This window comes from Paramisgurnus dabryanus, chromosome 3, assembly GCF_030506205.2.
Source record: "Paramisgurnus dabryanus chromosome 3, PD_genome_1.1, whole genome shotgun sequence".
Classification (NCBI taxonomy): Eukaryota; Metazoa; Chordata; class Actinopteri; order Cypriniformes; family Cobitidae; genus Paramisgurnus; species Paramisgurnus dabryanus.
In genome coordinates, this window is record NC_133339.1 from 52,667,433 (window position 1) to 52,739,521 (window position 72,089).

The window sequence follows — 72,089 nt, forward strand, 5'->3', positions numbered from 1 at the left end:
GCATTTATCCACGACACTGGCTGCGTCCAAAAGACTTGTTGCCTCGCTGCCTCATGAGGAAATGACTTCGGAGGCATGAAGGCAGCTCAGAGAAAGGCTTTTAGACGCACTTCAAAGGCAGCGTGTTTGAAATAAAAACAGAGAGCGCCTTTGTGATAACTAATCACATATTTGAAAACTACACTACTAATTTCTCACTAGAAATGCAATTAAAATGTGTAAAAAGTGAAAATATACATTTATTTACACTAAATTTGTGCTCCAGTCGCTTCCTTGGCCGCCATTTTATTTTTTCGAACTCGACCACTGTTGTCATGTGGTTTTAACGTCAGTAAAGGCGGTGACAAAGGGTCACATGGATATTAACGTCATTGACAGGAGATTACACTGCCCCGTGTCAATGTTTTGAATGGAAATTTTCTCACAATTTACAAGTAGTTGAAAACATTACAGATATTGATAGTAATCAGCTGGACAAAATATATAACACTGACCTAGTGGTTTTCGGACATTTTACTGCAAATATCCCTGCTGGAAAAAACAGCATACCAGCAAGACCAGCATACGTTGTGTTTTGGAGCTGGTTTGCTAGTGAACACCAGCTAAACCAGCACCAAACCAGCATTAGCACCAGCTAAACCAGCACCAAACCAGCATTAGCACCAGCATCCCATGCTGGTCATACCAGCAAGACCAGCATATGTTGTGTTTTGGTGCTGGTATGCTGGTGACCACCAGCTAAGCCAGCATAGACCAGCATAATTCCCATGCTGGTTCATGCTGGTTTGATGCTGTTTTTTTCAGCAAATTACAAATTGCACCTTTAAGAAATTTAAAGGAACACTAAAAAAAATTACTCTCTTTCTTAGTATTTTTGTATTGTTTTTAGTACAAATATCTTGATGAGCAACATGACCTTAGAAAATAATACTAGTTTTTAGACAAAAAAAAATTACAATATAAGTGAATTTGTGCTTAAAACAAGCAAAAATATCTGCCGATGGGGTGAGAAGAAAAATCTTGAAATAAGTTTACTTTTTCCCTAAACACTTAATTCAAAAAAAAAATGCTAACCCCATTGGCAGACATACACGTTTGACGCATGCGCACTGCGACAAAATTCAATGCATCTCCTGGGCTACATACTATATTCGCATGTAGGCAATGTACGCACAGAGTTTAAAAAATCTGGCGTTGCACGTAAAGTATGTGATGAAAATTGCACCACACACACTGTAAGCGAACCCTCAGGTGCATGTGGACTATACTTCAGCCTTTAGTATATGCTCTCATTTAAGTGGGCAGTGGGACCATAATAACTTTCCATTTTTGGAAGGTAATGTGTCTGTTGGTGGTTGAGAAACAACAGGAGGGTTAACACTAGGAATCTCAATCCTATCTTAGGAGACATGCCTCGTAATCAGGGTCCTCTTCAACATTATCAGCTGTCTCAGACACATTCTCATCTATGTCACTTTCATGGTCAAAAATGTGTTATTATTATAAAGTTGTAGCATGTTATAGTGACCTGAATATCACACAAAAACAACCAAAACAAACGTATGTATAATTGTGATATTTCCTATATTTTTTTTACAAATTGACCTAAAAGAACACAGATGCTTCAAAATGTGTACAGGACATTGAAACAATATCATCATGTAAATTTTAGGTTTACCCCCTTGTCCTCATTAAATTAGAAAAAGTCCTTAAATCTGAAGGAAGAACAAATACGTCAATCGTGTATTTACAAACATTAAACTTTGAATGGAGTGAAATTTACAATAATTGCATTGAATTTAAAACCACACACTAAAACTTAAGAATGTTAAAAGAAAGGAATACAAAAAAACCAAACCTTAACATCATGTTATACCCAATAAAACTTAAATATACACATCACCACTGACATCCTTAGACCAAACAGTTATTATGGATAATGGTTGGTATGAGTTTTTAAAAAGAAAAGCAAAAATATGTGAAGCAGAAGTACAGTAACAGAATTATCAGTTAGGAGAATACATTTTTGGAATAGATCTACAGGCATCCCAGGGAACTCTATGCAGTCTAAAAAAATGCTGGGTTATTTTCAACCCAACAATGGGTCACAACATCCCAGAATTTTGGGTTAAAACAACTCAGGACAGGTTAAGTTACAACCCAGGGGGCTGGGCTCATCCCTTTTTGAGCCAAAGCGGGGTTTGAAAATAACCTGTCCTAGCTTACCATGAAGTTGACACAATTGGTTTAAACCAGACAGTGCAGCACAAAATCACTGTATAACTTAAAATTTGGAAAGGGCCATGCCCCATCTGTTCTGCAATGTTGTAAAGAAGATAACCAAATTTGGGGAAGTTTACCATTCCAAATATAATGTTTATAGGATGTTTATTTTAACAACAGATCAGTGCTTTAAAGGTTCTCTAAGCGAATTCACGCGTTTTAGACCATAAAACATTTTTTGTTACATACAGCACACATCTCCTCACTATCTGCTTGCTACCTGACCGTTGATCAAACTGTAAAAAACCGCGATCTCTGTAGACAGCCCAGGCTTTACAAACTTCAATATACACACAGTGGCCAAACCTGCACCACGAAACAAAACAAAGTTTTACAGCCAATAAACGCCAAGAAGGATTTGGGGGTGGGGGTTGGTCGCGTTCACGAAAGCACGAAAGGGAGGGGGAGGAGTTAGCTACGCTCCGTTTGTTTGAAAACAGTTCAAATATCAACAACAAGTGACATCGAACATATTCGCTTAGGTCTTGTACACACTGCAAACTTTCGGGAGTGACAACCGCATTAAAATGCGGGAGTGAATCCCCTAAATGTTCGTCTCATGTCTGTACGGAACAAGACTCACCCCCGAAAATGCGATGATTGATACAGAGATAACCATAGCAAAGTTCTGCCGTCTCGCGTGCTTATCACAGATTTGACCAAAATAATAACAGCATTGTGTTTTGCAATAAACCTCCGTCTTGGCGTTGTGTATTTTATGCTTTTGTGAGGCTGCTTCACAGCACGGAGCGCGCGGTCCTGCAGTGTTGCCAGGTCCTCGTCTTTTTTGTACGTAAACACCGTTTTGGTGCTTAACCCTCTGGGGTCTAAGGGGTTTTTAGGGCCCTGGGGAAGTTTTGACACGCACTGACATTTGTGCTTTTTTCAGTTGCTTAAAAACATATTAATGGCAAAAGTCTCATAACACTGTGTTCAGCACAAACTGGGCTACAATATCATATAATCAACATGTATATACATGTTTGTATTTTTGAGAGAAAAATGTTTATGTGTGGTTTTTGAAAAAGCTAAATTTTTAAGTCACTGATATAACTCCACAAAACTCATTCTAAACATGTTTTCCCAAGACTTTTCTAAACAAGATCTAGTAGTCTAGATTTTTTTTTCAAAATGATGTGAAAATCATTCGGCCTACTCATTCACATAAAGCAAGATATTGATTTACAATATCTAAGACACTTTTGCTTGGGAAAAGGCTATATGCGTGGAGGCGGGAAAGCTCCTGAATAATCAGTGATTGACAGCTGAGAGACAAAAGAGTTGAATAATGAGCCACATAATGAGCCTTGTGGGGATGTTCAACAGGAATGTAACTTTCTCTGTAGTAAAACCATGATTTTACTTAAGGTTTACTCTTCAATACTTTTACTTTTACACACACACACACACACACACACACACACACACACACACACACATTATATATATATATATATATATATATATATATATATATTTTCTATTCATTTCACAAGTATAAGTTACCTTTTAAAAACCATAGTAGCCTAATCATGGTAAAGGTACTGTTTGGCCATCGTAAAATGAACACAGGGTTTGTGTTTGGTTGGCCAGCGAGAGGTTTACTTTTGTGCAGTAAAAAGCTCAAAAGAACAACTGCCTATCGTTGTCTGGACTCTTATTTGTGTTTTTGTAATCATTATAGTAGAAACACAACAAGGGACAAGCGTGATAAACTTATCAATGTTTGTTTACAGCCGCCGCCATTACCTCACGTGTTGATCATGAAAGCAGTGAATGTGTGCACACGCGAGTGATCCTGTGTTTAATAAACTTGCTGTGCGGAGATATGCGCTTAGACGCAACTAAATAAGGATTGTACTGTTTGCAATCGCGTATTTTATAAGAATACCAAAAAGCGCGTCGAGTTTTCTGACTCGCGTGTTTGTGTATGTGCGTTCCCGTCGCGTCAACTGTTTGACGGAAGACAAAGAAAACACTCGCGTCTGGAGATACTGACACACATCCGCAAGTAAATAAGGATTTAGATGTCATTTTTGGTGCAATCGGATGGAAATACAAGGAATAGAGAGACTGGATTGTGGATTGCATATCCATTGACTGCAGGAGGCACGAGTCATGCATATGGATGTTTCTGCTCATTCACTTCAATGGCGCGGGGGTGTGGCGATCTCTTCTCATTACAGATAATGAGGTAACTGGAGAAATACGGTACTTTTCCTCCTTCTCATACAGTTTACACCGAATGACAATATCTGTTTTCAATCTCACTTACATCATTTAAAAGGAGACATTCCAAGCATTATGTAGACTTTATCTTTTGTTTCTATGACAAGTATTCGTTAAGTTACAGTTCATTTTTCTGACGCGTTTCTGAAAGGACTTCACTGAGGGAGAGAGAACAAAATGCGCATCATGTTTATTTTCTTAATTTTGCAAAAAGCACAACATTCTGTTTTTATTGGGAGTGGACAGAAAAAACTAGACACTTTAACGTTTTAAATTATGTATAAATCATATCTGTATGTCAAAAATCATCAGAGTAATTTAAGTCTCTTTGCGGAGTGACTGAAAAACTAAAGAGTTTGCGGCGCCCGCGCCGCCGTCGACCCCAGAGTGTTAACCGTTTATAGCTTTTGGCTCATGAAGCGATCAAGTTTTTGGTGTTAATAAAGCTTGAAGGGGCCGGTCCCAATATTTTGATCTTTGAGGTAAAGCATTTAGATTTATTTCGGTTTATTATTGGATTCTTCTTGTTCGCTGTTTTTTTAGTGCAAGATCTGGCAACACTAGTCAGCAAACGCTTGTGCCTCTGTCATTTTCTGAACCGCGCATACAGAAGACTTTTTCCCCTTCTACGCATTTATTTTTTCAGAAGAGAGACCTGTCCTGTTTATTATGCACGTTTAAACACTCGATTAACTACTAGTTGTTCAGTTCGGTTATGTACACACTGTGAAGAGTTTCTGTAAATGCGGTTGTCACTACCTGCATTTTGCGGGAGTTAATTCGGTTGTGGAATTCGGTTGTACAGAACAGGATTAAGCATTAAAAGGTGAAGTGACAACCGAATTAATATGCAGTGTGTACTGGACCTTAGAGAGCCTTTAAGTGGGCCGGAACGTGGCGGTACTTCTAAATATAGCTCTTGAGCGTACCACCACCTCTCCCTGAGCCCAGAACGTGCTTTTAGCGTACCGGAACGGTGAATTTGCACATCTGTTTAAATCAGAGGTTTTAATCCTTTGGCTGTGCTGCCGCTTTTCAGAGCATAGACATGGTCTTGTTGTCATTTTAAAGTTTTTGTTTTCAAGCTCTTTCTATCTGAACAACTAGTTTTAGCATTTAACCATGTTGAAAATGTTACTCACATATCTACCTTTTGGACATTTTATTTATGTTCAATACAATAGCTATTTCTAGCTCAAGCAAATCCACAAACTTATATAAGGATTTATTATTTTTTACAAGGTTGTCTGTTGACTGCTGAATATAAAACCCCTTAAATATAGGAGTCGAGTCAGCAAAAAATAAATAAAAAAATAGAGTACCTGAACTTCTTTTGGCCCACTTAAAGCACTGCAACAGATATTCTTGTCATGATTTCGGTCTTACCGGCTGCTGTGTTTTTGTTTCCCTTTGTTTTGTGTTCTGTTTTGACAGCTTCACACGTGCAGCTTCTCACATGGGTGTCATCAGTGTGATTTCCTTCACATACGTCACTTCACAGCTGCCCCTCATTTTGATGCCCCATCATCAGCTGTCCTCTGCTCCATTCTACATATTAAAGTCTGTTATCTCTCCATCTACGAGCAGAGGATTCTCGCTGCGGCTTTGCTGCTGTCCAGCAGGGCGGTCCTTCGCCTCGGGAGCTGTCCAGCTTCTCCCCGTCAGCACTCAGCACAACTAACGCTCTCTCTCTCTCTGCCCGCCACAAGATCACTCCTCTCGCCTGCCGAGTGTGGCGTTGTGCCCAGGCGAGTTGTGGATTTTTTCTCGCTGTGCATTGTGAGATATTATATCTCGCCCGCCGTCTGTTGAAGTGTGGCTGGTGCCCAGACGTGTGTGGCTTTCGCCCAGTTCCAGTGTGCCCTCCTTCCTCTCTCCCAACGTCCGTTGAAGTGTTGCAGGAGCCCGGACGTGTGTGGTTCGCGCTCTGACCCAGTGTGTGTGTGTGTGCTCATCGCCTTTTTGCCGTCTGCTTCAGTGTGGCCTTTGTGCCCAGACGTGCTACTGACTCTCCCATTTATATTGTTTTTTAATAAATATTTCTGTTCATCTGTGTTACGTCCCCAGTGTTCTGGGTTCGTTTTGTAGTCATTTTTGTTTTTGGTATTGCTTGTGGTTTGTGTGTTTGTGTTTTATTTACCAGGAAAGATTGCCTCTGTTAGTTCTGGCAGATGATTGGTGGTTCTACAGCTGATTGGGAACTGGAGCTCCACCTACTCATCAGTGGCTGCAGCTGCCTGGGCTCTTTAAAAAGCTCAGTTTTGGACCAGTTCACTCTCTCTGCTGCTGCTTCTGGTGTTGGTTGTACCCTTTGTGGGGATATTTATGACATTTAGACAATTTTCTGACATTTTGATATCAATATTTAACATTTTACAATAGTTTTCAAACTATTGTGTGTTCATAAACCTAGCTTGTGTTCCATATTTTTTGGAATTTGTAGCAGCAGGAGGGAGCATTTTGTTTGTGTATCCTTATAATTTGTGTTAATTATCTTTCTCTTTTTTTCACAGGGAGTTGGGGATTAGATTTAGAGCTACCCTGGGGTATACATATAATCTGTAGGTATACTTCTCTGTCTAGAAACACTAGGTAGATCTGGGCGGACCACCAACTGTAAGTTTGGTTAGGGTGCCTTGACCGTGTGCCAGGCAGGGATCTTTTGGGGAACAGTACAGGTTAGGGGTGGGGACTTTTGTTTATTTTTTTGTTTTGGTCTGTCCAGCCCTCCCCTTTTCCCAGAAAGTTATTATTGTTTATTATTCATAATAGTATTGTACAAAAATAAAATCTTTGTTTTATATGGTATCTGGTTTTTGTGTCCTTTTCTCGTGCCGCAATTCCATGCCTCCTTGCTTGCATCGGTGGTCCCGAGTAGTGGGTTGTCAGGCTCCTCTCCTTTTGGGAGCTAGAACGTAACAATCTGCACTAGGATCTTTCTGTGTTTTTTGCCTAACAATTCTAGCATGGTAATAAGTAGGAAGGTGCGTCCAATTTGCAAGATCTAAGGTGACTCTAGCCTCAAGTTGTTATTCAAATGTTTTAAAACAACATCTTGCAGGAATGAAAAGATATCAATCTATATCCAACTATTTGAGGACATGAACCCCTGGATTGAACCCAGAAATGGCCTTGTTTACATTTGGAAATAAGGAAATTTAATCAATTGAATGCTGCATCATATGTAAAAAGTAAGGTTTGGTTAGGTTAGATTAAACTTTATTTGTCCATGAAGCAGAAAAATCTGCCAATGGAATAAGACATTTTTTCCTTGAATTTACTTAATAGAAGATAAATTAACCAAACATTTCTTATTCCATTGGCAGATTTTTTTGCTTTTGTTTTAAGCACAAATACATCTTGATTTAAGAATTTTTTGATATTTCTACTGAAAACAAGACAAAAGTATTAAGTAAGAGTAATTTTTTGCAGGGGAGTAGGTACTTATTTGAATCAGTAAATGCATAACGAGGTTATAATAAGTATGTTCTATTATATTATGAATTTGTGTAGTATGAATGAAATCTGGACATTCGCCATGTTGTCATTGTAATGTGACCTTCCAGCGTCAGTTGTGTTGCATCAAATCCTCTCCCATAGCCTCGTGGGATAGAAATGTGTCCATCGAATGAATCTAGCCGTAAGTAGCAGGTCATTGACTACTCTTTTACTGTGGTTTGGACACACTTTTTTGTCACATACTGTTTCTCACCTAATATATAGTAGGAAAGTAGGCTATGTTGTTTGGAACACATCCAGAGTCTGTTTTTGAGTAGAATAATAATAGAAGATTAAAAAAAGAAGTATACGAAGTGAGTTCCCTTTATTTTTGACCAAATTGTCATTTAGTAACTTTACATGAAAGATGTTTAAACTAAAGTATATCAGAAAAAAGTGAATGTGAGATGTTACTGTATTACTTTATTATTACTTTATTACCTGTATAAAAGTTCTAAATGTTATAACTTTATACAAATAAAATCAATGAGCCTGCAAATGAGTATATGGAACTGTCTTAGGTTTTCCAAGCATTTGGATCTATGGTTTATTTTAAGCATCAGATTTGCAAGAAATATTTGCAAGATATTTGTGAGTATAAGAAAGCAAGTTTCCTGTAAAGTATGTGCTTAAATTTAAGGGTAAAGTAGGTGGTTATTTACAAAGTCTCCATGTGTGAAACACTAGTGACAGTGTCATAAAAGCTCTTAACATCATATTTCACCCTCTACTCTCGTTGATGGACATTTACTATATTAAAACAGCTCAATAATAACACACACACACACACACACACACACACACACACACACACACACACACACACACACACACACACACACACAATATTTATATAATGTTCACTGGCTCGTTATCATAGGGGAACCACTTTATTTCCCCCCTTTGATGTTAGGGTTAAGGGTGGGGTTTTGTTTTATATGATAATACTATGGTTTTTTTATGATTCACATTGCACAAATGCATACAAATTAACCAACTCATAAAAAATTTACAAATTCTTGTGAGATCAGGCTGTACTGTAGATGTTATAGCGTGTGTATGGAAGGTACAGTCATGAGAGAACGAATACAACAATGAACTTTTATAAGAAACAGCACGACTATAAGAGGGTTAGAATTATGATGGCCAATATCTGCTCTCCTAAGCACTCCTTCACGGTTTGAACCCTGTGAATCTTACTATTGTCATTCTGGAATACCGTATACTGGTACTGGTCTTAGCTGGCCAGCTGATATTATGTTTATTAGCAAAGACCTGACCAATGAAAACAACCTCCTTCAGAAGCTTGTACTGTACAGCAAACAATATACATGACAGATTAAGCCTTTCTCTTCTGATCCTGATTAACCCATGGCTCTGATCAATCTGGACTTGTATGTAAATCCAGTCTTCAGCTTTTTTGTTTGGCCAGGCAGTGTAGTTCATTATTTGAATGTCTGTATACAGACGTAAATGCACAAAGCTGAAGGTAATCCTTTATTTTCCCTAAATGACATGTATGTAATGAGGTTTGAGAATTGATTTGCCTTCTTTTCACATGAGAAGATGACATGTAATCTCCATTCAAAACCCACTGTGGTTTCACTAATGTGCTGCTCTAGCATGAAATAGTTTCTGCTGAATATTCATATTCAGAAATGAATGGAAAAGTGTTTCTGTCCTCTTTCTGAAGTCACCTGATTTTGTGTGAACAAATAAAACAAGCTGCATTAGAAGGTATGATTCGTTCTGGTTTATTTGCTCTTTTTAGGTATGAATCCTTTAAGCAACCAAACAGTGATAGTTCTGCAGATCATTGCTTATACCTCTGCTATAAGCTGTGTTAGCGTTAACAGTTTGTTAGATCATCTTCAGGTAATGAACCAAAAAGGTTTTTTATACAACCTGAAACCTATTGGGTGGTGACCAGAAAAATAACATTGTGTCATTGAGTGCACTTTTACGAGCTGCAGATTATTTGATCAAAAATCAGAAATACAATCGAATTAAATGAAAGCTCATAAAATGTAACTTTTAAAACATGCAGGTCTTTATGTTGTAATAAAAATCACTAATTGCGTAAGAGACAGCATGCATTTGAGTGTCTGCATTTATTGGATCTATATAATCGTATATAATAATGATAAATATTATAATATGGAAAGAGATGGACTTTACAAGGGACTGCGTCATATTGAATTAGTTTGAGGACAGGAGATTCTTCACAGTTAATAATGATCTCAGTATAGAGAAAGACAACTGTATGCTCTGTTGTTAAACTTCTGAGATCTGTTCATTCTTTGGTTTACTGTTGGTTGGCTGTGCACCTGTAACAAGTTCATGAAAAAGAAAACCCTGCATGTGTGTACATCTGCAGTAGATGTTTTAACCTTTAATGTTTTATTAGCTTTCATTTAGATTTTATGCCTGATTTTGATTAAATTTAATATGCAGCAGTAAATGCTAAAAGTGCTCGGTAATGCATTTGACTTTCTATGTTGACCATCTGCTGAAATCAAAATCGAACTCTCTATTATAGTGTTTTGTTTTGCTTTGTTTGCGTGAAAACAATGTTGCTGCCATTAAGTGCATCTGTATACAAAGAATCATTGAGGAAATACTAATACTGAATACAAGTATGATCAAGGTCAACATATATATATACAATGACACACAATCTCTTCTGAATACAAATCAAATTAAATGTTTATCTTCTACTGTATGTAAAATGAGACCCCTGGTATCATATAACATGAAAGCAATGTATTTGTATTGTCTCCTTATGGACTGATGTGTCTTTGTCATTAGCCAGCAAGGCTTTGCAGGACTGTATAACCTTTGGATATTTCAGGACCTGCAGATCAAATATTTACATTGCCATTGTGTTTTATAAAACTCTTGGTATTATATTGCATAATGGATATGCCATTAACATGAAATAAACACAATAAGACACGTTTTCACCTTTACAAAATCTGTTAAAGATCAAAAGATATTTTTGTTTATTTTACATTTGTTTAATGTAAGGTTTATAAATCTATATTACAATAAAATAGAGTTAAAGTTATTAATGCACGTTATATGTTCTATGAATTATACGATTTTGACAGAAATGTGTTTGAAGAGTTAATGTTATATTAGAATGTGTGTTCACTAGAAATCAAACACATGACTTTATTGATGTTAGTGACATACTCTAGGTTGCATTATACTTTAAACATTATATAATTTAAATATGAAGTATGTATAAGGTAACACACTTCAAAAACACCATTCTTATATATAAATATAAAATATGACACTTATTTGTGCGCCACATTCATGGAGGGCAGAAATGGTCAGTAATACCTTTATATGGACAGAGAATGGCAGGTGCAATGTAAGAGAGGTCATTTGCCATCTTTGTCTTTTCTGCTAGAGGTTAAAGAAAAAAGATTTGACTGGGAAATTAGGAAGATCAAATAACAAACGTTTGCTCACTAGAATCTTTAACACTGCACATAAAGGTCTCCAAATATACATATTTTTGATCGTATGCAAAAAAACATCAGTGAATATTAGTAATAACAAGAACTGTCCTTCAAAATGTTGAAACAAACAAATGGAGCAAGAGAAGGGATGAGTGATACAAATGTTGGAGTGGAGCGGTTGGGTTGAGAGAGAGAGAGCAGGAGAAATCTGTTGACGATGAAGAGGAGGGACTTGCCTGTGACATCAGCAGTTTGTTGGATTGCGTCTTGCTGAGTTTAACCTAGGCTGACTAAAAACTGGCAAGCAGTCACTTGTGTGAATTCATGCACAGGTGACCTGGGGCTGATGCTTTAATGCCAAAATAAACAGCAACGTCAAACTCCAGTTGAGTAACAGCTGAAAAGGAAAAAGACAAACTGTCAACTTTTAATAACTGTCAAGAAGGGTTAATAACTTTTTTATTCTGTAACACTAGTGGTCTGCGTGAAGCACAAAATGTCTACGAATCGAATGAACGCACCTCTGAAGCTCCAGTTTGGACTCATCAATTATGAAAATCGTTACCTCACTGCAGAGGCTTTTGGGTTCACTATAAATGCATCTGGAACAGGCATGAAGAAGAAACAGATCTGGACCTTAGAGCAAAACCAGGAGAACCAGGTGGTTTTCTTGCGCAGTCACCTCGGACGTTACCTGGCCACAGATAAAGATGGCAAGGTAAGCTGTGAGACAGAAGTGCCGGACGCAGCGTGCCGTTTCTTGATTGTGCCCCAGTCGGATGGACGTTGGGCTTTGCAGTCGGAGCCGCAACAACGTTATTTCGGAGGCTCCGCAGAATACTTGTCCTGTTTTGCTCAGACCATTGGGGAGGCTGAGCAGTGGACCGTCCATCTCGCTCTTCACCCGCAGGCCAGCATGCTAAGTGTACCCCGCAAACGTTACGCTCATCTGTCCACCGTCGCTAACGAGGTCTGCATGGAAAGAAACATCCCCTGGGGTGTGGACTCTCTCATCACCCTGGTCTACCTGGATGGAAAGTATAGCATGAAGACCTGCGACAGCCGCTTTCTCCGCAATGACGGTAAGCTGGTGATAGAGAACGAACCCGACACTAATTTCACCCTGGAGCTCAAGTCTGGCAAGCTTGCGTTTAAGGACAGGGAGGGCAAGTATCTAACACCGATGGGGCCCACAGGAACCCTGAGATCTGGCCGATGTTCAACGCCATGGAAAGATGAGCTGTTTGATCTGGAAGAGAGTCACCCGCAAGTCGTTTTCCAGGCAGCAAACAAAAGATACGTGTCCATTCGGCAAGGTAATCCAACCCTCTGCATGCATTTAGATTATTTATCTACACCAATTAGTACGTTTCAGTAACAAGACAGTAGTGTGTTCTGGAGTTTATGTGCATTTATAATGTTTTGGTTATTACATTTTGAAAACTCTAAAAAAAATCAAGTAAAAGGTTGGTGTTAGACTGTTAGCAGCTTATGTTTTGTTAAACTCTTTTTAAATCAAACTGGTACAAGCCATAAGACCTTGAAACGTAACAGGACTAGACATGTATTATTTAGTTGATTCTCGTGCTGTTGGCCAAGGAAAAAGATACAAGTTGGTAAAAGGCATAAAGACTGAAAAAGCAAAGATTTGCATCTGGTTATGGGTGCATGGTGTTTCAGCAACAACATTACAGCTTTTGTGAGATACAAATGAATCTAAAAAGAAACAGGATCATATAAACAAGAAAATATATACATCAGGGTCTGGTGGAAATCTTTGTTCATATATATGCTGTATGAGTGTAGACTGGTGCAATACAGCTTTCAGCTCCACTGGACGCACACAAACAGAACTGTCTGCAACTTCTTGTGCGTCTTGCTGCCGTTTGTTACCCATGTACCTGTTGTTTTTAAACTTTTGCAGTTGCTTCATTAAATATTCCAGCTTTCGTCAAATCCATCAGCTGAAGGAGCCGATCAGTCATGTGAATTTAATGTTTGCTACGTCAGAATTTATTCGACATATGCGTTTCCATCCCAAACTATTTGCATTAACTCTATTTTGCACAAATTAAAACCACCTCAAGCAAGAATACAAACTTTTTTGCAAATTAATGAAATTTTATCACTTGCAATACCTCAAAATGCGAATGAAAGCAGGGGGATTAAAACATAGCTACTGTTAAAGTGCAAGTAGACTGAGCAACATATTGATTAGCAACATGTATTTACTATAGGACTAGAGTTGGATTTAGGGTTAGTTGCATGTAATTATGAATAATCCACTGTTATTACTTTGATAATTACATGTAAAAAGTTTATTAAGCTTACTTTAACTTTGTACTTGTGTATTTGTAAAGGTTACAAAAATCTTAAGTACTGATAACTTAGTTTGTTGAACAAACTTCATAATTAGAGATGTAAGTTAATTGTGTAATAGGGTCTCTTAAAAACTTGAATACTTACATTTGTTTAATTCAGTGCTCATTACTTAAATTTGTCACTTGGTTGGAATTTTTTTATGTCATGATTGTCAATCATTGAATAAACATTTCCACAAAAATGCAAATAAAAATGTATAATCATTAGGTGCTAATGCACTGATGACATGCACATATTATTGTGAAGAGGCCAGATTTACTAAACGGGGCAAAATAGCATGAGAGCTCCCAGATGGGAGTAGTAATTTCCATAATGACCAACCCAATCTACTGAGAGCAGCGCAAATTAGGGTTGCAAACAGAGCTGATGAGGTGCGGGTGATCTACTAATGCGCTTGAGTTCAGCACCATGGACATCCCAGCTAACAAGACCATAGTACACTGAAAAGAACTGGAGGACAAAAAAAGGTTTACAATAAGTTTTAAAACACCTGTTATTGTGTGACTTAACTTAGACCTAGTGACTCCTATTTTATTTCCTCCAGCAAATAAAAAAATAACATGGCTTTGAAAACAATATTTTTTTTAAATAATATGTTCCTCTGGGATTCTAAATAAACTGCTACGTGTATCCTCTGCTTGTAACTACGGGCTCTCTAATGGCTCTCCTATCAGCTACAAATGCCAGTAATATCACATGAGCGAACATAAGTAAATTGTGTTGCGTGAATCATTTGAATAATCTCCTCCCATAAATTTTTTCATCTGAAAGGGAAACTCCTAAAAAATATGCAAAAAGATTAATCACAAAAATGACTAGACCACACCATTTCAGCGCTAATTAAAATGGTGCAAGCTGTTAGTAAATCTGGCCCAAGATTTGCTGAACTGTAAAGAACTTCTGAACTTCAAAGTAAATTTGCTGAACTTCAAAGTAAAGAATGAAACTAAAGGGTGACATCAAAAAAACTAAATTTTTACAAAAACAAAATCAATATTAACAGATTTAACCTCCACAAATTTACTAAAAAAATCTATATTAACAGATTAAACCTCCACAAACATTAAAAATTATTTAAGTGCCCATCAGTTCTTATTGATTGACCAAACAATAATAATCCAAATATTCAGGTGCAAGGGTAATTCTCACAGTACTTTGTACGTTGACCAAAGCACAAGTGCAGCTTCCACTCACGACGCGCTCAAGGTTCAAAGTAGTTTAACTTAGGGCTGCCCGATAAATAGCATGGGATTGTCACGGTCACTCGTCAGTAAAGCTGGTTCCTTGATTAGTAGTAAATCAACATCAGCTGCTTTCAGATGGAGCGGCATTTACTACACAGAGCCGTAGTTTACTGATAAGCAGGGAAATATTTCATTCATAATCACGGATGATTCGTCTGCTTGTCAGTGAACTACAGCTCTGTGTAGTAAATGGCACTCCATCTGAAAGCAGCTGATGGCGATTTACTCTCAACAATCCGTAAACGTGTCTTTAAAGATTGCCAAATGTACCCAAAATGACATTTTTCCTGAGAGACTTTTGTTTTGACGTGGTGATCTGTTATGAGTACCCATGGAAACGGAGTGTTCGGTTGTGGAAGAACACAGTCGCTGTATAACCTTACCTTGGAACCTAACATTAGGAATGTGTGGTTTAAGCTCGCATGGGGAGTATTTGTTTCCTTTGTGTACCGCGGACTCATTTGTGAAGAAACCACAAGTCGATTTTGGATTTGGAGATAGACTGTGATTAAAAGCACCACTAATATTGGATCTGACAGGAATGACACAGCAGTATTATGTAAAACATTTAAGTATGTTACTACGTTTCACTATTGCTTTGTTAGAGATCGCTTGATATGTAATGATTGTAACATCCTTGTCTAAAAACGTATGTTTGACTCTTTTAATTTACTAAAAACATTGAATGATTAATAAAGGTGCCACACCTAACAATACAACTGCAATGTAACAATAGAAATATACAAAGTTAGTGATAAGGACTTACCAGCCGCGGTTTAGATTCTGATGTGCACTTAAGGTGTTGTATACAGTGTGTATCATCTCTAGCACCCATAATCTTTTCTGGCTCAAACGTATACGTGTTTGGCTGTGTAAGGGTTTTGTCTGTGTTCTGGTTTTGTTTATTATCAAGGTCTTTTATTTTGAAGTTTCCTGTTTCATGTCTTTTATTTTGAAATTGTCACGTCCATGTTTGTTCTCTGCTCCACTGATTCACTTCCTGTTTGTTTGTTCCATATAAAGCATGGTCATTTAGTTCACATCATTGCTAAGTTTTAAGTATTAGTTCCACACTAAATACTGAGCGTTTAAGCCATTGTTCTTATTTTGTTCCTGTTCTTGTTTCATGTTTCTGGATATTGTTCTTATTATTAGGGATCGGCCGATATGGATTTTTCAGTGCCGATGACGATACAGATTTTTGTTTTATGTAGTGTTGTTTTTGGCAGCCTGTTTTAATTTGAGTTTTAGTCTAGTCTTTGTGTCAAGCTGTTATTTTAGTTTTTATTAGTTTTAGTCACGTTCATACTCTTTTAGTCTAGTCAAGTTTTAGTTGACTAAAAGTCTGGGCATTTTAGTCTTATTTTAGTCAGACTTATCCATGACTATTTTTGTCTAGTTTTAGTCAACGAAAACTGATGACATTTTAGTCTAGTTTTAGTCAGTGAAATTGTATTTTAGTCTCTTTTAAGTAATGCAATTCTATTTAACCCATATAATATAATGACCTAGTAGCAGTATATAGACAAAACAATATTTTCTTTTAGCCAAACCCATTTCAAACAAAAGTTAAATTATTGTTACCTTATAGACTTTAGAATACATCTGGTGGTGGTTGAGGAGATTCCCCCATTCATATGTAAAGCGCTTTGAGCACTGGAAAAGCGCTATATAAAAATGTAACGAATGTAACGAATCTATTTCAGACATGGAAGATGCTTTGATTTGAATTTACAAGATATTTATTTTACTATCCTTTGAGTGAGTGACTTGACTGTTCGTAAGATTATACATACATTAAAGTCTACATAAATCAAAACAGAAGTAGTCTAAGTAAACACACACGCACACATGCACGTACGCACGTTTTTTTTGTAAGTAAATTAAAAGTCAGCTTTAAGAAAACAGCAGATGTCTATTAAGAAAAGCAAAAGTTGTTATATATGTTTATGTTCTCAATAGTACAGGTGTTTGATTGATTTAATACTCAAGTATTCAGCTAGTATGTTTTGTTCATTTAAATAATAAATAAGTGTAGTTATTAGCATATACAAAACAATGAATGTCTTTAGCATAGATATCTTTACAATGCTTTAAAACACAACGCAGCACAATGTCATTTAAATAACTGTTACATGATATAAATTTGTACATTGTTATACTATTTAAATCACACAGATGATTTGGTGGTGTCAGCAATCAAAGCGTTACATTTTAACATGCTTGTTGAACTGACCTGAAAGTAATGCATGGGATTTATTTTGGACTTTTCTTTTGCATTTGCTGTAAATGCTGCGTCTTCCCGGTCGGAATCGCCGCGCGGCTACAGCTTTCTCGTGTAGTGAAAGCATTTAGTGGAAATATGTTTATCTTAAACAGCGCATGCCATGAAGAGTCGTCTCCGTAAAAGGTAAAGAATTCTGGGTGCACGAGCCAGGGCGTGTGGACCAACTCTGCTTCACCTCTGTAACCGGCCCGGTTCTCCGTTTTCCGCACGTCTCGTACTGAAAAAGAACACTCGCGGTTGCCGCGTACACTGTTTGAAATACCCATTAATGTGCAAACGGAGAGGTACGATATCAAAGCATCGCGAGAGCAGACTGCTCCGCATGCTTTCTAGTCACTCTCGCGGTACTTTCATGTTTTGATTGATCTGCGCAGCACCAACAACACACGTGATCAGCTGCAGTCAGGTGACGTGGGTGCGGAGATGCTGGGATGGCCAAAAAGACGAAATAACGTTATAACATTTAGTCTCGTCTCATTTTGGTCAACCAAAATGAAGAGACATTTTAGCTTAGTTTTTATTTTGTAAACCACTTTTAGTCTCGTTTTTATTCGTCAACAATATTGCATTATACATTTTATTATAGTCATTGTCACATGACCAGCATTTTCGTTGCGTCTCGTTTTCGTCATGTGAAAAAGGTTTGTTGACGACTATATTTAGTCAAACTTTTCGTTGATGAAAGCAACACTAGTTTCATCAGCCTTAGCCGTTGACCGATACAAGCTGCCGATTTTCTTGAGCCGATATTTGGAGCCTATACTGCTTTTACTCACTCAATTTACATCACAAAAATAAAACAATGATAATGCCAAATTTAAAAAAAGTAACATCTATTGAACTTAAAAAAAACTATATTTAACAAACAGTAAAAACAGGTGAGGGTGCTGTGGAACCATGAACTGCACTTTCCACAATGACAAGGAACTATCAGAAAGGATATTGATTTCTAGCACTTTACTACTATAAATATATATAGGGGTGGTTTCCCTGACAGGAATTATCTTAAACTAGGACTAGAGCTTAGTTTAATTAGGAAATATAATCGGCTGGCCGATATATCGGTATATCACTAGTTATTATGACCTTTTGCCTGTTTCTGGATTTAAGCATGTTGGATTACCCATTTGGATTTGGTTGCTTGTTTGATATTAAAGGAATAGTCTACCCTTTTGCCATATTAAACTATGTTATTACCTCAACTTAGACAAATTAATACATATCTATCTTTTTTCAATGCGTGCACTGTACAGCGTGTTGTGAATGTGTTAGCATTTAGCCTAGACCCATTCATTCCTATGGTACCAAACAGGGAAGTTATACCAGTAAGTGTGGTGCCACAAAATAAAACTTTTTTTTTGGTACCATAGGAATGAATGGGGCTAGGCTAAATGCTAACACATTCACAACACGCTGTACAGTGCACGCATTGAAAAAAGATAGGTATGTATTAATTTGTCTAGGTTGAGATAATAACATAGTTTAATATGGCAAAAGGGTAGACTATTCCTTTAAATAAACTTCCAGCATTAGAATTCACTCTCTCGACTTCGCTCATTACAGAATAATAACTTAGCCCTTAACCTGATAAGGATCACTGTGCTGCACGATTTGGATAATTTTTCCCATTGCGGTTATAGATGCTAATATTGCGATGTGCGGTTGCGACTATAATAAATGGTTTCATGGGTCAACTTGATGGGTTTTAAGGAAAATCCACACACATTTTAGTGATAATGCTAAAATGTGTATTTGTAAAACTAGAAATGTTTTGGTATTGCCACGTGATGTAGCAACTGCTCAGTGTCAGTAATCCTAAATCCAAAATACCACCATACAACAGACGTAGAATTTTTTTTTAGCTACCAGATCACTGTCAATCTCCTCTGCATCCATCTTCGCTCTGGTATTTCCGCGCTGCGCACACACAAGTGACGACGCACGCCACACATTTGCATGCCACACGTGCACTGCCTTTTTTGTTCGTTTTTCTTTCTTTTTTTAAACCGCAAGGAAAATCATCAAACTGTTATCAGAAAGTTTGTGTTAACAAGTCCACACATTTATTTATTTAATATAATTGCAACATTTTGCTGTCATATAATCGCACACGCTGACATCGCGATTGCGATGCGATAAATTGTGCAGCACTACTTTGAAGCATTAAATCTTTAAAATATACGGTCATGCGGCACATTGTTTGAAAGCTTAGACTCTCAGGATTCCATTAAGCACACACATAATATTATTTATAGCAGTCATAAAACTGTAATCTAGTTGTTAGTTACCTGAACCGGGTGAACCCGGGCGGCGCCGATTTAGGATATTTACTTACCTTCAAAATCTTCCCTTTATACGCTTCTGTGAAATTGTCCAAAACAAATTGTTCAAAAATCCCAAAAGTCCAAGGAAATGGAATATCCAAGCCTTTTAATCCAAAACGATGTGTTCGCCTAACAATCTTGACGTTTCTGACCGAATTACGATATAAATATTGTATATAATTTGTTCACTCCCGGACATTCATTCGAATCTCACTTTTCATTCACAATTTATAATGATATATGCGGATGTCATGTTTATTGTGCAACGTCTGAGGAACATATACCCCCCCCCTTGTGGAATTTCAGCCGTTCCATAAGAGGCTACCCTGAATCCAGCGGAAGTTTGTTTCCTCCATCTACAACCAGTAGTCTTACAGATAAGTTGTATTTCCTAAATCAAGATGGTCGTCCCATTGAGGAATATGTCCAGGATTTTAGTTATCATGTGAACTGGGATGACACCATGTTACAATTTTGTTTTACGTATGGTTTTGATCACCATCTCTATAAACAGGGCCTAAACCACTGTTCGATGTTGTGGAGTATATTGATTCTGTTTTGTGGACATGTTTTGTGAGTAAGTTAGAAGAGGATATCATCCCAAAGCCTGATCACATCAAGCTTGCCTAGCAGAGTGGCATTTGTGGCTAAACTTGTATGCAGGGCCGGAGTGGGACTCATTTTCAGCCCTGGAGTTTCATGCCTTAGACCGGCCCACTTTAGTTCATGACTGACTATATTAAAGTAATATCATTAAATCCTCGGTAACCTACATAAGTCTGCAATAGTGAACTGCAGCCTTACAATTCAATGTATTTTCAAATATATAATTTCCAATTCAGTGCAAATACAGTAGCCTAACAATTATGATATTTGCCATAACCATGCAGCCTTAAGGTATTTTAATATTTTTCAATTAAACTTATTCAAAAACTACTGAAAGGGAACAAATGTGTTTGTGTTTGTGCCTTTGGTGTGAGAGACTCGGGTTCGAATCCACTGTGACACACCATTGTCCGTGAGCAAGACACTTAGCTCCAGAGGCGTGCGACCTCTGACATATATAGCAATTGTAAGTCGCTTTGGATAAAAGCGTCAGCTAACTAAACAAATGTAAATGTATATTTCTATTTTGAAAAAATGCTGGGTTTTGAGATTACCTGTTTGGTGAAAAAAGTCATACTCAGAGGTTATTTTGGGGATTTCAAAAAAATTCAAAAGCTTCCCATACCCACATTCAGAGGTGTACATACAAAAGTTTGGTATCAATTTACAGGAAACCCTTTGAAATTACATAAAACACTGTTGACAGTGCTAAACATGGTTGTATATGTTTTTTTTCTCTAAAGTCTGTATTTGAAAGTCTATAACTCTGGCCCTGAGTGATCCCGAAACAGAAATTTTTGTTTGATTCCAGCACATGTCAGCTTTCAGAGGAAAAGGGAATTTTTTCTTTATCGTAATCTATGCAAAAGTTATTTTACTCCAACTGAAGGGAGGAATAATACCCTTTTTATATTCAATTTCTGCCTAAAAACATTTAAAGTGTTCCCATAACCACATACAGTGGAATAAATGCAATATCTTTACATCATTTTACAGAAACCCCTTTGAGGTTACATAGAATGCTGATGTTTGTGACAAATATTGTTATTTATGTTGTTTTTCATATGATGAACCACCAAATTTTCTTTTTTTGTGTGTTGTAAACACTGTCTTTGAAAGTGTATAACTCTGAGGGCTATTTCATAAAACTCGCTTGGAAAAGCGAGGATTAAAGTTACAAACTCGACTTGAATTAAGCTAACAAATGAGGCGAGGCTAAAGCGGTTTCAAAAAAGGTAAATGAAGTTTATGCAATCCAACTAATTTGATCCAGATTTCCCTAGTCAAGATAATTGCGCGTGCACGCTATTCTTGAGCAGCCCTAGAGGTCGAGCATAGATCAAATCGATCAAAGTTAAAGAGAAAGCGGTAATTTGTGATAAAAATGTTTGAAGAATTTACTAATGACTGAAAATTGTAATACTGCTGCAATAAACAAACCCATAAAATAGCTGGAAAGTCCTTATCGATTAAATCTTTTCATGCAACAACTAAATTAAAATCTATTGTCTTATTTTAAAACAATCAAATGAAAGCCTAAAACGACGTCAGAAATGACAGCCTAGTGGTCAGTGCTCTCAACAGCGCATTCAACGACCCGGGTTCAATCCCTGTCAATGCTCAAGTGGCTCTATTTTGCTTCTACTTTTCTGTATTTTTTATATATTTTACTTTTTAAATATAACACATATCTTAACTTTTAAAAGACAATACGTAGGTTACTAAGTAACCTATATAATAAATATTTAGCAGATGAATGATTTTAATACATTTAAAGGCGCAAAAGAGGATGTTTTTCGCCGACTGAGAATCCAAAAACGGTTACTGAGTTTTTTAAATGAGCGCATGCCTAAGAACAGCCCCCCTCCTTCACAGCTCATTTCTAGGGAACGCCTTCCAAAACTCGTGCACGAATATTTGAACACGAGTGTTTGTTTACCACTGGCATATGCTGTGTCACGTCAGTGGATTCATTATGTGAAATGATGATAATAAACAAATAAGACGTTAAAACGTTAGATCAGTCGACGCTACTCCCATTTCAACTAGCATGTAGCAGACTGGTCACTGCCTTACAACTACACTGCCCTACAAAGGCTAAGTGCAGTAACTACGCAAACACTGAAACTGAGAAAAATGCCCTTAAAGTTTTTTACACCAGGCAGTCAAACATGTTACTGCAATTTTAGCACACACGTTTCACTGAAATGGGAGAAAATTGAACAAGGAGACTTTGTCACAAGACACAACAGATCTCACAAAGCCCATTTCAACCCTTAACTCAATTTTGACCAAATGCGTAGTTACTGCGCTTTTGCTTTGTAGGGCAGTACAGTACAAGAACAACGTCAATATATCTGAATAACAGTACAACAATAATTATTCCCCAAAGAAAGAATAATCACTGTTACCTGTCGAGAAGAATTTTTCCGAACTGTGCGTCTGTCTTGACACCTCTCTGTTCCTTCATTGCTCTCCAGCGTTGAAATGTTTCTCCAATAACGACTCTGTTTACATTACGTTCTTCTGACAATTTTCTCCTATTCCCAGCGGCTTAAAAAAGTCTTTCTTTTGCGTCCTCCTTCGAGTTTTTCTCTACCGTGGTGCAAATTCGAGGAGGAAAGCAGGATCGACAATGAAAACAAACCGAAACTTAAGACGGAGTTTCATGCGCTATGCCAGAGGTCCCCAACCACCGGGTCGCAACCCAGTACCGGGTCGTGGACAAGTTGCCACCGGGTCGCAAGAACGTCCCGAAAAAAAGTTGTGTAATAGCCACGTAATAGCTTAATCAGATATTTTGTACTTTAAGAGCCGACTTCAAATAACATCGATCATTTCCACTGTTGTACAGAGTCGCGTTCTCTCTTTTTCTTGGTCTCTCTCTCTCTCTCTACCAGCGCATCAGTGATCACATTGCTGTCATAAGAGTTTTTAGCATACAGTACTTCTTAAACACAATCGATCAAAGAATTGCAGAGTTATAACTTTATGAATCATTTGCAAATGTACCTCGCAAATCATGTAAATACGCGGAGACGTTCAACTGTGTGACATGGACATCGCAAATGACTGAAAAGTAATTATTTTATTCTTTTTTAAAACAACTTCAGAATTATCCATCGATCGTAGCACCATGATCCAAATAAACTATTAGGCTAATAATATTTTAATGGCTATACTTTTAACGTAGGTTTGAAAGGAACCTAAATCATCATTAAAATCATATGGTAAACGCGAGTCTCCGTGCCTCTGCGCCCAGCCGCAATTCTTCTGGCATCTCTCCTCAATGACTGCATTTTTCTTCCGTTCTGTTACTTGAACTTGGGGCTCGAGCCCGACCAAGATTCGAGCTCTCTTCGAGAACTGCAAACCAAGTTCATTTACCATTAATTATTAAGACTAAATGGACAGGTAAACTAGTGAAACAATGAAATTAAAAAAATTATCCGCCAAAATATGGTTTTACACATCTATAGAAAATATACTATAAATAAAGCAATTATACATTTTCCTAATGCAAGGTTGTTATCTTTATTCTGTTTAAAACGTTATACATTTCAAAAAGAGAATTTTCAGCAACTCAGCGACCAAACTCCCCCCCCCATTCTCACCCCCCGGTCCGCGGATCTTTTTTAAAGCTGGAACCGGTCCGCGGTGTAAAAAAGGTTGGGGACCCCTGCGCTATGCGCATGCGTCGCCTGTGTTTAGTTACTGGAGCGTGCACGTCTCTCACAAGGGTCTTAATGGCAGTGATTGACAAGCCAGAGGGCCAATCGCTTATGAGATGACTGCATGAGCAATTGGCTGATGTTTTTAAGGCCCTATCTTGTGCACAGATTACGTATATTAATATTATTACTTTCAGTGCAGCTAATAAATGTCTTTTATCATTTAGTAAAGACAGTTTCAAGTAATATTGCAAAAATGTATAAAACAAACATCCTCTTTTGCACCTTTAACTTTAAACGTAACTAAAAAAACATTATTTTTTTATTTGGGGGTACATTTCAAAAGCAGCAACTTGAGTGGTCAAAAAAGTAACAGGTGAAAATAAAACATAAATATATTGTTCATAAGAAGTGTAGTTGATTTAAGCATAATCTTATGCTAGAAGTGTCGAATCTCATAATGTTAGCTGCCAAAGATGTTGACTGGCAGTGAGGAGAGCACTGGCATCTATCAGCAGCACAGCTTTACTCCTGCAGATGAACTGTTGTTCTTCAAAGAAAAAAATGGGGTCACTGAGAGTATGGTGGGTGAACAGCATCTGCATTTCTGAATTTACAGTAGTACAATGAATGATTGTGTAAAATGATATATGTTATACATACTCTTCAACAATCATTATTACTCAAAACATTTTTGATGGCAAATTATGTGTGCGTTATAGAGCCACAAGTCATCATGTAAAACCCTGGGAGTGTGAGAGATTTTAAACCACCGGCAGCTGTTTGCCAGTAACTCATGTAGATTTAAATGTATGTTATTTACTGGCAACAGTTTGTTCAAAGTTAAATGAACATTAAACATTAACAACTCTATGTTTTACAGAATAAAACTATAAAATAACAGCCTCATGCAAAGCATTTTAGGAACCAGAAATCCTGATCAACCTTTTTCTGTTGTTTCCTTCATATTTTGGTTCCCAGATTGCTTTGCATGAGGCTGTTATTTTATAGTTTTATTCTGTAAATAAAAAGACTTGTTAATAATTAATGTTCATTTAACTTTGAACAAACTGTTTCCAGTAAATAACATACATTTAAATCTACAGCACGTTACTTGCAAACAGCTGACAATAATTCTGTCATTTCTACAGAATTTTTTAACAGTGTAGTGTTAGGTGTTGATAGATAAACAGAGCTTCATGAATGATTTCAGGGTGAGGATCAGTTGAAGACAGGCCAGAGGTATAAGCACATTTATACTGTAAGTCTACAGTACAAGCCTACTTGTGTGGTGAACAATTATTGTCTGCAGGACACTAACAATCTTCTCTGGGATCACAGGCAAAAAAAAGAGTTTTAACTCATTACAACAAAATGCCAAGAGCATACCATCACATAATGATATTGTGTTTTCTTCAGACATGCAGATACCATATTAAATTTCAAGAAAAATTTAACAACTAAAGAAAGATACAAATACTGTAGATCTTTAAAATAATGTGCATTTTTATGTATAAAAAAATAAATGACTGTACTTGACTTTTGTGTTGTTTATATTTAAATTTAATCTCCTTTCTGTTTGACAGACAATCTGAATAAAAAATACATATATATTTCATCAATTCATTGCAATTATATGGATTTAAATACATCTTAAATTTAGATACAAATTTTACTGCTGTGGCTATTATTCTTATATTGGGTAGTTAAGATTATCATTTATATTTAACATTTAATAGGCCTATAACATATCATACTTATTAAACGCATGTCTATATTGTATTAATTATTATTGTAACAGAATTGATCAAATTTAATATAAGTTGATTTTCTTTAATTGTTAGATTAATAGTGGTTAATAAAGTCAAATAAAATGTCAAAGAGTCAGCTGTAATATCATTGCATTTACAGTTCAGTGTTAGTGGAAGTCTAGTTAAACAACAACTGAGGCTTAGACTGACAGTTAGCCTGCCCCGGACCAGGCTAGTTTGCAAGCATAAGTTTCCATAGTAACGGGGTTGAACTAGTTCAAGTTTGTTTTATGAAACGAAATCCACCGGCAATAAGCCAGACTTAACAAAATAAGCCTGGCTTCTAGTTTTATGAAATAGCCCTCTAGTTCTGTGTGCTTTAGCAGACTGCAGACATTTCTGGTTGTTAGCAGCAGCAGACAGTAAACACCCAAAAAAAGAATGAACTCTTTAAAATGTTGACTTCAAAAGTTATTCTTATTTTACTGAAGGGTGTGAAAATACATTTTTCATATAAAAATACTTTTTTTGTTTTGCACATATAAATAGCAAAATATGAAATTTGCGAATATTAAATGATATAAACAATTTGGGGGGGGGGGTTGATAGTGTAAATTAAGAGTAATGCATATCTACAGAAAGTAGAGATTCTAAGCTTTCAAACAGTATCTCATATGTGGTACTGGGTCCATGACAGACCATTAAAAATTAAAGGAATATTTTATATGAAGTAATAATAAGTAATTTTGAACCCGGTACAGGGTCAGTAGAGTTATCTAGACACATAGCAAGCGCACTCAAAATAGACGCGTCTGAAACAAAGCTTGTGTTCACGGGCAAGCGCTTTTAAAAGCAGAAAAAAATGCTTGTCCTGCGTTTTCCATGCGTTTTAGATGTTAATGGACCCTTATGCAAGAATTCTTCCAATAAGGCTAACTCTTTTGAAAATCAAATGTTCAGATGTTTACATTGTTATGAATACAAAAACATATAATTTTATATAAATGAAATTAGTAAAGCAATGAAGCACCCTTAGAACAGCTGAAGTCTATAGTATTTACAAAACTGGCACATGCTCCCCCAAAAGTGTCCCGACTGGTTTCATTAATAAAGTTCTGCTTTATTTTTATTTCTGCTTTTTCAGCTCTTCATATTATAAATCTTTGGCCAAATAGTAATCAAAGAGTGGTTCATGTTGTTGCAAAATATATAGATTCCATAATACATGGCAACTTTCGAAACATAAAGGTATAGTTACAACGTCCCAAATAATCTATGTTTATAGAAGTCATGCCAATTTCCAAATATACAGTATATGCATTACAGTCTTTGACAGATGAAGGTTGGGGATAACAAAAAGCAAAAAAAAAAAACAAGAAAGAAAACAAGAGAAACACAAGGGCTTACATAGACAAAACTAATGAGGTTAAAAGAGACAGGTGCAAACAATGAGTACCATCTAAATGTTTGCTTTGTTGTTTTGTAAGGGAAACTAGATATCAGCCATTGGTAAAAATTACAATGAGACATGTCTGTTTTTGCAGGTGTCAATGTGTCGGCCAATCAGGATGATGAGACAGACATGGAGATTTTTCAGATGGAGATTGACAAAAACACTAAGAAGTGCACGTTCAGAACCAACGGTGGAAATTACTGGACACTCGTAGCACACTGTGGCATTATGGCCACAGCTACAGAAACGTAAAGAGCTCTCATTCACATTCACAGATTTTATAATAATAAAAACATACAGTTGGGTCCAAAAGTCCAAGACCATATTGAAAATCTTTGGAAACCATCACATTTATTCTGCACTATTTGTAGGCCACTAAACAAATAGTGTGATGAATGACCCAGACAGAAAGATGATGTGAGTAAAAACAATTACAGGTAAGCGTAATAATGCAGAGAAACACTGGATTGTAGTAGAATTGCAGGTATTGAAATTTAATTTGAAGATATAAAACAGTCCACGGTAGCTTAAGGTTAATCTGTGTTTCTTTAACATATTGTTGAAGCACACATACACAAGGAAACCCCAGGAACAACAGAGACAACTGAAGAAGAGATTATCTGACAGGATAATGACTTGAAATATCTGGACACAGAGATTCACACTGGAGAACAAGTAATGGCAAGCTCACACTACACTGGAAAACATCTCAGTTACATATGTTACCATGGTTCCATGATGAAGGGTATGGGATGTGCTCTTAAGAGCCAGTCTGGTCTTAAAATTTCAATAACATTGCGGAAATGGTATTTGCATATCAGTTTTCTCCCTATACTTGCGTGTATAAAAGGAGACAGCAAAGACCAGTCATACGCTTGTGTCTGACGAGCTTGATACGGCTCAGGGCAGAAAGTGGGGATGTCATTCAGCATTCAGAAAGGCGGGTATTACCACGGTTCCCTGATCAAGGAACGAGACATTCTGTCAATGACAACAGTATGGGGTACCTACCTGAAAACGCCACAACACTGCTCCCTGTCCTGACAATAATGGCAATACGTGCCTTGCTGACTGCTGAATGATATCATAACCTTCCAGTAAGATGTAAGGGGATCCTCATCCTAGAAGGAGAAAAAAAACCTTACCAGTAACACCAGCAGATAATATCGGCTTAGCCACAGTGTACTGAAGCCTACTGGGAAGTGCCGGAAAAATATATGAAAATGACAGAAAAAGGCACTACAGAGGCCATACCTCACCCACTGGTCAAGATTGAATGGAGATAGACAATGGTCTCACCATCTGGGGATAACACATGTCAAAACATGTGTCTCACAGCTGGGAGAAAAACACTATAGCTGGAATACCACTGGGAATAACACAGTCTCACCCCATGTCGTCAATATTTGACGACACTTGACCATTCGTCAATATGTGACGCGGAGGGTATACCTTTCGCGTCATTTTTTGACGAACTGGGGACTTCAATACTATTACGTCCGTTGCATTCTCTTCTCCTATTTTCTTACCATTTTCGCGTCGGTTTAGGGTTAGATTACGCGAAATTAAACAGTGTACGCGAAATTAAACAGTGTACGCGAAATTAAACAGTTGTCACCTGGCGTTGGGGTTAGAGTTAGGTTTGGGTAGGGATGTCATTATGTAAATCTAACCCTAAACCGACGCGAAATTGGTAAGAAAATAGGAGAAGAGAATGCAACGGACGTAATAGTATTGAAGTCCCCAGTTCGTCAAAAAATGACGCGAAAGGTATACCCTCCGCGTCACATATTGACGAATGGTCAAGTGTCGTCAAATATTGACGACATGGGGTGAGACTGGGTTGCTGGGAACAATGTCCAAACTGGGATTCGTCACAGTACATGGTATAGTACAGATGAAAAACTCCTCTACTCAGTTTCCCTCAGAAAGCCAATGATGGAAGAGGTACCAACCTGCTCGTGTGAGAAGGGAATGTTGGTAAGGAACCCGACTCACTCATAAAAGGGAAGAGGATATTATGGCAAGACACGTGGCCAGTCGCCCCGGCTGAAAATTATTTTCGTGGAGAACTCAGGCTGATACTGGCTCACAATAACACACATTGGCATGGTTCCCCAGACAGGGATTAGTTTAAGCCAGGACTAGGCCTTAGTTTAATTAACTAGTTTTAACAAACATGCCTTACTAAAAACATTACTGGTGTGAATTTTGAGGCAAAACAAAAAGCACTGGTGTATTTTATCTTGGCGTGGTCAGACAGATGGTTAAGCTGATCGATTAACTTTACCAGCGGGATTTGAGCAGAACGTAACCGATTGGTAAGTTAAGGATACTAAAACATAAAACCATGTCTGTATTTGTGATCGTAGAAACGACAAACAACAAGTGCTACTCTAGCAAATGTTTAAACCAGTATGAGGTCAAACTGCACGGGTGTGTTGAACGAGCCGTTTTAGGTAGGGGTGGATAAGGCTTTACTATAAAGCTTGACTCCTTTAAGATGTTATTTAAGACTTTTTTGTTCTTGTTCTTTTTTGAGTATTTGAATTCTTCTTAAGTTTTTTCTTTAAAGAGCACCTATTGTCCGATTCACAATTGTAAATTTCCTTTGGTGTGTAAGTCTGTATTAGTACATGTTAACGATATGCAAACGAAACAAACAGTACTGAGTTCAAAAGGAGTCGTCAGCCCCAGTTTAAAAACGAGAATTGCCGACAGAGGAAGAATCCAACACGTCCACAAGGAATAATCCACAAGACAGAGAAAACAGAGAAGGCCAAAAACTACCGGGAGAGAGAGCAGGAGCCGAGGGTATTCACAAATCTCAGCCGAGTCCTTGAGGCGAAACACATAACATTAACACGATCAAAGACCAACAAGAGTCAGGCACGACATGGCAGCGATCTCCCGGCTGAAACACAACGAACGCACACAGAACACAGCACACCCGGACCTAAAATAGAGGGGAACAAACACGCAACAGCTGTAGAAAACAATCAGGGATAATGAGAAGGGAGGAGACAGATAGTGCACACATGGGCCACAAAAGGTAAACAAACAAAAAGTGCAGCCGATCACATCGAGGTCCTGCCATATACTCCATGCTACTGACAGGAAGACGGATCACGTTTGATCTTTTATTCCTTAGGCATGTATTAAATGCAAATATTTTAGATTTCAAATCACAGACACAAAGGTTTTTTTTTTACTTTATTCATAGAGTTTTATTTTCCGATAAGTTGAATTGTCAGTTACAAAACTTCCGTTTCAAATTAGTTGTAGTGCACATCCCTATTCTGGAATACTTGAACACAGAGATTAACACTGAAGAACAGGTAAGTAGTCTGAGGATTGGATGAAACCAGACAGGGACAAGTGTTACAAGTAACGTGCATTACGTAATAATGAGTTATGAGTTAAGTAACACATTACTTTTTAAATGTAAATAATATTTGAGTTACTTTTTCAAAAGATTAAAGCAAGTTACTTTTTTAGTTTAATTAATTAGATGAAAAAAAAATATTTACTGAATGAAACTAAACATAGTCACATTATGCACTCTATGTGTACACGCCTGTGTGGGAACAGTTTGAGTCAGAAACTGAGATGGCTTGTCAGAGTTTGACATTTTTGTGATGAAATATGCAATTTATGAATGCAGAACTTTTCAGTCATAAAAAACACCTGCAAGGCCTGAAAGAGATCAAGCCTCAGCCAAGAAAAAGTAACACAAAAGTAACTAAAAAGTAACATAAGCATTACTTTCCATGAAAAGTAACTAAGTAACGCAATTTGTTACTTTATTTTGGAAGTAACTTAATATTGTAATGCATGACTTTAAAAAGTAACTTTCCCCAACACTGACAGGGACTGTAAGTGTGTGTGTGCAGTTTTCTTCTAGCGCTTATGATTTGGATGGCTGAGGAGTGTCAGCAGGCTAGTGTTGTGATCTGAGGAGTGAGATGCTTACGTGACTGAGAGAGAGCCTGGCGTGACTGTGACTAATCTAAGCAAATGTTAATTCATTTGAAAATAGGATCAAATGTCATTGTTTTTACTAAAGCACACAAGACTTGGACATAAACACCTCAAGAGCATGCTGTCATTAAAAGAAAATCGGGAAAAACTAAAACTAAACTATTTTGAAATGTATATTTTTTCGTTTAACATTTTTTATAAATGTAATCATAAAATAAAATGTATAATAGAATGCAAACTACAGAAACAAAGGCTGTTTATGACTTTTTTGACCCCACTGTATGTTACTTTAATTTTTTTCTCTCCAAATGAAAATGTGTTATTATCAACATGATCTCACAAAGTTCCGTGGGATAGTCACGGAATTTTTTGCTCATTTTTCCGTGGCATTCTCACGGATCTCCGCATATTTCCGTGGCCCTGCCACGGACTTTCTTTTCCGTGGCATTCTCACGGATTGGTTACTCAACTGCTTTTTCCTATTTTCAAACCATTGTCGCTTCGGTTTAGGGTTAGATTTGGTGTTTGCATTAGTTTGTCACTTTAAGTATTGGTTTATACTATTTTTTCTGATTTATTCTTTTATATTTTCTAAACTTTAATCAATTGTTGCCTGGTGTTGGGGTTAGAGTTGGGTTTGGGTAGGGATGTCATTTTATGTAAATCTAACCCTAAACCGAAGCGACAATGGTAAGAAAATAGGAAAAACAGTTGAGTTACCAATCCGTGAGAATGCCACGGAAAGGAAAGTCCGTGGCAGGGTCACGGAAATATGCGGAGATCCGTGAGAATGCCACGGAAAAATGAGCAAAAAATTCTGTGACTATGCCACGGAAATTCGTGAGATCAGGTGGGTTATTATATTTAACAAATTATTTATAACTGATAAATGATCAAATACTGTGTGTGTGTGTGTGTGTGTGTGTGTGTGTGTGTGCGCGCTCATTACTTTTAGGGAGGAAAACACCATGTTTGACATTGAATGGCTGGGCAGGCGCATTGCTTTTAGGGCAAGCAATGGAAAATATGTTTCCACTAAGAAAAATGGACACCTTGCTGCTATTAGTGATTCTGTGGGTGAGTCCAAGAGATTAACTTAGTTTTTTGTCCTTCTGTATTAAATTTTACAAGTGAATCTGATAAATAACTAATTTTTTCACAGGGGAGGATGAGCAGTTTGTGCTAAAGTTGATTAATCGACCTATCCTGGTCCTGCGTGGAGAGAATGGCTTTGTGTGTCACCACAGGACCTCTAATGCACTGGACGCCAACCGCTCTGTCTATGACATCTTCTCATTGCTGTTCAATGATGGTGCATACCAAATAAAAAGTAGGTTTTTACTGTCTAGATGTGTCGGAGTGTGCATGGTCTCATTTTGAGCTACAGGCAAAAGAAGTAAAAAATGTTGTTTTAGGTCGAGTTTGAGGTTTTCATAAAAATAAGAACATTAAAGTGACTCGACCAAGTCTTGTGCAGCACTGCTCCTGACTAATAGATGATGTAAAAATAACAATATCTGATTTGAAAATGTGTTCATTGCGACTCTGTTTGCCAGGAGGGATCACAATTTTTGGTTATGGTTCCTATTCTTTCACTACATTATTTCATATGAATAGCTTTAATAAAAATAAGTGCGTCCAGATATTTGAATCATTTTCTTTCTCACAGGTGGAAATGGAAAGTTTTGGTATGTCTCCAGTAGTGGTTTGGTTTGCACAGATGGGGACAAGCCTGAGGATTTCTTATTTGAATTTCTGGTGCATGGACGTGTCGGTATCAAGGCTCAAAATGGCAAGTACCTGCGTGGAGACCAGGGAGGCACACTGATCGCTAATGGAGTCAATGTGGATAACTTTTCCCTGTGGGAACACTGAGGCTCATAGTATCACAGGCACAAAGATACAGAAAACAACAGAGTTTACATGCTGTCCCCTACTGACAATATTGTTTGTTTGTTAAAATAAATGGTTGTATGTTCCTCACACTTTATACATTTATCTCAACAATTGATTCACTAGTAAATACAAACTTACCATTATGTACTTCTTAAAATAACAGTTGCCTCTGTTTGGTTACTAAGGGTTGTAATACTGAAATAATAATTATTATCATTATTGTAAATAGTTAAACAGTGTATTCACTTAATATATGTATATTACAATGGTGTAATATTTAGCCAAGATATACTAATTAATAAAAAAAAACTACTGACAGCAACCCACAAAATAAAATGCTGTGTCATAAGGGAAATACAATAAACAAAAACACTAATGAGAAATGAAAAAAATATTTTACTAAACATTTTGTATCTACAAAGAATTACAGTGGTTACTTAAACACATTCATACAGATGAGATGACTTGTTCTGTAATCCTCATAAAACAAATCTTAAATTTTGATATTTATTTTTTTGTTATTTTAATCCATAAACTCACAAATGTGCAATCAGTTTGCAAATATTCAGCTGTGACTGAGTAAAAGTATGCAAATCTGTGATAAATCTCTGGAGGTGGTTTCACAGACAAGGCTTAACTAAAGCCAGGACTAGGCCTTAGTTAAATTAAGATGTTTAAGCATCTGTTTTAAACATGCCTTAGAAAAAGTACTGGTGTGTATTTTTAGACTAATCAATGGCACTGGCTTATTTTAAGATCTGTCAGTCTAAGTTATTTTCAGTTAAGGCAGCTCAAACCTGTGTCTTAGGTTAATGTTCCTGTGAGTTTACTTCATATATCTATTCAATGTGAATATACTGATTGGAATTTCATGCATTTTTTATATGTATTTCTTATTTATAATCATGTGATTTAAATTAATGACTGCAATCAATAAATGGGCCAGATTTAAAATGAATGTAACTTTGTAAAACTGTCTTGATTTCTGTCAGAAGGTTAAAGTTGTTAACACTGTAAACACTGCAAAAAAATCTGTACAATTTATATGAACTAACTGGCAAAAAAGTTGCCAATAAAGTCAGGTGAAAATGTTGGTAAATTCTAGCCTGGTAGAACCATCCTCTGCTATTTTGCTTCGCTTCATAGACAGAGTCTGGCTGGGCATAATTGACAATCGTTTTCCTTCTCGTGGGAGGGGCTTGTCTGAAGTTTAAAATCATTGGTCTAAACGTAAGCCAATCACATAACGTTTGGATATGATGTGCGTTATGCGCCAGCTCAGCCGCATCAAATTTCTGCTGTAAAACACACGCATGATGTGAAAACAAACCCATCGAGCGAAATACTGAAGTTAACATGGCTATGAACGACTTATGCAGATTATGTAAAGTAAATCGGGCCAGAGCTAGTTGAACACTATCCTTACGGTGTCTTTCCACTCACGTCTAAGTGGAGGAACGCCCCTCTCTCCTCTCAAACTCTTCCACCAGACGGCCATAACCATATGTAAATTAAATCTTCCTACCTTTTTTTCTGGTTAATCAGGAACGTCACCAAAGAATGTTTGCCCACGCGTCCTCCACCATTAACTGTGAACAATGAAATTCCCTTCCATGATTTCTCGAATGTTGTGCACGTCAAGCTGTGCTGCACACAGTTTCTTGCTGACGATCGATAATAGTTGATAAATTAAACTTTTCCCAAAACCTGTCGGGAGTAGGGCAACAACATAATCTCCATTCAAAATGTTTAACACTTTTCTTGTTCGGGATTAAGTTGGCAAGTGCCGGTTCTCCACAACAGAGCAAATATCTTTCTGTGCCTCCATGTCCACTACAAACTACAACCGTACATTCGGCGCTTAGCGTCTACGTCACGGCTCTCAGCCCGCCCTCTGTTCATTGATTCGCCGGTTGTTTTGAGACTTGAGGAAAACGGTTTGAATGGGAGGTATCTCAGACTGAGTACAGAAGCGTAATGAAATTTAGCGGAAGTACAAAGTCTGACGTAGTCAGGCTAGGTAAATTCTCCCAGATCTCCTAAACACAAAATAACACACAAGTTTTTAAACGTGGCAAATTAGCGCGGGAGCACAATTCCAAAAAAAAAGCCCTGATGGGAGTGACAATAGATGTGTTTGACATCGGCCGCAGCTGGATGTAACCAATCGGCGAGATTAGCCACGTGCAGGGGGAAAGAGCTGAAAACGCAGATGTGAAGTCGGACACGCTGTGGTTCATTTACGTCAGTCATGGCTGATCACGTGGCGTTTGCTTGCTTTATCGCAGACGAGCTGGAAGCGATAGAAATTCTATTATTCTTGCATGAAATTGCCCAGATAGCAAGGTAACATTCATCTCCATACTTTAACACAAATCAAATTGCGTTAAAGCAAATTAAATTTTTCTGTAATTTAGTGAGCACATTGTTGTATTTTGCATTAGTATTAATAATAGAAGACTCAGCAGTAACAACGAGCAGTATCTTAACCCTCTGGTGTCTAAGGCGTTTTTAGGGCCTCATACCACTGTGTTCAGCACAAACTGGGCTACAATATCATATAATCAACATGTATATACATGTTTGTATTTTTGAGAGAAGAATGTTTATGTGTGGTTTTTGAAAAAGCTAAATTTTTAAGTCACTGATATAACTCCACAAAACTCATTCTAAACATGCTTTCCCAAGACTTTTCAAAACAGGATCTAGTAGTCTAGAGTTTTTTCTTCAAAATGATGTGAAAATCATTCGGCCTACTCATTCACATAAAACAATATATTGATTTAAAATTTCTAAGACACTTTTGCTTGGGAAAGGCCGTATGCGTGGAGGCGGGAAAGCTCCTGAATAATCAGTGATTGACAGCTGAGAGACAAAAGAGTTGAATAATGAGCCACATAATGAGCCTTGTGGGGATGTTCAACAGGAATGTAACTTTATTTGTAGTAAAATATGATAAGGTTTACTTTTCAATATAATGTAAACACACACACACACATTATATATATATTCCACAAGTATAAGTTACCTTTTAAAAACCATAGTAGCCTAATCATGGTAAAGGTACTGTTTGGCCATCGAAAAATTAACACAGGGTTTGTGTTTGGTTGGCCAGCGAAAGGTTTACTTTTGTGCAGTAAAAAGCTCAAAAGGACAACTGCCTATCGTTGTCTGGACTCTTATTTGTGTTTTTGTAATCATTATAGTAACACAACAAGGGACACGGGTGATAGACTTATCAATGTTTGTTTACAGCCGCCGCCATTACCTCACGTGTTGATCATGAAAGCAGTGAGTGATCCTGTGTTTAATAAACTTGCTGTGCGGAGATATGCGCTTAGACGCAACTAAATAAGGATTGTACTGTTTGCAATCGCGTATTTTATAAGAATACCAAAAAGCGCATTGAGTTTCCTGACTGTGTTTGTGTATGTGCGTTCCCATGGCGTGATGTGTTTGACGGAAGAACAAAGAAAACACTCGCGTCTGGAGATACTGACACACATACGCAAGTAAATAAGGATTTAGATGTCATGTTTGATGCACTCGGATGAAACAACTCAGCATAACAAGGAATAGAGAGACTGGGTTGAGGATTGCGTATCCATTGACTGCAGGAGGCACGAGTCATGGATATGGATGTTTCTGCTCATTCACTTCAATGGCGCGAGGGTGTGGCGATCTCATTTCATTACAGATAATGAGGTAACAGGAGAAAGACAGTACCTCTCCTCCTTCTCATACAGTTTACACCGAATGACAATATCTGTTTTCGATCTCACTTACATCATTTAAAAGCAGACATTCCAAGCATTATGTAGACTTTATCTTTTGTTTCTATGACAAGTATTCGTTAAGTTACAGTTAATTTTTCTGACGTGTTTCTGAAAGGACTTCTCTGAGGGAGAGTGAACAAAATGTGCATCATGTTTATTTTCTTAATTTTGCGAAAAGCACAACATTCTGTTTTTATTGGGAGTGGACAGAAAAAAAATAGACAATTTAACGTTTTAAATGATGTATAAATCATATCTGTATGTCAAAAATCAGCAGAGTAATTTAAGTCTCTTTGCGGAGTTATTGAAAAATAAAGAGTTTGCGGCGCCCGTCGACCCCAGAGTGTTAATACTCCATACTTTATTATTCTCCTGTTTTCTTTCTCGCCACTTCTGGTTACTACCAACCCCTAGAGGGTGAAGCATATTTATCCAGCATAACATTATAAGCAGACACAACATTTTCCCCTTTTAAAAAAAAGAATATTACTCAGGGAAAGCACTGTTTAACGTAGCTTGGTCAATTCCAGAACAAGATCATAGTCAAAACAACTGGTTTAAGTGTAACTATTGAGTACCTATTTCACCAAAGTTAACCGGTGAACAGTACATTAAGGTTTCTTATTGCATAACCCAAGAAATGCATATTCCCTCATCCAACAAGTATGCACTCATGCATATATCAACACAAACATTCACCAAAGCAGTAAAACAGTATAGATACACAATTCAACATCAAGATGCAAAGGTGTGAAGTAATGAAGTACAAATACTTTGTCACCTTACTTAAGTAGATATTTTGGGTATCTATACTTTACTGGAGTAATTATTTTTCAGACGACTTTTTACTTCTACTCCTTACATTTTCACGCAATTATCTGTACTTTCTACTCCTTACATTTTAAAAATAGCCTCGTTACTTCTATTAATTTCGGCTTGTTTTCTTTTTTTTACATTCTGGCTTGTCATCGTTAAAAAAACCTATCTTGATAAATTGCATCATCCGGATGAATGCGATTGTGGTTGGATGAGAAGTATAAACGTACACCATTCCGACTCCCTATTGGTTTGTACACAATCCCCGCCCCCAGCTGACTGCAGATGATCAAAAGTTTGTTCGATAGCCCTGCAAAGATAAACATAAAAGAACCGCGAGAGCGATTAGAAAGCATGCGGAGCAGTTTGCTCTCGCGATGCTTTAATAACATCCGTCTGTATGTAGCACAATAAATGTGTTCAGTATTTGCACTACATACATTTGGAATTAATAGGAGAATAAAAGTGTTTATATAGCATATTAGACTATAATGTTAAAGTGCTGCAGTTTGAAGTGTTGACCAGTAGATGGCAGCAGCGCTGTGTCTGTCGTGAAACCGCACTCTCGCGAGGTCTCACGTGATTTGTGAAATGAGACCTTCTGTGAGTGATTTTCACGGTCACATGTGCGACTGCCATTGATGTTTGTGTTTATCTGTGTTACAGGTAAGCTGATGAAAGTTTATTCTAACGTTTTAATCGTTCTGTTAATTATATTGTCATATATTAAAGTAACTTTGAGAGAGAGAAATTAAATGCATCTAGTTTAATAATGGTTTTGCAATCCAAAGTTGGATGAGTTTAATGTGAGTTTATGTGAAAGTTAAACTATTCTATCATATTGCTATGCAGCAAGTGAATAGTATCTTCTTTGATTTTGATGTGTTTGAATATTTGATAAAATAGATTGGGTAACTGTGTATTTCATATAATGTGATTTTGTGAAATGAGACCTTCTGTGAGTGATTTTCACGGTCACATGTGCGACTGCCATTGATGATTGTGTTTATCTGTGTTACAGATTTAAAAGAAAATACAATAAATATGCATCCCCCACTGTGAATTCTCATTTATACATTGGAAAGTGTTACATGTACAGTAACAGAACGCGGCATTCTGTCTTCAAATGGAAAAGTACGAAATTATAACTCGCGCATTACTTTCAGGTCAGTTCACATTCACAAGCCTGTGTAAATGTATAGCTGGCTGCTGACACCAACCAGACATCTGTTGTTTTGTATATGCTAATAACTGCCCTAAATTTTTTATGCATTAACAAAACCTACTTAGCTGAATGCTTAAGTGTTAAATCAATCAAACACATAACCATACATACAAACTTTTGCTTTTGTTAATATACATCAGCTATTTCCTTAAACCTGACTTTTAATTTCCTTACAAGAAAGACGTAATTCTCCAAAATTGCTTGGATTTATACTGATATGTAAGATCAGCTTTGTCACATTAGATTAAGCTAAAGTCCATTAGCTACACAAGTTCAGATGCAGAAATATAGGCTATAATATAATTGCATATTTGTATAATTGTAGTTTGTGTTGCTGTCAAAATACAATTATAAATGATAACAATAGCATATTTCTATTCTCACACATACTACAGTTGTGTGTGATTTTGTTGTTTTTTAACTAAAGAGGGCACCACTGTAAAAGTTTTGCCAGCAGCGGCCCTGCTCTGAAGTTTGACTTTTTGCACCATTACAATATTTATAGGCAACAAGTCATCATATCTTCCTCTCTATAGAACACATGTTAATGCTCAGTAGTACACATATATGGTTCTTTAATGCAGTGGTTATCAAACCTCCCTTGTGTACAGTGGATTCCTTCGCGCCCCCCCCCAAAGAAAATGTATGACATAAAACATTATAAAACTTAAAGTTTGAATTAAACAAAACATATTAAATTATACAATGTATTGCTTTTGTTTAGTAGCCTTATTTTTCTGAGGTTTCATTACACAGAATTTATAATAAAGTAATGTATTTCATAAAATATTATAAAACTGGGGCCCCTGGCACCATCTCGCGACCCCCAGTTTGAGAACCACTGCTTTAATGTATTTGTTTGCATTGTATTGAAATGCGTTCGATTACCGTATGCGGTTCAAACAGATAGAGTGCAGATGTCCTGCAGTGTTTAGCTCCAGGTCTAATCAAGCAGACCTGAACAAACTAATAAAGGTCTAAAAAGTCACCTGAAACTACAGGTAGCCAAGGTTTTATAAGGGTTGGAGCTAAAATCTGCCGGACATCGGCACTCCATGACGGACGTTGCCTACCCCCGGCCCAAATGAATCCCAAATTTTTTAACATTAACATTTTAATATAACACTATAGTTATTATGGCCTTTAGAAAGTTTTTTTAGTGGAGATAGGGTAGTGCCCAAAAGGCCCCTGTGGTGCGGCCTAGGCTTTTTTCTCTAATGACATTTTTTTCCTTACATTACTTTTACTTTTATACTTTAAGTAGTTTTGAAACCAGTACTTTTTCACTTTTACCTGAGTAAAAAGCTTAAGTTGATACTTCAACTTCTACAAAAGTCTTTTTAAACCCTAGTACCTATACTTCTACTTGAGTAATGAATATGAATACTTTTGACACCACTGTCAAGATGTAACATCTGAACATTAGTTGTTATGTTCTATAGTGATGAGTGAGCCAGTGTGTACAATTCACGTGACAAATTATTTTTGCCAGAGTGGCGGACGTCTAATTCTAGGCTGCCTTTGAGCTACTGGGTTGAAAACTGACTCTGGAACCTCTGTAGGTCCTGGAACCACTGTAGGTTCATTATCTGCGTTTCACACCTTCCCGTCATCGAGGATGTATGTGTCCTGACCTTTTTTAACACTGTACAAGACGAGCTGAATTTCGGCCTGCCCTTTTTCACAATGGTAGGTATCCTCACCCGCACTCTGTCCCCCAGATGTAAAGCAGAGAGATTAGCGGCACGTTTTATGTCAGTGTAGGTTTTGACATGAGACTGGCGCAAATGAAAGCAAGCTCGCACTGTAGCATCAGTACACACAGAGGGCTGGGTGGGAAGGATGTGTAATGTCATTCTCAGTTTGCGTCCAAGCAAGAGTTCACAGGGAGCAACACCAGTGTGTTGCACGGTAGTGCAGCAAAAAGTCCCTTACCGAAGTTTTCCAGGGCTTCCCTTTCAAGCATGCGGTTTGAACACAATCCTTCAGAACCCTGTTCATGCACTCCACAGCCCCATTTGCTTGTGGAAAGTATAGGGAAGTACGAACATGCTTGATTTTCTTTTTGCAAGGAACTCAGGGAAGGCAAGAGATGTGAAGTGCACACCATTATCAGTCACAATATCCACAGAGTTGCCAAACCGGCTGAATGTTGTGACCAGAAAGTCAATAACAGTGTCAGTAGTGACATTACTGGTAAACGCTATCTCTGGCCACTTACTGTAGTAGTCAATTAAAGTGAGTGCATACCTGCACTCCCAGGTTCCCAACTCGAATGGTCCACCAATGTCAAGTCCAACCTTTTCCCACGGTGCAGAAGGAAGTGGCTAGGTTGAAGGGGAGGTGTTTGTGTTTTGGCACTTTTATCGTGTGTTTGGCAAAGCTGGCAAAAAGAGATTATGGACGGGGCTGATTGTTCCATGACAGGCCACCAATACATTACATTAAATTTTACATTTTGTTATTCAGCAGACACTTTTTTCCAAAGTGACTTACAAGTGAGGTAAACAATAGAAGCAATTATAGCAACACAAGTACAGCAATACATAAGTGCACTGGAAATAGTCTCATCAAGTCCAACACAATATACATAGCCAAGTGTTTGTTAGTATTTTTTGTTGTTTTTTTAGATATGTAAAGATAAAGAGGAAGGTAAATAGAGAAAGAGATAAAGAGAAAGGTAACTAAAAGAAAGATAGTATGTCCGTTATTAGGAAGAGATGGGTTTTAAGGCGAGTTTTAAAGACCGCTACAGTGTCACCAGATCATGTCACGACCGGCAGATCATTCCACAGTTGTGGAACAGCTCCTGAGAAGGTACGCCCTAGTGTTTTTCCCTTTTTGAGATGGCACCACAAGCCGTCGCTCGGTGGCAGAGCGCAGGGATCAAGAGGGTACATAAGGCTCTATAAGTAAGCGAAGGTAAGGGGGTGTTGACCCAGTGGTGGTTTTAAAGGCCAGGATCAGAGCCTTAAATTTGATGCGAGCTGCCATAGGAAGCGAGTGTAACTTGACAAAGAGAGGAGTCACGTGCGCCCTCTTTGGCTCATTGAAGACCACTCTTGCCGCTGCATTCTGAATCATCTGTAGGGGTTTGGTTGTGCAGGCTGGAAGCCCTGCCAGTAGCGCATTGCAGTAGTCCAGCCTGGACAGGACAAGAGCTTGGACCAGGACCTGCGTAGCTTGCACATCTAGGAAAGTCTAATTTTCCTAATATTGTAGAGGATGAATCTACAGGAGCGAGCGGTGGTGGCAACATGCTCTGTGAAGCTAAGCTGATCATCAATGACCACTCCCAGGTTTTTGGCCATCCTGGAAGGCATGATGGTCGAGGAACCTAGCTGAATGGAAAGGTTGTGCTGAATCTTTGGTTCAGATGATATGACAAGCAATTCTGTCTTTAAGCTGGAGATGGTGATCCTTCATCCAGAGTGAGATGTCCCTCAGGCATGCCGAGAAGCGGGCAGAAACAATGGGATCATCAGGGTGGAACGACAAGTGGAGTTGAGTGTCATCTGCATAGCAGTGGTAGGAAAAGCCATGTTTTCGAATGACAGAGCCCAGGGATGTCATGTATATCAAAAAGAGCAGCAGTCCAAGCACAGAACCTTGAGGCACCCCGGTCAATCAATCAATCAATCAATCAATCAATTTATTTATATATAGCACACTTAAAAACAACCATGGTTGACCAAGGTTCTTCAAAGGTTAAAACAATAACAAATTACTACTCATACATTTACAACAATAAAACATACGTAATATACATTAAATGAAATAAAATTACCAGGAAATTAACAAGCCTAACTCGAAGAAAAAAACAAAAAAAGTAATGAGTTTTTAACAATGATTTAAAGGATTCCAGAGTTTGGCAAGTTCTGATATGGACTGGCAAATTGTTCCACAAGTTAGGGGCTCGATCACCTCTGGTTTTTAGTCTGCTTCTCGGTACAAGAGGGCAAGATTAGCGGATCTTAGTGCTCTAGCCGGGATATGAGTGTACAGAAGCTCTGTTAAATATAATGGAGCCAGGCTATTTAAACATTTAAAAGTCAGTAATAAAATTTTAAAATCAATCCTATAATGAACAGGGAGCCAGTGGAGGTGACGCAACACAGGTGTAATATGGTCCCTCTTCCTCGTTCCTGTCAAGAGACGAGCAGCCGCATTCTGGACTAACTGTAGATGCTGAATCGATGACTTATCTAATCCCACGTACAACGAGTTACAGTAGTCAAGGCGAGAGGTTATAAGGGCATTTATCACCCTTTCTGGATCTTTAGGATGGAGATATGCCTTTACCTTGGCTATAGTTCTCAACTGGAAAAAATATGATCTGACATTGGCGGATATTTGTTTATCAAACTTAAATGCACTAACGCATCTAATACAACACCAAGACTCCTCACAGTTGAACGACTGTTTGAAGCCAAGGGGCCAAGATAATTTAAATCAAGAGGTTTAGGGTTTCCAAATACTATAATCTCTGTCTTGTCTCCATTTAAATTTAGAAAGTTTAAATTCATCCATGTTTTCATACAATCAAACAGGGACTTTTTACGCTCAAGCGCAAATAAATTTGAAGGTCATCTGCATAACAGTGAAAGAATACCTTGTATCTTTCAAAAATGGAGGCCAGGGGCAGCATATACAAAGAAAATAAAATAGGGCCTAAGACGGAACCTTGAGGGACTCCGGAGATAAAATGGAGCCGTCTCAGATAAAAAATCACAGAGTTGGACAGAGAAGCTCCTGTCATTTAGATAAGATTGAAACCACCTCAGTGCAGTACCTTTGATTCCCAAACAACTCTCTAAACGTGCCAGGAGAATTGAGTGGTCCACAGTGTCAAAGGCTGCAGTAAGGTCTAAAAGCACTAATTCAGCAGAGGCTCCTGAATCAACAGTTAAAATCAAATCATTAAAAACTCTCAACAATGCAATTTCAGTACTATGATGGGATCTAAAGCCGGACTGGAACTTTTCATAAATATTATTACTTATTAAAAAAGTTTGCAGCTGCATAGAAACTACTTTTTTTAAATGGGCCTGGAATTAGAAAGAACAGCGGGATTAAGATTTTCCTTTTTTAGCAGCGGTTGCACAAAAGCATGTTTAAAAGCGGACGGAACCTGACCAGAGACAAGACAAGTATTTATCAATAAGAAAATACACGGTCCAACAGTATCAAAGACTTCTCTAATCAAACAAGAGGGGATGCTATCTGAGGGACAATTTGTAGGCCGTAGTTTATGCACCACCTCAGATAGTTATAGGATTGATATGGGCTCAAACTGATCTAGTACCGCAAGGCATACAGGAGGAGCAGAGGGATCAGGATCACAGGAAATGGTTACAGAAGATCGAAGAACAAAAATCTTCTCAACAAAAAATTCTAAAAACAAATTACAAAGATCCAGCGTAGGTGTAACAGGAAAGGATTTACGAGGATTTGTAATATTATTAAACATATTCAACAGAACTTGTGGCTTGTGACGGTTATTTGCAACCAGTTTAGAGAAATAATCAGATTTTGCCAATTTTACAGCACTTTGATAATCAGATAGGTATTGCTGTAAAATTTCATAAGACACTTTGAGTTTATCTTTTTTCCACCTTCTCTCAGCTTGCCGACATGCACACCTGATCGCTCAGGTAGTGTCATTTAACCAAGGCTCTGAAAACGGTTTGGTTCGTTTCATCTTCAAAGGAGCTACAGAGTCTAAAATATTTGTGCTGTTGAATTAAAAAGAGTTATGAGTCCATCAGCACCATTAGCATCACCTCCATCCAATTTATAAAGCACAGAGTCTTTAAAAACAGCAGAGAACTGTGCCGCAAACACACACAGAGCACGGTTTGACAACCGTGACAGTTACAAGGCGTAAAGAGCTGCTTCACCTTTAGCCTGTGTAAGGGTCCAAATATGACCCCATCCATCCGTTTGGCCCAACGGCGGAATCCAAACGAGGATTATAGCGCGTTCTGTCTTTTCCGGCGCTTGCAGATGACGTTTTGGCATTATGCAATTTTGTATTATTTTCTGACTCCAAGATAATGTTAATATAAATCGGATTGAGAATTACTTTTAACAGTTACAGAATTTGAGTGGATGTTTGGTCATTCTTGTTTAGCCCTACTTGTTATTGCATCCGTTCATTCGGCTACTCATGTCGCTTTGGACTCACGCACCGGCCGTTTATTAATATTTAATAATCATGCGGGCCCACGATCACAACCGAATCAGGCTTGGTCGCTGCTAGAGGTTTGACCATATGTTCAGAAGGCCGCTCTTACACGTGCTCATCTCTGAACATACTTTATTTAGTCCCCATAGAGGTGCAACTTAATTATTACAATATTTATTTCTAAACAGAGGCTCACGACCACTATCATAAAATAAACTGACCGTCTTCTCCAATGATAGCTTTGTATAATCGTGTCATAATTTAATATGCAACTTAGATAGATTAATATTGAAATAACCAGAGGCTGAGGCTCATCTGATTTAGAGTGGTCAGACAACATTTATTTGTTACTCTAAACAGGAAATTAGCCTCCACGCATCTAATTTAACTTAAACTAACGCCAAGTGCTAGTCGGATCTCCAAAATCCTCCGCTGATGTACTACTATGCCATCTAGTCTGGGATTTTGGTCCGTAATACTAGCCTGATTTTCAGACATTGCGGTAACAAGGATACATCGTAATTTACTAATCATGTCAATAACTTTCGTAGCAACACAGAATAATCCAAACACAATTTATTAACCAGGTAGGTAAAACATAATTCAGAAGCCAATTTACATTCCAATTCAAATACGAAATAAACAAAACCGTTGCATACCTGGTAAGGAGATGAGGATCTGGTTACAGATTCCTCAAAGTAAAATAAAAATACATGATGCTGTGCCAGGACAGCATCATGGGGGTGCATTTCTCGATATTGAAAGTCCCGCCTAAATCTTCTACACATCTCCTTAAATAACCAGAGAACAAAGCATATAGGAATTTGGTACTGATTGGTTGTTGGTAAAACTAAGGGCTGTCCTTAATCTGTATACAGTGGGTGATTGGTTTATGTTTAGAAAGGGAGGTGTCTATCAACATTGAATGAAGTTTCACATATACTTTAACATTGAATTCTGTTGTTATATGAGTGAGACCTGTAACCACTTGCAATGAGACATTCCAATAGAAAACAAATAAGATACAGATTTTAGATTCTTTGTGCATGTAGCATTTCATATACAGTTTGCTTTTAGAGAAAAGAATACAAATGTATGACACCGTAAAGGTGTGTCTTTGAAACCCAAATGTGTCTCAGTGGGAAGTCCACTGTGAATCGTGGAGAGTGGCTTTTCCCGCGCACTCACTTTGCCCCCATGCAGTGTCCTTTGGGGAGGTGCTATCTTATTTAGGAAATTGTCTTACACCTGGTTAGTAATTAAAGTTATGCTTTAAACAAATGCAAATATTGCATTTATTTAGAATTTTTTATGCTACCCCACAGATTTATTATATATGATGACTTTGTACCTGTGGATATGATGAGATGAGATCCGTTTTTATGTTATGCTTAAATTGCAAAACACTCACGGCGCTGTTCTAGTGCTGAAATGGCACGTTTGTAAATTATTTATTTCCTGTTTGTTACAAATAAACTATTTTTAAAGTATAAACCTTTTCTTGCATATTTGTAAATTATTCTTGGAAAAACACTGATCATCTGCTCTTTACCGCTCTCGTAGACTTATGTGCACTACGGCTAATAAATCTCGGATCAAGAGCCCGCGCTATTTACCGGGTCAGAGAGTGTGGTTATCCACTGTCAATTTACCTCTCCAGTCTGAGTCTCGTAAATTGGCTCCACGTATTATCGGACCTTTCCCCATCACTAAGATCATTAATCCTGTCGCTGTCAGACTCCGTCTTCCGTCCAATCTTCGACGGGTCCATCCTGTTTTTCGTGTGTCCTGCATTAAGTTCGCAGGATTTTGGACATGTGTCGTCGGGGACGTGGGCATCAGTACTTGGTTGATTGGGAGGGTTATGGAGAGGAGTTGGGTTTCCCCCTGAGACGTCTTGGACCCTTCGCTCATTGATAATTTCCTTCGATCTCGCCGGGCTTCCCCCTTGGTACATCTGCATCATTTGTGAACACACACACATTATGATGTCCTACTTATTAAGTCTTTGGACTACCGGCCATCATGATCTGATTGCACTTAAAGCTAGTTCAGCTAGTTTATAAATGCCTTATAAAAATAGTTTTTCACTGGTGCCAAATAATACAGTAATATTATCCTTAATAATACAGTAGAGCAATTCCATATAATTATAATATATAATTACAACTAATTAAGCATATGAACAACATATGGTATAAATTAACTTCTGTCCCTCCTAGTCCTCCCCACTGGCACTCTATATGTATGGCCTAATGGGAAAACATCAATGTCATTGTATAGTGGATGTGGAGAACAGTTAGCCTTTAAAACATGCTTTTCGAGTTTAATTAATAATCTTATTTTGTCTGAAGGAGGCTCTCTAATACATAACTATTAAGCTTTTTTACTTTTTGGCACTAGTTGCCTCAGACAAAAGTTCCCATATCAGAAAGTATGTGTCATAGATCAATCTGAGGCCTCCAATGGATTAGTCACGCTCAGACCGTTTCTTTGTCATAGTAACTAGAACTTCTCTTCTAGTAGATACTAGAAGATAGTATGCAAATCTAAGACACTTTTGTTGCTATTTCTTTCTGTGTATTTTTTAATCTGTAAGACACTTTGGATGAATGTACATGCTAAATTAATAAATGTTATATGTGATGTAATGTGTGTTGCTTTGAAGAAAGCGATGAAGAAAGTGAATCCATTTGCAAAAGGTTTTTATTAGAAATAATCCCAAAAGGGCCAGCAAACATATCCAGTAAGGGAGATCCAAAATCGTAATCCAAACAACGGGCACAATATCAGGGCAGACAGAGTTCAATCAAAAATCCAAAAACAGGCACGGGTCAAAACAGAAACAGATGCAGATAACAGGCTAACAGGTATGTATGGCTAAGTATTAATCAGCCGGGAACAGGTGTACAGGAAGTGACTGATATACAAAAACAAACAGGAAGTGTGAAGCGTGACATGGCATGATGTTTTCAAAATAAAAGCCAGAACAGAACAGGATGTCAAAATAAAAGTCCAAAATACAAAACTACACAGAAAACAAGCAAACAAAGAACAAAACCATTACAGATGACTGGAAAAAAGAAGAATGGCAATAAGACACATGCTTTGATTGGAATTTAAAAAAGTGCTTTCTTGTTTTCACCTTTAATTTTTTCCATCTGATCCTTTTTAAGGAAAAGTAAAAGTGACATAATGACCAATGTATGGTAACCCATGCTTGAAATGTGACCTCTGTATTTAACATATCAAGTAAGTAGTGAACACACACTGCACGTTGTGTACAGATACACACCCAGAGAAGTACTGCAGTGCCCGGGAAACACTAGAAGACAGGTGGCTGGCTCAGCCGTAAGACTCGAACCAGCAAAACTCTCAGGTTATAAGGCCAACTCTAAGACCATGACTGCCCATTATCTTATAATGTAAATATTATGTTATATTTAAGAAGTTTAACTTTTATTGGTAACTGTTAACAGCCTTTTATCAACAATTCATTGTTTTACATATTGATACAAAGTAAATGCGTAAGTGCAAGTTGTTTTTAAATTAAGGCAGCTTTAACATGTATTTTAGTCTGATAATTTTAAGCCCTGTCCAAGAAACTGCCCCATGATGTATATTACACACTCAGATGGGTCTTAAAAAAGATTATAAGAGGTAGTGTTTAAAAAAATGTAACGGGTTGGTAATGGTTTAGTGTTGAAGTTAATTAAAGAATGAAGTTATAAATGAATAATAATGATGAACACAATCACTGAAGAAAGATAAAAACAAGAAGTCATTCTAACAGTGAATAGGTTTACCTTTAGCTGAGCACTTGACCCTTATTTTAAGCAAAAATGTTATTGTTTGCTTGTCAATGCATTGTGATAGTTTGTAGGAAGAATACAAAAAATTCTGTGGTAATTTTTAACACCTTGGGTGTGGATCTAAGCAGTTTTGATTCAACTCTGGAGCTTTTGCTGTGTAGGTTTGCAGAAATTATAAATAGTTTCAACTACCCTAACCTAAAGGACTGAGTGGCAAGGTACAGAAAATAACAGGACAAAGAGTACAGGGGCGTAACTATCGGTAAGCAGGGTAAGCGCCCGACTGGAAGATTTTGATTGACAGGGTTATGACCTATCGCATATTCAACACTATCCGCTGTTCCCGGGTTTTCTCACGGGTTTTCAATGCTTGTCAACGTGCAAACTGTGTGGTTACATCGCCCAATGAAATCACCACTAGTGATAGAGCCCAACCAATCAGAGTCCAACCAATCAGAGCCAAGAGTTTCTGTGCACGTTTGAAATCGGCTGGTTTGTATCTTTTGGTTTCTCAACACAAACAAGAAACAATAACGCTTTAAAAACTCAAACACTACACCAGACACCTGAAGCAAAGCACAAAAGTGCAGCAGTTAGTAAACAAATGATTTTAGTATGGATCGATCTTTCTGCGTATGTAATAATTGAGCTGTGTTTTTGTAAATACGCAATGATTTTAAACAGTATCTCCGCTATCGCGCCTGTCAGGATCATGAAGCGCACCACCCGCAAAATGGAAAACAATGGGACAAAATAAGGTGATGATTTTAGAGTTTCAAATGGCCAGTATTTTGTTATTCTTGAAACCATAGACTTGGTGTCGTTTTAAAGTTTTTTTCAAGCTCTTTCTATCTGAACAACTAGTTTTAGCATTTAACCATGTTTAAGATTTTTGTCACATACCTACATCATGCCATCCAGAACTGAAGCCCTGGAAAATGCTGCTATAAATTATAATGTGGTTATAATGTAACGCTATAGCCTATAATGTGAGTGAGCATCTTTTTTATGTATTTAGACCTAGAAGTATGTGTGTGTAGTGCTGTCAAGAGCAGTGCTTTTTCATATATTTTGGTGAGCTGTCACCAGTGTTTTGTTTTTGTTGTGGTGCGTGTAGTCTATTTCTGATTTTGTCAGTCATCTAATATCTTATGCTGTGTCTCTATGATCCTATCCTGTCCTATTCATTGTAGCCTGCTTTCGGACATTGCGTCGTCACATGCTGTAGTAGAGGGCCCGCCTTGATAATCCTGCTTAGGGGCACGGTGTTGGCTCGTTACGCTACTGAAAGAGTACACTTCTATTAGTCATCATAATGACTGTATGTATGTAAGTATAAACAGGGTTGGGAGAACTACTTCAACATAATTTCCAATACACTTACAAATAACCATAAAGAAATGCAGTAACCTAAGCCTAGTATCACAACATGAAAGTAATCAAGACTGATTACCTTTAGACTATTTCAATGTCAAATATGTAAATAAAGTTAATAGAAAAGCATCAGAAGAGTCTTTAAACTCCATGCAGATATGAAAGAGATACAGTAGGCTACTCAATACAAGGGGCTGCAGGAAAAAATGAAAATATTTATTGTTGATTATGCCCTCGATAATCATGATAATTAATGTTGATTAATAAACTACATTAAAATGCTTAATTGCATTTTTATAGGAAATTAATTTTATAGGCTAAAACGATTTGAATGGGATTTGCTTGCTTACTAATTCAAGACATCACACTGACTTTCTGAGTGACATGAAAGCAAAAGGTTTTTCAAACTAAGACAAAATTGTACAGAAATTGACTACACTGCACAAAAAAACTCCCTTTATAATGAATGACGTGGGAATTACTTGGCCCGTCTGACCTGTGGATTATAATCAGTACAATCAATGTACAGTGGAAAACACAGCAAAGTTGTATTGGGAGCAATTAAGGGGTAGTTTCCCAGACAGTGATTAGATTAGTCCTAGACTAAAATAAATGTAAGAGCTGTCCAAACTGAAAACAACTTGCACTGAAATATCTAAAATACATCAGTACCCTTTGTTTTGGCTTAAAATGCACAGAAGTAATGTTTTTAGTAAGGCATGTTTGTTTAAACTAGTTATTTTTCCTAATTAGGCTTAATCCTGGTTTAAGATAATCCCTGTCAGGGAAAACACCCCTTAATGTTTGTCATTTAGTGCTTTGCATTCATATTCTTAACTTTGGACATAGATTTAGTAATATATATGTGTACTAAAATGATAAGATCACTAATGCATAATGTATGCTTTTATGATAATGTGTTTGTACAACACTTTTTTCAATGAAAAGTTGTGTAAAAGTGCTTAATAAATAAATAAATTAAAATTAAATGAAATGAAATGCATTGTCGGTAAGCCATGCTTTCAATAAAACTGGATTTAAAAACAATAACTCGTTTTAGTCATTTCTGCATTGCATGTCGTTACCACTAATGAGCACTAGATGGCAGGTGACTTCTTCGCCACAATTATTTGTTGTATTTTAAGGTGACCGGATTTTATGAATGTAAATCAGGGACATTTCCTAGTTCAATGGTCAAAATATCATTAATTTGTTGTCATCTATGAATCAAAAAAATGGGGACAAAATGTTTTTTGAAAGTTGTCTTCTTTTTATTGTTGTGGGTTCCCTGCAAAAATTACTGATTTACTTACTTTTTACTTAATAGTATTTTTGTCTTGTTTTCAGTACGAAATCAAAAAATTCTTAAATCAAGATGTATTTCCTTGATAAGCAAAATCTAGCTTTAAGACAAAAAATACTAAATTGGAGTAAATTTGTGCTTAATACATGCAAAAAAAAAAAAACTGCCAATGGGAAAACGGGGACGTCTGGTCACCTTATTGTATTTTAAAGGAAGAATTTGCATGCAATGACCTTACTATAGCCAACTTATTAAATGACGAAAATCAGGAAGTCAAATGCCGTTTGAGATTTATTAAGAATAGTGTGTTATATAATACGATATAGAAAATGTAGATCATTATTTTCACACTCCATCACAGTATTCTAGTTATTACTAATACAAGCAACTTTATATGGTTTTCTCTGCATATGCTTGTCTTTCACAAATTATTCACCTAGTATTTATTCCCAAGATTGACCGAAGCTGATTTAGATGACCAAATTATGAACAATGACCCACCCTGAGGCTGTGAGAGAGTGTCTAATGAGAGAATGCATACTTTAACCCTTATACTGTTTGTACACAATGATGACGTGGCAGCGTATGCGCACGCATTTAGGCAACGGAAGTATGGCAAGAATCAGCAGTGAAGTAACACAGACAGACAAAGTTATTTTAATAAATTGACTTTATCAACTTTTTCAACACAGCTATCAGATCCGTGTACTATAGTGGAGTGGATAGAAGATGTTAGCAGATGGCCAAATATAAAGTGGCCAGATACATATATTTGTATATTAGTATATTATATTAGTGCAACCAATTGCAACAACCAGACATTTTGATGCTGGGAAACAGTTTTAATAAACTTTCGGAGTTGCTAACACGTTAGAACCAATGGGGAATAACACCACTTCTGTTGCCAAAATGCGCGCAAGCTATTTGATCACATGTTTTTAAAAGGGTCTATAGGACTTAATATACTCAAGAAGACCAAGCGATCCTAATGGGACTTCATGTAAAGCAATGTACTCCAGACCGCACAGCTGGACATACAGGTACTTTTTAAAAAGCTTATTATTCTTCTTAACTTAAACATGCATGCTTCTTATTTCTGCAATTGCCTGTTTTATTATTAGTAAACAGTTTTGTTTTAAATTGTTTAAATATTTTATCCTTTTTCAGATTATATTTATAAGATTTGCATTATCTACATGTCATGTCTGTGTTTATTTCCATTGCAAACAGTAGAACTGTCGCAAATAAATATATCTATCACTTTGCACCTGCACTTAATGTAGACATTTTTGTTTAAGAGGCGTTTTCACTTGTTACCCTGACTGATACAGCAACCATCACACCAAACATTCCAAAACCTGTTTCTGTCTAATGAAACAATCAATTTGAGCAACCAGTGTCTAATGGAATACTATAGCTAAAAGTGTGTCATGGCTTTGGTCTGATCGGTTGTTTCTGTTTATTTGTTTGTACGCTGAGTGTTTTGTCTTTGGTTTGTTTTAACAGGTGGCCATGCACATGTCACAAGGTGACGATCTTTTTGGGCGGAACCAAAAGTTGGGAAAGTTTGGTTCCGCCCGGATGTTTCCGCCCAGACCGGGAAGAGGAGACACCGGACATCCGGTAGCGTCGCGAGGGCTGTAATCAGCAAATCAAGCACAGCTGTGCGTTGTTGATTGGAAGACCGGAGCATACAGAGGAGTATTTAAGAGCAGTTTAAATCACAGTTTGGGTGCTTAGTGTGAGTTGAGGTGCGGAGTTGTGCTCGTCCGGTATGCATTGGTGGCTGTCTATGTTCTCTCTCTCTCTTTCGTAGTCTGCAGTGGAAATGCTGGAGTGATAGGAAACCCTACGGGTGGAAGAAAGATCGGTCTAAGAGACACTTTTAGAGGAACAAAGGAGTAAGGAAACGTATCGTGTTTTGCAACGTAAACAAAGGCGGACCGCTGTGAGTATTAACTCCTGTATTAAAACGAAGTGGAAGACTAACCTGTGAACTTACTGAATACCTCCAGGAGAAGGAGGGCGGCCCTACCCCTGAACCCGCGTGGTAGGTGAGCCGATGGGACTTTCCATTTAAGCAGCCACAGCAGCGGAATAAATATTCAGGCCGTATTATCATCGCCCCCATCCAACCCAAGCGAAGTGGAGGACGACGGGGGTCTCTTTGTGTACACCTGTAGTGTGGTGGGTGAGTCCGTGTATCTTGAAAACCTTTCACGTTGAAGTGGTGCTGTGTATTTGCTGTGGGTTGCTGTGCAAGTGCTGTGTGTCTTGTCAGACGTAACCCCGCATCATCCATTTCGTCAAGGAAGAGACGTAGAGGCTAACGGTCTGAGAAGGAACTATCTATCATACGCTGTGTGCGGTTTCGAGTGTAAAGTGATGGCGTGGGCCTCTGGAAGTCGCCCCCGTCTGTATATCGGCAGATTTTGGAGAACGGCAGTGAAGATTCGGAAGTTGGCAGTGTGTGTGAGTACAAATACGGGCCATTTGCATTGATACCTTACCTGTGTATATTCCCTTGTTGCAGAGTTAGAGGCGAAGGAGCTCCACCGCCCCGTGGTCTCTACAAAGGAACGCCCCTGTCCGGTGTTCGATCGCCCTACAGGTAGCGAGGATAGGGCAGCGCTCGACCCGGTGAGACGGTGGGACATTTCGCCCCTCTGCCGACCAGCGAATTCGCCGAGCGGGTCTTGCCCCCGGCGCCATCTAGAAAATTACTGTCCGTCCAACATCCTGTGTATGCCAACCGTCGTAAGTCCGCCACCTCGCACATTGTCGATCCATCCCTGTCGATAGAGAAAACGAGAATAAGAGTGAGCATCAGGAGAACGAGCTGTGGAAAAATTGCACTTACCAAGAGCTGTAAACAGCGGAGAGGTGAGAAACAGTCAAGTCCAAAAATAACTGTGTCTTTGTGTCTCAGCTGCTGCCTGTGGAGAAAAGAGAACGAGAGTGAGCACCAGGAAACCGAGCCGTGGAAAAATTGCACTTACCAAGAGCTGTAAACAGCGGAGAGGTGAGAAACAGTATTCTTCCATCTTAGAAATATCTCAAAAATACGCCATATACTGTCTACATCTGACGCAGAGAAGCTTATTCATGCTTTTATGACCTCTAGAATAGACTATTGTAACTCGCTACTCGGGGGATGCCATTCAAATCAGGTCAACAAGCTTCAGCTAGTTCAAAACGCTTCTGCAAGGGTACTTACTCGATCTAAGAAGTATGACCACATAAGCCCAATTCTGGCATCTTTACACTGGCTACCAGTTAAATATCGCATCCAATTTAAAATATCACTAATCACCTACAAAGCTTTAAATGGCTTAGCACCCTCATATCTTAGAGAATTACTATCAGAATACAATCCATCACGCACACTATGGTCGCAAAATTCTGGCCTATTGATTATCCCTAGACTATCAAAAGTGTCTAAAAGTGGAAGATCCTTTTCCTACTTAGCCCCTAAGCTCTGGAATGATTTACCAACCGTTGTCCGAGAATCAGACACAGTCGATCATTTTAAATCTAGACTTAAAACTTTTCTCTTCAACAAAGCATTCGCATAATTTGTCTAGTAAAGGTTCTTAACTCGCAATAGTTATTTTCACGGAACAAAGCACTCACGGTCATAACACAGACCAACCAAATAAATAAATAAAAACCTTTTCTGCATGAACACTTAAAATGAATTGCATTAAATAATTTGCCACCGTTTGCCACTGAACCTGCATTAACGACGACAGTGGGGCTTCCGGCCTTAGTCAAACGGGTTGGTATGTATGGTCGGGTTGCGTTTTTCGCGCTTTCGTGTGTCTTGTGAATAGTATGCCATACAGACCCGTTTGCCACTGAACCTGCATTAACGACGACAGTGGGGCTTCCGGCCTTAGTCAAACGGGTTAGCACGTATGGTCGGGTTGCGATGTTTTTGGCGTTTTCTCCTGGTCCTGTAAATGGTATACAATATAGACCCGTTTGCCACTGAACCTGCATTAACGACGACAGTGGGGCTTTAGGCCTTAGTCAAACGGGTCGTCAGGTTTCATTTTCTCTTAAAGATCGGAAGGTGACCCTTATTTACCATATATACCCTCGCATTGGGTCCCGAATTTGCTAAATCCTCAACTGTGGATAACATAATTATGCCGCAATAGTTAGTCTGTCTGGAACTAAGCTGAGTTAAACCACATCACTGTGTGACACTTCAATACATATGAACGGCCGCTACGCTAATACGATTTTGTTTTTCTCTCCCTGTCTCGTCCTCGACCCGAGGACAACGAGACAAACAGACCCAGTCCCGGTAGATGTGAAAGTCGGCACACCTCTGATCTACTGGCCGTCCTTCAACGTTATGCCCAGCTGATGCCTGACCAACGATCACCGGCAGAACCGCTTAATCTCCGCTAAATCTCCTTATCCGTTCTCCCAAGGGTTTTTCCCTCCTAGGACTTATTTTTCCTCGGATAAAAGCCCGGGGGGGGGTTTTCTCCTAGGGGGTTTTTCACCCCAGGGAGGAAGCCTTTTTGGGCTTTACCTAGCTTCCTCTTCTATACGTTGCTTTAGTAATACGTGCACTTATAATATTGAGTCATAGCCGCAGCAAATTTAACTGCTCATGCTATCATGTATTTTGTTGTGCTATCTGTCGTTTTTCTGTGCTTTTCACTGCTTCTATTTATGTAAAGCTGCTTTGAAACAATTGACTTTTGTAAAAAGCGCTATATAAATTAAATTAAATTGAATTGAAGTCCAAAATAACCGTGTCTTTGTGTCTCAGCTGCTGCCTGTGGAGAAAAAGAGAACGAGAGTGAGCATCGGGAAAACGAGCCGTGAGAACATTATACTTACCGAGAGCTGTGAACAGCGGAGAGGTGAGAATCATCCAAGTCCAAAGTAACCGTGTCTTTGTGTCCCAGCTGCTGCCTGTGGAGAAAAAGAGAACAAGAGTGAACATTAGGAGAACGAACTGTGGGAAATTGCACGTACCACGAGCTGTAAACAGCGACGAGGTGAGAAGCTATCCGAGTCCAGATAACTGTGTCTTTGCGTCCCAGCCGCTGCCTGTGGAAAGAGGAAGGAAGGAGAGTGAGCTGAACATAAAGAATTGTATGAGCCCGAGCAGTGAAGCCTCTGCAGAGTGAAACACAGGTACGCAGGTGGAGAGAGTCAACCCCTAAATACTCACACTATTTTACCTTTGCCTCCAGGAAGGAAGAGGAGGGCGCCACGGATAGCGGGGACAGGCAGGAGCCTGTTTTCCACGTTCCCCCCCTTGGTCTCCAGCCCCCTGGACCCCCATTGCCCCTTTTCCCTTCCTGTCACCTCCCTGTGTCGTGACCTGTCTGGAAGGCAGAGTAGGAGCCTAGTTTTAATTGTCCCTCCCCCATTCCCCAAGTTATTTTAACTATTTAAATAAAGATTGTTTTATTACCACTCTAGATCCAGGGTTCCCGCGGGGTCTTAAAAAGCCTTAAAAGCATTGAATTTATGAATTTGGAAATAATACCTTAAAAAGACTTTAAAAAGTCTTAAATTTTGATGTCTTGGTCTTAAAAATTGTGCTGTATGTAACTTCTCCATATTGTATTTTTCCTTAAAAGTTTCTTTGTCAACCACATTTTGATTAAATCAGGGATGCAAACACATCGCTTTTCGGCGCCTGCGGCTTTTCATTATTAATGGCATTTTGGTTGCGCGAGCACATCGTGTCTCTCCCGATGAGTCTGCTGTTTCTCGATGAATTGGGTGCGACATGAAGCGAGTTCAGCGTCACATGTTTCTGAACTTGAGCAGAGTTGTATGCATAGAGGTTTTCACGGAGGACCGGGTTCGATTAACATTATGTGTAAAACCCGAGGCGATCGGAAAACGGCCGTGATCAGAGTCAGTCAGCTCTAAAGTTCACGTGCAGTTTCAAGCTGCGTGCCTCCGTTTCTATTGCGATAACAACTGGCTTGGTTTGAAAGTCACGACCACGTGCTGCAGTTTCTTTCTCCGTCCCTTTGTTTAATAATATTATTATTAATGAACCATCTTTTTATATCTAAAAAGTTTGCTCAAAGATCACAGAGATAGTAGCAAAAAAGAAATGTGAATGTCAAGCCCATTGCACGAGCAAAGCTCAAGCTGACTCTAGATTTAAAAAAGGCAAAGCTATAATATAAAGTCACCAAACACTGGGACAGCAAGTAGACTTTTGAATCTAAAATAATAAGTGGATAAAGCTCTTTTAATCTGCAAGAGAGGAATTAAAAGAGGCACTTTTACTGCTTCTGCTCTATCTAAAAAGGAAAGAAAACTACATAAACCATAACACACCAATTACATTTATAATCTCTAGACCTGCACTTTCTATCATTAATATACTATACATATTATTGCAGGGGTTCTCAAAGTCCGGACTCCGGTCCGGATCCGGACCCGACGGCAACTTGATCCGGACCCGCGTCCACTTCATATAACAAGTGCATTAATTTCTATGTGATTGATTAAATGTGTGCATGTGCTATTTTACAAATGCATATTAAACTTGTAAACCATTCGTTTAGTTTTTTTTTCTTTTTAGATTTAAGAGTATTCCCGGTCCGAAAATAAAACAAGTTATTAAAAAATTTCCTGTGTGACGCTGTAGCCATCACACCCAGATATTATGCACAGCTACTTCATGTACTACTGCTTTTGATCAGTAAGTCCTTATCAATCTGAAATCAATGTTGGTTTGAGTCGTTTAAAACATGCATTTAAAAAAGCAACACTCGTCAAACATAATTTTATACATAGTCTTTATTATCACGAAATACCTGAAAAGGTTTGAAGAACAGCAATATAAATATATCCTTAAGACATTTCCTGGAGCTCCGTGTGTCTGGTTCTTCGTCTGCAGCACATATTAAGTTTCTGCCCAAGAGCGCCCCCTGGGTTTTGGATGTAGCCGCATTTCACCTTTATTCATTGAGAAGCATAGCACGCATCATCAGCCAATTTATAGGTGCACCCCTAATTTTGGTCAGTGTCTCTGCCTACCAACCACACTTTTTTTTGCCATGGTTTATGCATCAGATGGAGAACAAACTGTGCCATTTCTCTAATTAGGTTGCTCTGTATTTTGCACCTGGTTACTTTTGTCATATTTCTTGTGTTAATTAAAAAAAAAAAATTTACTTTAAATGCAAAATACACTTATATTTTTCCCAAACTATTTGTGTTGATTTGTTATATAAAGAAATGATTTACATAAAGTTTTTCCGGACCTATGAAAATTATGGGAATTCAGATTTGGACCTTTGAATGTAAACTTTGAGAACCCCTGTATTATTGTATTCAAAAGAGTTTGATAAAAGGGGCCATCTACACAAGTATTGCTTGATATGTCAGTGCAAAAACAGTAAAGTGTTTTGTGATGCTTTGACAAACATTGTCAGCTTTGTTCATTTATGATTGGGTTTATTAAATATAATGTGAAATTAATATAAATGAATGCAGCCAGATGGAAGGCCCTGGTTACGTTGCAGGAGGTGGCCAGGAAGAAGGAGTAAAGCAAGAAGAAGTGCTAGATAGTTCAATAAGAGTTTTGGTTTAACATAAAAAATGAAATTGAATATTCCAAATTAATGTCAGCATCTTATGATTTTCGAATTTCATTTTACTCTATATACCTAGTTTGGTAGGGATGGCAGGGGTCGGTGGCAATGTAGCCTAAGTATCTGGATATTTGCCTGGGTGCGAGGGCTTAGATTACCTTTCTCTTTTTGAACATACATGTGTTTGCATCTCTGTTTGTTTAATAACGTAGTATAAATAAAATGTGGCGGATCCAATAATTGAGAACCCAACACAGTCCCGGGTCACAGTACAAAGTATTGCGAACACGTGATGCCTTCAGTAAATGAAGATCACCACAACCATAGACTGCAACACAGCAACAGGCAAAGGAGAAGTGGGAAAAATCAAAGAAATTCCTTAACAACTTAACATTGTTTGGCAAACTGTCTTGTGGCCTACTGAAATTTTTTTTTCACACCTGCTTGGCTTATCATCTTTTTACCCATTTCACATCGGAAAAATAAATGAACACAAGTTCAAGGATTTTAGTTTTTCTTTGCTGGTAGGAACGTGAAATGGGTATTAATTTTTTATATAAATGGTCTTAAAAAGGTCTTAAAAAGACTTGACTTTAACTTGAAGAAACCTGTAGGAACCCTGTAGATCTGGCCAGTGGGTATTGGCAGGTGCAGGTGGCCGAGGCAGATCGGGAGAAGACCGCCTTTACGACCCCGTTCAGACTATTTGAATGGGAACGGATGCCCTTCGGGCTTTGTAACTCTCCGGCCACGTTCCAACGTCTGATGCAGCGCTGCCTTGGAGGTCAGTTGATGGAGTCAGTTTTAGTATATTTGGATGATGTAATTGTGTACTCCCCAGATTTCGATTCCCACCTTCGGCACCTCGAAGAGGTTTTCCAGGCCATGGAGAAATATGGGCTGAAACTACAACCCGATAAATGCCATCTGCTGCGGCGAGAAGTCCATTTCCTGGGCCACGTGGTCAGTGCCGCGGGGGTGGCCGTAGATCCCGGAAAGGTCTCTGCAGTAAAAGACTGGAATGCACCCAAGACCGTGAGGCAAGTACGATCCTTTTTGGGGTTCGTGGGATACTACAGACGATTTATAAAAGATTTCTCAAAGATTGCTAAACCTCTTAACCAGTTACTGGTTGGCACAGGGCGAAGCCGGGGACGTGGGTCACCCTCCATCAACTGGGATGATCCTTGTGAGGCGGCGTTTCAGAGGCCAAAGCAGGAACTGTTACAGGCCCCCATTTTGGCATATGCAGACTTCACTAAACCATTTGTTTTGTACACAGACGCAAGCAACCTGGGGCTGGGGGCAGTATTGGCCCAGCGACAGGAAAGAGCGGAGCGAGTGATCGCCTATGCAAGCCGAAGCCTCCACCCAGCCGATAGGAACGATGCAAATTACAGCTCGTTCAAATTGGAACTGCTGGCTCTGAGGTGGGCCCTGAGCGAAAAGTTTAAAGACTACCTCTGGGGTGCTAAGGTAACAGTAATTACAGATAACAACCCTCTGGTACATTTACAGACGGCGAAGTTGGGGGCCGTGGAACAGTGGTGGGTAGCCCAGCTGGCAAACTTTGATTACCAACTGCAGTATCGGCCTGGGCGAGAGCACACGAACGCCGATGTCCTTTCAAGACTGCCAGAGGTGGAAGGCCCCGGGTGCCGGGGGGGCCAAGAAGAAGATAGCCAGAGGGAAGGCTATATGATAGGGGCCGTGGATGCACCAGGAGGTCAGCAGGAGGCCGTGCCAGGGAACTGGGGGTGGGACCCCCGTCGGTGGATAGAGAGGCAGGCCCAGGATCAGGATGTGCGCCAGGTGAAGACGTGGGTGGAGCAGGGCCGACGGCCATCGCCGCCAGAGAGAATAGCCCAGACAGAGACGGGGAGAAGGCTACTGGGACAGTGGGACCAGCTGGAACTACAGGAAGGAGTGCTTTGCAGAAAGGTTAGTGACCCGAAGCTGGGCAAAGAGGTGCGCCAGATCGTGGTGCCCGCCGATCAAGCGGCAGCGTTAGTTTCAGCCTACCACGATCAGCTGGGGCACCAGGGACAAGAAAGAACCGTATCTCTACTGCGCGGATTTTTCTACTGGCCAGGGCTGGAAGCATCAGTACGTAGCTTGATCCAAGCTTGCCCCAGGTGTATGTTGTTTAAATCCCGACGAGAGGCTCGAGCACCGATGGTGCCCATCCACGCCAAAGCCCCCCTCCACATTATGGCGATGGATTTTCTGACGCTGGGCCGGCCACAAGACCGTTACCAAAACATCCTGGTAATCACCGACCTGTTCACTAAATACACATGGGCCGTTCCCACCCTCGACCAGACAGCAAATACCACCGCGACTGTTCTATGGCTGAACGTCTTCCAGACATTCGGATGCCCAGAGTTCTTGCACTCTGATCAAGGGGCCAACTTTGAATCTAAGGTGATCCGAGAATTATGCCAGCTGTATGGGTGTACCAAGACCCACACAACGTCGTACCATCCCCAAGGGAACGGCAGCTGCGAGAGGTTTAATCAGACCCTGTTGGGGTTACTAGGGACCTTGGATCAACGGCAGCAGAGCGACTGGGTGAGTGCTTTACCGAACCTCCTACAGGCATATAATAACAGCGTACATAGTACGATGGGGTATGCCCCCACTTACCTGATGTTTGGCAGACACGTGCGGATGCCCACGGACCTGGTCTTGGAAGTAGCAGCAGGCCAGGAGGAGGCAAGCGTGACAGAATGGGTGGGGCGCCATCATCAGCGGCTACACTTCGCCTACGAGCAGGTATCAAAGAATATACAGACAACAGGGGAGAGGAACAAGCGGCTGTATGACCAGACTGCTCGGGACGCCCCCCTGTTACCAGGAGAGAGGGTCTTGGTGAGGGACAATTGGCTGCAAGGAAAGGGAAAGCTAAGTGACCGCTGGGAGACTCTCCCGTACGTAATCTGCAAGCAGCAAAGACCGGGACAGCCTGTGTACACCATCCAGCCGGAAGGGAAGTCCGGCCCCGAACGGGTGGTACATCGGAACATGATTCGCCCCTGCCCAAACTATCCTGAGGCTGTGAAGGAGATGGTCATGGAGCCGGTACCGGCGGCCCCCTGGATGGGAGGGTGGGCTGTGGTACAAGGCCAACCCGTGGTGGCGCCGCCCCCGGCCGCCCCGAGAGAGCTAGAGCTAGCACCCAAGCCAGCTGAACCCCCGGCCGCCCAGAGAGAGCTAGAGTTAGCACCCGAGCCAGCTGAACCCGACTCACCCGTGAGACGCTCCCAACGGGAGAACCGAGGCCGTCCCCCTGCCCGTTACGGTGAGTGGACGACTCAGAGGCATTCCAGGGACTAGAATGCACTGGCGGGGGAGGATGTCACAAGGTGACGATCTTTTTGGGCGGAACCAAAAGTTGGGAAAGTTTGGTTCTGCCCGGATGTTTCCGCCCAGACCGGGAAGAGGAGACACCGGACATCCGGTAGCGTCGCGAGGGCTGTAATCAGCAAATCAAGCACAGCTGTCCGTTGTTAAGAGGAGCGCCGGGTGATTGGAAGACCGGAGCATACAAAGAAGTATTTAAGAGCAGTTTAAATCACAGTTTGGGTGCTTAGTGTGAGTTGAGGTGCGGAGTTGTGCTCGTCCGGTATGCATTGGTGGCTGTCTATGTTCTCTCTCTCTCTTTTGTAGTCTGCAGTGGAAATGCTGGAGTGATAGGAAACCCTACGGGTGGAAGAAAGATCGGTCTAAGAGACACTTTTAGAGGAACAAAGGAGTAAGGAAACGTATCGTGTTTTGCAACGTAAACAAAGGCGGACCGCTGTGAGTATTAACTCCTGTATTAAAACGAAGTGGAAGACTAACCTGTGAACTTACTGAATACCTCCAGGAGAAGGAGGGCGGCCCTACCCCTGAACCAGCGTGGTAGGTGAGCCGATGGGACTTTCCATTTAAGCAGCCACAGCAGCGGAATAAATATTCAGGCCGTATTATCATCGCCCCCATCCAACCCAAGCGAAGTGGAGGACGACGGGGGTCTCTTTGTGTACACCTGTAGTGTGGTGGGTGAGTCCGTGTATCTTGAAAACCTTTCACGTTGAAGTGGTGCTGTGTATCTGCTGTGGGTTGCTGTGCAAGTGCTGGGTGTCTTGTCAGACGTAACCCGGCATCATCCATTTCATTGAGGAAGAGACGGAGAGGCTAACGGTCCCAGGAGAAATCATCTATCATACGCTGTGTGCGGTTTTTGAGTGTAAAGTGACGGCGTGGGCCTCTGGAAGCTGCCCCCGTCTGTACATCGGCAGGTTTTTAAGAACGGCGGTGAAGATTCGGAAGCTGGCAGCGTGTGTGAGTACAAATACGGGCCATTTGCATTGATACCTTACCTGTGTGTATCCCCTTGTTGCAGAGTTAGAGGCGAAGGAGTTCCGCCGCCCCGTGGTCCCTACAAAAGGGCGCCCCTGTCCGGGGTTCGATCGCCCTACGGGTAGCGAGGATAGGGCAGCGCTCGACCCGGTGAGACGGTGTGACAGTTCGCCCCTCTGCCGACCAGCGAACTCGCGGAGAGGGTCTTGCCCCCGGCGTCTTGTGGGAAATCATCGCCCGTTGGACTCCCTGTGTATGCCAGTCGTCGCAAGTCCGCCCCCGCGACATTGTCGATCCATCCCTGCCATTTAGAATGCAGTATAGCGAGTTGTGGAAAAGCTGCACTTACCAAGAGCTGTAAACAGCAGAGAGGTGAGAAACAACCAAGTCAGAAATAACCGTGTCTTTGTGTCCCAGCTGTCGCCTGTGGAGAAAGAGAGAACGAGAGTGAACGTCAGGAGAACGAGCTGTGGAAAAGCTGCACTTACCAAGAGCTGTAAACAGCGGAGAGGTGAGAAACAACCAAGTCAGAAATAACCGTGTCTTTGTGTCCCAGCTGTCGCCTGTGGAGAAAGAGAGAGAACGAGAGTGAACGTCAGGGGAACGAACTGTGGAAATTATACGTACCAAGAGCTGTAATCAGCGGAGAGGTGAGAAACAACCAAGTCAGAAATAATCGTGTCTTTGTGTCCCAGCTGTCGCCTGTGGAGAAAGAGAGAGAACGAGAGTGAACGTCAGGAGAACGAACTGTGGAAATTATACGTACCAAGAGCTGTAAACAGCGGAGAGGTGAGAAACCACCAAGTCAGAAAAAAACCGTGTCTTTGTGTCCCAGCTGTTGCCTGTGGAGAAAGAGAGAACGAGAGTGAACGTCAGAAGAACGTACTGTGGAAATTATACGTACCAAGAGCTGTAAACAGCGGAGAGGTGAGAAACCACCAGGTCAGAAATAACCGTGTCTTTGTGTCCCAGCTGTTGCCTGTGGAGAAAGAGAGAACGAGAGTGAACATCAGGAGAACGAACTGTGGGAAAATTACACTTACCAAGAGCTGTAAGCAGCGGAGAGGTGAGCACCATCAAAGTTCAGACTTACCGTGTCTTTGTGTCCCAGCTACTGCCTGTGGAGGAAAAGAGAACGAGAGTGAGCATCGGGAAAACGAGCCGTGAGGAAATTATACTTACCAAGAGCTGTGAACAGCGGAGAGGTGAGAATCGTCCAAGTTCAGATAACTGTGTCCTTGCGTCCCAGCCGCCACCTGTGAAAAGAGGAAGGAAGGAGAGTGAGCTGGACACGAAGAACTGTATGAGCCAGAGCCGAGTGCAACACAGGTACGCAGGTGGAGAGAGTTAACCCCCCAAGTCCTCATACTATTTTACCTTTGCCTCCAGGAAAGAAGAGGAGGGCGCCACGGATAGCGGGGACAGGCAGGAGCCTGTTTTCCACATCTTCTCCTTGGTCTCAAACCCCCCCTGGATCCCCGTTGCCCCTTTCCCTTCCTGCCCCCTCCTCGTGTCGTGGCCTGCCTGGAAGGCGGAGTCAGAGCTTAGTTTTAACTGCCCCTCCCCCATTCCCCAAAGTTATTTTTAATATTTAAATAAAGATTGTTTTATTACCTACCTGTTCTCGCGGTTGTCTTTGTCATTGGGTTGGCTTTGGGGACCTCCTCGAGGTGGAAGTTGAGAAGGGGCGTGGCTTTAGCTAAACACAGCCAGCCCCTGGGTGTGACATACTCTAGCAAACCAGCACCAAAACACAACATATGCTGGTCTTGCTGGTATGCTGGTTTTTTCACCAGGGACAGCATTCAGTTAAAAACATAAGATATACAATCTTAGTTTCATTCTTACCTTAAAATGTAATGGTTGCTTTTCTGTAATAATAATAATAATAATCCTCCATGACGTATGCGGTCGACAAATGTGACTACCGGAAGACGCACCCGAAATCCTGGCCAGGACACGTCCGGGAAGAATGGCACGTATGGTCACCCTAACATAAACAACAGCTTTTGTGGTCAACACATAACTTCCGGTAAACTCCGCTAAGAATAAATAACAACAAAGTACTTTAAACGTACTTTATTTATATAACACACTTTAACAACACATAGATTACCTAGAAAACCAAAACATTTGTTATTTTTGACGAGGTATTTGTTCAAGAGTTCAGTTTGGCAACTAGTCAGACCATTAAGAAAACTGAAACCGGAAGTAAAGTTCAGACAAGACACGTATCGCGTCACCACACGTGCGTCTGATGAAACGATCTATAATATCCTTAGCTTATCACACTGTGCGACATGGATCATTTAAATTTGGGTACGACAAGCATGTAGACTGTACAATGATGACACCTGTTGAATCATAGGTTGTGATGACTGTGACTCCAGTTAAAGTATATTTCCGGTATTTAGGGCCCGAGCACACCGGGGTGTGAGGACCCTATTGTTCTTCAAGGAGTTATTATTAGGGCCCGAGCACACCAGGGTGTGAGGACCCTATTGTTTTTGCTCCGTTTATTATTCTTCTTCTTCTTCTTCTTCTTCTTCTTCTTCTTCTTCTTCTCCGAAATGGATCGCATTTTTGAGGGCCTAAACATACCCGAAAACTCATGAAAATTTGCACACGCGTCAGAAGTGGCGAAAATTTACATGTAGTATAGGCGTCAGAAGTGGGCGTGTAAAAATGGCTCGATAGCGCCACCTGCAAAATTTCAAGAGAACAGCCCCCCCCACTACGAAAAACTTACAGATACGAAATTTGGTAGGATCATCTATTACTCCAAGACCTACAAAAAAGTCTCTTGGAGCTAAGCTGTAAACCCCACAGGAAGTCAGCCATTTTGAATTTTCTCTGTCATTTTTTGACATTTCCAAGCGTCGTACTTTAACGAACTCCTCCTAGAGATTTAATCCGATCATCATCATATTTGGTCAGTATCATCTAAAGGCCTTTGCGATGCTAAATTGCGGAGCTTTTGACTTTTCATTGGAGGGCGTGTCCGTGGCGGCCTGGCAAAGTGTAATGTTTCGCCATGAAACAGGAAGCTGATGTAATTCAGGCATACATTGTCCGATCCGCCCCTGACTTCACACGTTTGATAAGGGTCCAGGCCTGAACACATCAACATGGCATAATTCAGTAACACTCATAGCGCCACCTAGAGGCAGCAGGAAATACCATGTTTGACGCTGTGACTTACTGCTCTTAGGTATTTAACCATATCAACATCATATTTCACCAGTGTAATCTCAAGACCTTGTTTGATGATAAAAAGCAACGACCTTGACTTTTCATTAAAGGGCGTGTCCGTGGCGGCCTGGCAAAGTATCGCTAAATGAATCGCATTTTGACAGGCTAAACAAGCTCAAAAAGTCATAAAACGTTGCACACCCGTCAGAAGTGGCAAAAATTTACATGTGGCATAGGCGCCAGAAGTGGGCGTGCAGAAATGGCTCGATAGCGCCACCTGCAAAATTTCAAGAGAACAGCCCCGCCGCTACGAAAATCCTACAGAAACGAAATTTGGTAGGGTCATATATCACCCCAAGACCTACAAAAAAGTCTCTTGGAGCGAAGCTCTAAACCTCACAGGAAGTCAGCCATTTTTAATTTTTGCTGTGATTTCTGTGCAAATTTTGTCATTTCCAGGCTTCGTACTTTAACGAACTCCTCCTAGAGATTTTGTCAGATCGTCATCATATTTGGTCAATCTCATCTAAAGGCCTTTGCGATGTTAAATTGCGGAGCTTTTGACTTTTCGTTGGAAGGTGTGTCCGTGGCGGCCTGACAAAGTTCAGCGTTTTCGCCATGAAACCGGAAGTTGTTATAACTAAGGCATACAATGTCCAATCTGCCCCACACTTCACATGTTTGATAAGAGTCTTGGCCTGAACACATTTCAATGCCAATATTCAGCTTCAGTCCTAGCGCCACCTAGAGGTAGCAGTAAATGCCTTGTTTTACGCTGTGATTCACTGTTCTCAGAGATTTAATCAAATCATTATCATATCAGGTGAGACTGATCTTAAGCCCTTTGCGATGATAAATTGCGAAGATCTTGACTTTTCGTTGAAGGGCGTGTCCGTGGCGGCCTTGCAAAGAGTGATGTTTCTCCATGAGAAAGCTGTTGTAACTCAGGCATGCAATGTCCGACCTGTCACAGACATCATACGTTTGACAAGGGTCCTGGCCTCAACACATCAATGTTACAACAATCAAATACAATCATAGCGCCACCTGCTGCACAAAGGAGGTGTGGCACTTCAAAGTTCCTTTGAATATCCGCTTATATTTACCCACTGAAATTTCAATCCCCCTGGTTCATTGCTTTACTAAGGCCATAGAGTGGCGGTGCACATGCGTGCGAGGGCCCTTCCATCACTGCTTGCAGTTTTAATTATTATTCTTCTTCTTCTTCTTCTTCTCCGAAATGGATCGCATTTTTGAGGGCCTAAACATACCCGAAAACTCATGAAAATTTGCACACGCGTCAGAAGTGGCGAAAATTTACAAGTAGTATAGGCGTCAGAAGTGGGCGTGTAAAAATGGCTCGATAGCGCCACCTGCAAAATTTCAAGAGAACAGCCCCCCCACTACGAAAAACTTACAGATACGAAATTTGGTAGGATCATCTATTACTCCAAGACCTACAAAAAAGTCTCTTGGAGCTAAGCTCTAAACCCCACAGGAAGTCAGCCATTTTGAATTTTCTCTGTCATTTTTTGACATTTCCAAGCGTCGTACTTTAACGAACTCCTCCTAGAGATTTAATCCGATCATCATCATATTTGGTCAGTATCATCTAAAGGCCTTTGCGATGCTAAATTGCGGAGCTTTTGACTTTTCATTGGAGGGCGTGTCCGTGGCGGCCTGGCAAAGTGTAATGTTTCGCCATGAAACAGGAAGCTGATGTAATTCAGGCATACATTGTCCGATCTGCCCCTGACTTCACACGTTTGATAAGGGTCCAGGCCTGAACACATCAACATGGCATAATTCAGTAACACTCATAGCGCCACCTATAGGCAGCAGGAAATACCATGTTTGACGCTGTGACTTACTGCTCTTAGGTATTTAACCATATCAACATCATATTTCACCAGTGTAATCTCAAGACCTTGTGTGATGATAAAAAGCAACGACCTTGACTTTTCATTAAAGGGCGTGTCCGTGGCGGCCTGGCAAAGTATCGCTAAATGAATCGCATTTTGACAGGCTAAACAACCTCAAAAAGTCATAAAACGTTGCACACACGTCAGAAGTGGCAAAAATTTACATGTGGCATAGGCGCCAGAAGTGGGCGTGCAGAAATGGCTCGATAGCGCCACCTGCAAAATTTCAAGAGAACAGCCCCGCCGCTACGAAAATCCTACAGAAACGAAATTTGGTAGGGTCATATATCACCCCAAGACCTACAAAAAAGTCTCTTGGAGCGAAGCTCTAAACCTCACAGGAAGTCAGCCATTTTTAATTTTTGCTGTGATTTCTGTGCAAATTTTGTCATTTCCAGGCTTCGTACTTTAACGAACTCCTCCTAGAGATTTTGTCAGATCGTCATCATATTTGGTCAATCTCATCTAAAGGCCTTTGCGATGTTAAATTGCGGAGCTTTTGACTTTTCGTTGGAAGGTGTGTCCGTGGCGGCCTGACAAAGTTCAGCGTTTTCGCCATGAAACCGGAAGTTGTTATAACTAAGGCATACAATGTCCAATCTGCCCCACACTTCACATGTTTGATAAGAGTCTTGGCCTGAACACATTTCAATGCCAATATTCAGCTTCAGTCCTAGCGCCACCTAGAGGTAGCAGGAAATGCCTTGTTTTACGCTGTGATTCACTGTTCTCAGAGATTTAATCAAATCATTATCATATCAGGTGAGACTGATCTTAAGCCCTTTGCGATGATAAATTGCGAAGATCTTGACTTTTCGTTGAAGGGTGTGTCCGTGGCGGCCTCGCAAAGAGTGATGTTTCGCCATGAGAAAGCTGTTGTAACTCAGGCATGCAATGTCCGACCTGTCACAGACATCATACGTTTGACAAGGGTCCTGGCCTCAACACATCAATGTTACAACAATCAAATACAATCATAGCGCCACCTGCTGCACAAAGGAGGTGTGGCACTTCAAAGTTCCTTTGAATATCCGCCTATATTTACCCACTGAAATTTCAATCCCCCTGGTTCATTGCTTTACTAAGGCCATAGAGTGGCGGTGCACATGCGTGCGAGGGCCCTTCCATCACTGCTTGCAGTTTTAATTATTATTTTTTTTCTTTTTCTCCGACTTCAGCGGGACTTTAGAGGGCCTAAACATACTCGAAAACTCATGAAATTTTGCACAGATGTCAAGAGTGATGAAAATTTACATGTGGTGTATGCTTTAGAATTAGGCGTGAGAAAATGGCTCTATAGCGCCACCTACAAATTTTCAACGAAGCAGCCCTCGGACTGTGTTTGACGTACAATTACGAAATTCGGTACGCGTCTGTAGCATGAAAAGACCTACAAAAAAGTCTCTTGGAGCGAAGCCGTAAACCAAACAGGAAGTCAGCTATTCTGAGTTATTTTTGTGATTTGGGCGCAGTTTTTGTCATTTCCAGGCGTCATACTTTAACTAACTCCTCCTACAGTTTTCGTCGGATCATCTTCATATTTGGTGAGTGTCATCTTAAAGCCTTTGTGATGCTAAATTGTGAAGGATTTGACTCTACGTAAAAATTTGTGTCGGTTCTGGCCCGACAAAGTTTGATGTTTTCCAATGAAACAGGAAGTTGCTGGAACTCATGCATACAGTGTCCGATCTGTCCCAAATTTCACATGATTGCTAAGAGTCCTGACCTGAACACATCTACATAACAATTTTCATTTATAGCCATAGCGCCACCAGCTGGCAACCTGAAGGAACATGTTTTAGCGCCACTTTCAAATATTGAATGAAGCAGCCCTTGGACTGTGTTTAACTTACATGTACGAATTTCGGTATGCTCATGTATTATTACAAGCCCTACAAAAAAGTCTCTTGGAGCAACGCCCTAAACCAAACAGGCAGTCAGCTATTTTGAATTATTTCTCAGATTTTGGCTCAGTTTTCTCATTTCCAGCAGTCATACTTTAACTAACTCCTCCTACAGTTTTCGTCGGATCATCATCATATTTGGCGAGTGTCATCTTAAGGCCTTTGTGATGCTAAATTGCGAAGGATTTGATTCTATATTAAAATTTGTGTCTGTTTCGGCCAGCCAAAGTTTGATGTTTCGCTATGAAACAGGTTGCTGGAACTCAGGCATACAGTGTCCGATCTGTCCCAAACTTCACATGATTGCTAAGAGTCATGACCTGAACACATCTACATGTCAATAGTCACTTATGGTTATAGCGCCACCAGCTGGCAACAGGAAGTGACATGTTTACAATGATTATCCAATGTCTGATCTGTCCCAAACTTCACATGATTAATAAGAGTCCTGGAGTGAACACATCTACATGTCATTAGTCACTTATGGTTATAGCGCCACCAGCTGGCAACAGGAAGTGACATGTTTACAATGATTATCCAATGTCTGATCTGTCCCAAACTTCACATGATTAATAAGAGTCCTGGACTGAACACATCTTCATGTCAATAGTCACTTATGGTTATAGCGCCACCAGCTGACAACAGGAAGTGACATGTTTACACTGATTATGCAATGTCCGATCTTTCCCTAACTTCACATGACATCTACATGTCAATAGTCACCAGTGTTGGGCAAGTTACTAAAAAATTAGTAATTAGTTACAGTTACTAATTACTTCTTTTAAAAGTAACTGAATTACTCTACCGGTTACTGTATATCAAAAGTAATTAGTTACTTAGAAAAGTAACTTTTAAGTTACTTTTATGTCTGCTTTTTAAATGTAAATATGAACAGTACTGAACAGTCAAACAGTAAAATGATATGGATGGGCTATTTTACACATAAGACTCTAATATATCACATACTGTAGGAGCCTATTTTGCTTTAGATTCAACCTTTGAATATTTTTGTTAGAAATTATCTTAATATTTAAACTTAGTTTATTTATGTATATCATTTAGACCATTTAGACAAATATTCTGCATGTTTACAAAAATATAAAATGTGTTAAAATTGTGTAGTGTCTCTTTAAAAATTTGGAGACAATTGTGTCAACATGTCAAATTTTCTAAAATAAATTATAATTTTTCTGATTTCATATTTATTTTAATAAGTTAGAAACGTCTCCGCTGTGTCCTGCTGACAGGCACGATGCGTGTGCAGCAGATGAGGCAAATTATGATTCCTCCGAAGGTTAGACCGTCTCATTTCAGTTCTCTTCGCGAACTTCTGAGCGCCTTGAATGGGCAAGTGCTCACCTTTTATTGCATGCTTAGTAGGGTGCAGCACTTGAATTGGAACACAGCTTGTGAAGCTTGCCACAGGGACTGCGCTCTTTGGTCATATATTGTTTGTTTTCTGTTGGATTTAAATGATACACAGGATTAAAGGAAGATATTTATTCAGAAAACGGAGTAGGCTACGTGGATTGTTTTGTCGGACGGACACAGAGCGAGTGGATTGTTT

General features: G+C 39.5%; 1 protein-coding gene across 1 annotated transcript; it reads left to right on the forward strand.

Annotated features, from left to right (window-relative positions):
• Positions 1-11,812: 11,812 nt before the first annotated feature.
• On the forward strand, positions 11,813-33,859 carry fscn2a (fascin actin-bundling protein 2a, retinal). Its single transcript, XM_065249973.2, has 5 exons — positions 11,813-12,796; positions 27,290-27,446; positions 32,135-32,256; positions 32,342-32,509; positions 32,849-33,859. Exons 1-5 carry the CDS (start codon positions 11,977-11,979, stop codon positions 33,052-33,054), a joined length of 1,473 nt encoding a protein of 490 aa, XP_065106045.1. The 5' UTR covers positions 11,813-11,976; the 3' UTR covers positions 33,055-33,859.
• Positions 33,860-72,089: the final 38,230 nt, after the last annotated feature.

Coding starts and splice junctions, on each gene's coding strand:
- fscn2a (XM_065249973.2), top strand. CDS start 11,977: ATGTCTACGAATCGAATGAACGCACCTCTGAAGCTCCAGTTTGGACTC. Junction 12,797..27,289: donor ATACGTGTCCATTCGGCAAG/GTAATCCAACCC, acceptor CTGTTTTTGCAG/GTGTCAATGTGTCGGCCAAT. Junction 32,510..32,848: donor TGGTGCATACCAAATAAAAA/GTAGGTTTTTAC, acceptor TCTTTCTCACAG/GTGGAAATGGAAAGTTTTGG.